At 41.5% G+C, this 63,385-nt stretch overlaps 1 protein-coding gene across 1 annotated transcript; it reads right to left on the bottom strand.

Moving 5' to 3' along the window:
* Positions 1-6,901: 6,901 nt before the first annotated feature.
* Positions 6,902-42,376, bottom strand: PLEKHG7 (pleckstrin homology and RhoGEF domain containing G7). The gene is made up of 16 exons (XM_086610841.1): positions 41,672-42,376; positions 40,513-40,532; positions 35,040-35,167; positions 33,664-33,704; positions 31,679-31,774; positions 30,421-30,570; positions 28,364-28,459; positions 24,751-24,846; positions 23,352-23,465; positions 21,563-21,740; positions 19,493-19,608; positions 18,600-18,693; positions 15,393-15,472; positions 13,868-14,027; positions 10,022-10,119; positions 6,902-7,009 (listed from the first exon to the last, which is right to left on the bottom strand). The coding sequence occupies exons 1-16, from the start codon at positions 42,374-42,376 to the stop codon at positions 6,902-6,904; spliced, it is 2,280 nt and encodes a 759-aa protein (XP_086466967.1).
* Positions 42,377-63,385: the final 21,009 nt, after the last annotated feature.

The raw sequence follows: 63,385 nt of genomic DNA, 5'->3' as shown, positions 1-63,385 counted from the left end.
CCTGTGTGTAAGGACAAGCAGAGTCACCTCACCCAGCTGGCTGCTGAAGCAGTGCGGTTGGTTGGGTGCAGACCAGACCTTGGTCTGGAGCTCCTCAGCTTCAGGGGCAAACCCAGCTCAATTTCTGAAGGTTTGTTTTTGCTGACCAGTTTGTATGATCAACTTTTTGAAGGAATGGAAGTGCTTTTTAAACACACATTTTTAGAAAGAGGTTCCATTTTAAAATCTGGAGGAACAATGCTGGACTAGGCTTGAGTCTGCAGCAATAGGTCAGGATTTCTACAGCTTTTCACTGGAGTAAATTTATGACTCCATTGCTAAATCTTACGATCCTTCTTTTGTGCTTAAGATTCTGGTCTGTATTCATTGACGAGTTGATGTTATAATAGACCCTATAATGCTCTTGGCCTGATGGCCAGGTTGGAGGTTGTGCTCAAGCTTAATAAAATGACCTATGGAGATATGTAGTAAGGGAAGCTGGAAGATGAAAAGCTTTGTATTTATAAATATGTGCTTACAGAGTCTGACTGGTTTGATGGGCATGTTGTCAGTAGGAATGTGGGGATATTGTTGCACTGCTTTAAAACATAAGGAATAGGAAAACCTAGTAAAAAAACTGGTAACTTTTGCCATACTGAGTTAAAGGATTTCAGACCAGATAGTTTAATGCACTGATTTTTCGGATTGCAAACGCAGGAACTGAGGGAAACACTAATAAAATGACAGAAGAGACTAGAGCCTTGGAACCAGAGGATGCACACTGATGTACTTTAACAGCCTCTAGCAAGAACCAGGTTGCTCTGATTCACTAAGGAGAGGCTATTACAGAGCAAGAGGTGGAAATAATGGTAAAACCAGTGCTCGAAGTGGTAGGTGTGTGGAATCCTCAAGCTGCCTTTAATTACTAGCCATTGCCATGGCATCAGGAATGGACACTGAAGTGTGGGGTTTGTTCCTGAAGCTGTCTCCTCTGCGGGACACTCCATCCACATTCAGAATCACCGAGGGAGCAGAAAGAGAGACCCGCTGCTACGCAGGCTGAGATAAGCTATGGAAGAGTGTAAAGGATAGTCTTTTTAAGGGTAGAGAGAAGTTCTTTAACCTTCTGTGGACACCACCTCTCTTCGCAGTCAAAAAGCTGCAATCCCTTGCGTTGTTGCCTCCAAAATGCCAAATCGTACTGTTCTACTCTGGCCTCATGTCAGCAATACATACTTCATGCTTCCGTCCTGCAGCCGCTCTGGAGGCAGGTGGTGCTGCAGAGGTCGATGGCTTTTGGTCTTCGGTGGCTGTGCTTCACTGCTCTTTATTTCTTCTCCCCATATATTCCTTCCCTCCAGTAATCTTCCCCTTTCTGCAAAGGCTGAACAAAGAGGATAAAGTTAATGAGTCACAGTAGGAAAAGTTACTGTCTGCAGATGACAAGACAAAAGGAATTTTCTGCTGCAACTTCCAACAGAGGCAGGAGGTTTAGAGGGATCTTTGTTTCCAGCTGGCTTCACTCTCTGGCACAAGAGTCCAAGGCTGAAGGGTACAGTGCGGGTTTTTTCCTCTGCTCTTGGAAAGTATCAAGTCACCAAGTTGCTATGGAGTGTGGAGCACTAGGTAAACAAGAACAATAATAACTATTTTTGTTGGGTTTGGGACTATTAGGATTATTTGTGAGTCCTCACTGGAAAAGCTTTCATAGTGAAGCAAGAAGGGATTTGGGAGCAGAAGCATGAAGTAACCTTGCTGTGTTTGAATTACATGAACAAGAACAATTGAGTGTCTCATGCTAGATGTTGGAGAAGTGACATTCCTGAAGAAGGGACCTGGAAAACTCAAGTACTTTTCTGGATTGTTAAATGTCAGTTAAACGCAAAGTGGAAACAAATGCTTATTGCAAAACTTAAAACATTTATGACCAGTACTCAGTGGCAGACAGAAAACTGCTGGAGCTTAAGTTCAAACAAACTATAAACTATGCCAAGAAGAATGAATCCATCGTTAGAGTATGTTGGAACTGATAAATTACTCCTCCAAGTACCACCCCTCCCTCTCTGATATTCTTGGAGGACTAGGAACCAACACTGTCATTTGCACTATGCACTTTTTGCTGTCTAACAGAATATAATCCACAGTAAGTGGAATGGCATCGCTGGCATTGTGCGTGTTAGCTGTAATCCATGGCCAGAAGGTTTGTCTTCAGCTGGACTTTTCAGTGTATTACATTTGGCCCCTTGCTAAGTAAGGAGAACTGCACTCATCATTCCTTTGTACCAAAAAAGCAGTCATTGTCTGAGTGCATGTGTAACAACAAAAATTATGTAGCCACACACGTTGTCTTTGTAGAGCTTCATTTTAAGATTATAAAATGAGAAAACATTAATTTTATATATTTTTGGAGGTCTTGGCAGTTGTCTCGTTCTTAATTTTTCAAGTCTTGACCTCAGCACCCCTTCTAGGACAGGTTTAAAATTATTGCCCAACCACAGCCTTTCCAAAAGCACTAAGTGTTGTATTTTTCAAAACAAGCAATAATTGGATAGCAAAATCCCTCCACAGAAACTTAGTTTTGGGGTGGTTTTTTGTTTGTTTGGTTTTTTTTAAGGGGCACTGAATAAAGAAGTTTGCATCTTTAAAGAGAACATTAGATGCCACTTAAGATCACAATAATGAAGAAGATAGGTACTAGTTAATATAATGAACTCTGTCTTTTGTCTGTAGCTCAGCACATACTATGCACTTACTGTGCAGCAGGTAGAGGAGTATCTGCTCATTTGAAGATTACTGAAGCCCTGCTAACCCTTTTGGATCAACATTACTATGAAAGCAGAAGCCTGGTAGGCGTGTTTTCCAATTTTTCCTCCCCCTATGACATAAACTCAAACCAAATTCATCTGTATTTCCTGCCTTTTTTGGGTAAAGAGGGCTAGGAAAGTCTGTTCATCGTTTATGTCAACAGGCCAGTGCTGGCAGGTCCAGGCTCCTGCTGTTGGCTTTACGGCAAAGTACTCTGTTGTATCACGCTAAAGCTTGATTCCTGGCACAAAAGGGATGTTTAAAAGAATGTCTCGCTGGGTTAGCAAATACCAGAACTTTTTATAGTAATGTGTCCAAAATGCTGCTTGTATAGGATTTGTCACTTTTGTAAGAAAAGGAAAGAAAAAAAAAATCACAAAAAAATAATCGTAAAACCCCACCATTTGATGCCGTTACATAAGGTTTCATTTAAACTACCTCTCAGTGTGAAATTCAAACATTAGGTAAGTAAGTTTAATAAGGTTTGCTCGCTGTCATGTTCTGTAAAAGTTACAGTGAATGCCAATATTGCAAAAGTTTATCACCAAAAAGGAAAAAAGTTAAGTCTCTTTTTTTCGTGTGTTTGAAAGTATCCAATAGTTTCAAGTTACTGTAAACTCTGTTGTATTCTTTTAACTTCTGTAGTTTCAATCTTGCAAACTGTAGCTGCTGGACAGGAAATAAATCATAACCACAAGCTTTCATAATCATGGTCTGCTGGGTAAAAATGATTTTGTACGCAGCTTTGTCATTTGGCTATAGATAGCCTCATTCACCAAATGTACCATTAACTTAGTCTTCTCTTTTTTCTTCAGTACTTGAGATGTGAACGTGATGAATGGTATTCTGTAATGGATGCGTGCCACAAATTATGTTGTCTTGTTTGCCCCTTTTCTGAATTTTAATGATCATTTTATTATTGCAGATGTGAATATTGCTCATACAACTTAATTTCTCTATAATTGTATAAAATATAAATGGAAAAAGTTTTAAGTTCTTACCCACTATTTAGAGGTAATGTATTATACTAGCCTTATGTGGCAGTTTACTTACAGTTTACCTACTTGCACTTCTTTTAAACTGCCATCTTGGTAGGTGTAGACAGATTTTTTTTTTTTTTTTTTGCATGAGTGTGTTTTGGTTTTGTTTCTTTTTAATTGAAATCTGATTATCTTAAGTTCTTTTTTCAGTGTTTGTGTTTACTACTTGTGATCATGTAGTTGTGCCTTACATTGTGAAAGGATTTAGTCCAGCGTGCACTGTAATTCCTAAACTCTGCAATTTGGAAGGTGGCTGTGGATTTGGATGAGAAAATGACACCATGCATCAACTGGTTCTGTATAAACTATGATGAAATGTTATTGAAATGTCATTTTTGTTTTCTAACCTGTTAAAGGAATGATTAATGACAATAAAAAATAAATAAATCAGACCTTTCTAATAGACCAGTTGTCATTCAAAACTACCTTGCCCCACTTCAGACAGCAAAGCTACTTTGAAATGTGGGATATATCATTTTACAAATGAACTGTTTGGACACCAGACATCTAAGAACAAGCTAAATGCTCCAGTTTCTTAGACTTGTGGAGAGCTGCAACGGAAGCTTTCATGTTCCTGAGGAGGCAGTGAGAATGACTGTTTTTTCAAATCTGTTTTTTCAATAGTTAAATTCAGAGTAGTTTTTCCATTTCCAATAACTGCACAAGGCAGCTGAGTATCCTGTGTTGGGTTAAAGTCCTTCTGTCACTAGCTGTGTTCAGACATATTCAGTGCAGCTGGGCAGTTGGCAGAACTGGAAGACTCGGAAGTAGCGCTGCTTTTATATTTTAGACTAATGAAGGGCTCACTTGTGAGATGGAAACCTCTTTCAGGGCGGAACTGTGTTGCAGAAAGAAGCCAGGTGATTAACGTGTGTGAGATCAGTCCTGTGACAAAGCCACTATTGAATTGTGGGGCTGTTCACAGATAGCTATGTTTAGCTACTGAAGCAGATCTTCCTAAGGGCTCTCTGTAGACAGTGGAGAAAGACGGAGAGAAGAGGTCTCCTGAAAGGCAATTTAAGTTGGGAAGTTAACTTCTGCCTCGACAGCTTTATGAGGTGTTTTTCTCTCCATACCACTGAAAAGGCTGTCGAGTGTATGTCTCCCTAAAGACAGCCTGTGTGTGAATACTTCCTTCCTCTGGAGTGTCCTCCTTGGAGATGCACCGGCATCCAGGTAATACTGAATCCCTGGGACTACTTAGTTGTCTGGTAAACTGAGCAGACCTGGGTTAAGGTTGTTCTGACAAAAAATATACAGAGGAGTAAAACACCCCTTCCCTTCCGCCAGTGCACAAAACACACAGAGTAGTCTGTCAGGTGAGGCTTCTCTGGGATTCAGATGTCTTTCTGCCCTGTCAGCATTGGTTTTGAGATGCTATGAGGTTCTGGAGAGGCACCAGCGGTGGAAGGGGGAAGGCTGTGATGCAGCATGCAGCAAGGCTTGGCATGGGGGAGATTGAGCACAGCTGTGAAAGCCAAGTCGTGGCTAAGTGTTTGCAGCTTGCGTGGTGGCCTGGAGCAGATCTGCTGTCTCCACTCTATTCTGCTCTTCTGCCCTTCACATTCACTGATGGCATGGAGCCTGGGTGGCTGTTCCTTTCCCAGGAAGCTGTGACAAAAACTTGCCCATTGCAGGCACAGAGGGGAGTGCAGGAATGTATGCCACAGCAGCCTAGGCTGCATCTGGAGGGTGCTGAACAGTTACGTACACACACACATACATACAGCCTCCAGACCACCACTTGTATGTACAGGTCAAGCAGCTCAAGTGGATAAAACATGCTGCTGCACCCTGAGGAGTGGAGCTGGGGAGGAGCTGAGTTAGGGGCAACACGAACTCATGACTAACTCGATTGTGGAGTAGAGGTGAATGCTGACTTCCCTGTGATTAATGTGAACAAGCAAATGGCACTCCTACATTCTTCAGCATAGTCCTCATCCGTGTTCAGTTGCCCCTGAAGTAATTTCTGACACTGAGGGGATATTCTAAGGGCTGACTTTTCTGCTGATGAGACTTGCTGACCGGGCACAGAAAGAGGGAGAAGTGACAGTCGCTTCGGAGTGGCTTTAGGGAAGGTTCCCTTTCTCTCTTGGCTACGGCTAATCTCAGGGGATTAACCAAGGCTAACCTGGTGAGAACACCCTCCCTCTGTGGTGGTAACCTGCACCAATGTTGTGGCAAGCATTTCAGGCTGTTCTGTGGGTCTCTTTCAGTACTTCAGAAAGAGGGGGGAAAAAGGTGATTAGCATGTTTGCTATGTGGACCACAGATCTGGGATAGCAGTGAAGTATCAAATGGTTTAATGCAAAAGGAACAGTCGGGTTTGTGAAGCAAACTTGAACTCTGAAGGCTGCGATGGCTGCAAACAACGCTTAATGACAGGTCTGCTGTTAATAAAGTGGTGAAAAACTTCAGGTAAAAAAAAATAATCCCTATAAAGCAGAGCATTATTGCACTTTCGTTCTTTCTGTTTATATATTCAGTAGCATCTCTAGTTTAACTGAATGTTACATGTAACTATGGCCTTTTTCAAAGAAACTTATATAATCTCATTTTAAAAATTAATGAGTCAACACGAGACATGCTTTTACTAATCAGCCTCCACAAACTCAATGTTAATGCAAAAAACATCTTGCGATATTATAGTTTAGGAGGTAGAGAGGCATAACTATAGTGAGCTATGACTATAAAATTTTAATTTTGTGAAACTTAATACAGTTTGCATGATCTTGGAATAACCCTTCTAGACTTTTCTGGTGAATAAGTTCTCCTCGCCAGTGTAGATTTTTCCCCTGTCCCGCTTTCTAGGAAAAAACAAGCTATATTAAAACTTCCCTGGATGGCAAGAGCCTTCCCCTAGCTGAAGCAAAGGAGTATGTAAGAGCAATACGTTTGTTGCATGGCTCATTTTCCCCCTCCAGTTTATTCCTACGTCCTGTGGTCAAAACTTGTCACTTCTGCCTAGTCAAGTCAGAAATCTGTCAGCTTCAGAAACTTAAGGCTTGCTGGGAGGAACAACTGTGTTATCACCACAGTAGTCTTCCACTGAATGTGTTGGTGCTGTGCTGACATTATTAAATTTCAGCGGATTCAGCTGGGAAGCAGAAAGCAGTACTTTTCTTGGTTTCATGTTGCGTGATGTAATTGGAGATTGCCGTTTCTATCTGTGACATCCATGTTTTCTGTAACACAAAAAATAATTTGTAAACCAAGACAATCCAAAAAAGTTCCTGTAATTCAGATACATAAATGCTCAGAGCCTTTAGTTTTATCTAGTGTTTTTTCATACACACACTCATAATTCCTGAAGTGAATGTGAATGATCCCAACCAACACTCTCCCAGTTGCTCAGGCCACTTCACGCTGCTGGAGTCTGTGTCTGGGGCTAGGGATTTCAAGCAGAGGTTTTTGTTTTGGTTGGAAGATAGGATTTTAATGTTCTGTTTGCATGACATTTGCTGCAGGCTATTTCACCTGGTTTTGTGTAATATTTATTAATTTAATGCTGTCCCTGCAGTTTGGGCTCCCTGTTCCTCTGATTAAGACAGCTCCAGTGCTATCAGCATCACAAGTTCTGTCCCTCTCCGATATCTGTCAAGTGCTGCCACACGAATTTCAGTTTCTAGCATCACGCTGACAGCATTCAGCTCTATATCCGCTGTCATCCAGGTATGAGGGCAGAGGGTGGTGGCTGGAGAGATGGTTTTACAATACGTAACTTCTTTCCCTCTGTGTTAGTCCAGATGGTCTGGGTCACAGAAGCTGAGTTGTCTCTGAATTGCTATGATTAGACATTACAAATTAGTGGGCAGCAACATAAGCTTAAGCTCTAGCTGTGCTTCTCCCACCCCAGGATTTTTATTTTGCCTGGTCAGGGGCTGCTCTCCCCACTGTAATACATGGGGAGGCACTGAGCTTTGAGGCAAAGAGTAGAAATACGTGAGAAGGAGCAGCCTGTTCCACTTCAAGCTATGCTGGGATTCACAAATTTTTTTATTGACCCATCTGGTTGTTTCTTGTGTTAAATACGAGTTAAGTACATCGCTTGGAAAAATGGAAAGCTGGAGAGATAAATTGCATGACCAACAGGTCTAAGGAGCTCCAGCAGCAGGTGTGAGCAGAGTCTGCCTGCACAAGCTGTACGCGCCTGGCAGAGCACGGAGCCCAGCTTCGGCATGGGGCAGTTGCTCTGGCCCCCCTGGAGCTGCCAGTGGAGGAGGGTCCGATGTGCAGGGTGGTGGTGGGGGTTACATGCGGCTTAGCCAGGCGGTAGTGGACCAAGAAGAGGTAAGATTTAAACTGTTGAGGTTTTCAAGGCTCAGTGAGGAGAGCAGGGGACGGGGGGAAGAGAACAGGGCACGGTGGTGGTATGGGTGGGATGAGAAGCAGCAGCGTGTTTCAAGTCTGTGTTTTCACATATTTGCTGAGTATTGGGTGTCTGAGAGAGAGGTGGGAGTGGGGCAAGGGAGTCACTGCCCCTACGTTCGGCGCATTGTGCGTGCTCCCGTGCCGTTGGTATCGCGCGGTACGGCAGCAGGAGGCAGGCAGGCGGGGTGAGCTGGGGAGTGGGGAGCTGAGGCATGTCGGGGAAGTTTCCTGGCTGCTACATGGGAAGCACCTGTGCCTTGTCGAGACAGGTGCTGCGAGTCACAGTGGTCAGCGGGAGACCACGTGACCTATGGGAGGCTTAAAGGCGGGGCACTCCCAAGAGGGAGTGGGGCAGTTCCCTCCTGGAGACTGGAGTGGTAGAAGCCCCTGGAGAGTGTGAGTCAGAGCTCTCTGTTGGAGTGAGATGGTAGTGAGTTTGGATCATTCTTCTGATTGTGAGATACATCGTGGTCACAACAGCCGTTTGGTTGTGACCCACTGTGAGAAGATACAGGCAGTCCGTGACAGAGACAGGCACTTCAAAAAACGCAAATCTAAGAGGCAGCTCACAACCTAACAGCCCTCTGCTTGGTATGAGTCAATGGGAATGTAGCGCTTAATGCTTCATTCAGTTTGCTGTTTCCCTTTTGGTAGAGCTTAGCCAAGTCAAGGCCCTGGTCTGATGGTCCTCACCAATATTAATCTTACCCAGATCATCTTCCTTTCTGCTGTGAAGAATCACATCAGCTAAACCCATGAGCTCATCTTGGCTGCCAAAGTTTCTTTAAAATATATATTGATCGTGCTGAGATCAGGCTTCTTGGGAGCTGAAATAAGGTAGTTCTATTCATTCAGGCAGTGCTGGAAAGTCTACCTTTCCTAGGGCTCAGAGTGCCCAGAGTTCAACAAAATGTGGTAATGCCACCACATCCAAGTGAAAAGAACCTTTCACTGCAGGGTTTTCTCTTTTGATAAACTGGACTTGGAAGACATTGAGAAGATGGTAGCCACCTGGTGTGAAGGCAGCTTTGGAAGGGAAAGGTAAATATTTTAATAACAGGAGAAGGTAATGACTTCTTGAGTAGATACCTATAGTAGATACCTATTCCAAGTACTAACCAGTGATTTGGAAACGGAAAGAACTCACCCATTGCTTTTCCCTGAAAAAGTCCTTCCACTGCAATTTCTTTTTAAGAACTAGTATTAGTGGTAGTCAAATTTCTGTGCATTAGATATTAGAGAATGAAATTCAACTTACAAGAGAAAAAAACACTTCTGTGAAGTGCCTACCATGCTTTCAGATGTTATACACAGCGCTGTTACTGGAAATGTGATGTGGTGTGAAAATGAGGGGTAAGTTGATATAACAGTGGAATTAATCATACCATCTGTTCAATCTGAAATTGCAAGATGTGTGTCATGCATGGATGAGCATGATACAGTTTTCTGATCTGAGTATTACTGCACGTGAACTGGGTGTGGAGGGTTGTTTTGGTGTTGACTTCTCTGGAGATACTGACCATCTTCATTTCTGTTACTCAAGAAACGGTATATTTTTTTTAGCAATCAGAAATGCTAATGTTTTTCAACAAGAATACGACCTGCTTTCAACCCTGATACAAAATTGGTACATGTTCAACAGTAAAAATTCTGTAATAAATGTGTGAGCCAGAACACTGGAGTGTTATTTTGTTTTGGTTTGGTTTTGGTCAAATGTCACAGCTGTAATAGACTCTTGGCACAGCATGGCCACTTTTAGGCCGAGATCCTCCTTCAGGGAAAGTGTAGTTGTGTAATTAGAGAAGAAAAAAAGGTGTGCTCCTTACCTTGGCGGTCTCTGTCTGAGCTTGTAGCAAGAAGACTGCTATGCACTGACGATACCTATTTTCATGCTGTATTAGGAAAGCATTTCGCAGGCTGAAGACTGTGGAAAAAACATGGAGAAATTATATAAATGCCTTCATGCAGCTGTCAGTCCCATTTTATAACCCATTAATTATGATTGAAGAAATGATATATGTAATCATCTCTTCTGATTCTTAACACAGCAATGCACCCTGATAGGGTTAGGTTTTTTGTTGTGCAGGAAGCTTTGCTATATCAAAAAGTTAATTCTACTTGCATTTGTTTTATTTTTGATTAATCGTTGTGCAGCTAAGGTACTTTTGAATCTAGCTGAGTATCATTAAGAGAGATTTCCATTCAAAGTGGACTAAATCATAACAGGTTAGAGAAAAACAAATAGCAAAAATTAAGCAGAAAGACCCCTTTCTGCTTAATTTTAAAATTAAATTAATTTTATTTAATTTCAAACAGGTCTGCACGATGGCTGCCACATAGGGAAGCAGCTGCACTTGGGCTGATGGTGGATTTGGACTCTCCCTGGAGCATGTGCGTGAGCTGGTGCTGCTGTCCAGGGGTGCCCCTGGTCAGCTGCTGGCAGCAGCGTCTCACAGGGCCGGGCACGTTTCCAGCAGCACTCTGGTTCCTGCCAGACTGCTGCAGAAGTTAACCAGTGACAGCAGCGTCTCCTGGGTCCTGCAGTTTACTTTGAGCATTGTGTAGCAGGTTTCCCTGCAAGGGGACAAATCAGCACCCATGTCACATGTCTGGAGCGAAGGGGTGTCTTAGGTGTGCTACGAAGTGGGCTGAGGGGAAAACATCTTCCAGTAGCCGAAATCCTGTGGCAGATGGCAGGCGTGCTTGGGTGGGCTGGTAGTAGCAGGGAGGGGGCACGGTAGCCTGTTATAATGCACTGGATTAATGTGGCATTGCTTTTTTTTTAGCTAGAGTTGATGTTGCTGTAAATTAAGCGTTCACGAGTGAGGTGTGGGATTGCCTCTCCACGAGTGGTGTCCCGAAGCGGAGCCCTGCTCGGGAATCCACACAGGCCGGATGGGAGCGCAGACCTCGAGCTTGAGACAAGGCAGCTTTTTTCTGAGTCTACTACAGTTGACATATCTTTTTGATAACCTTATCTAGATCATATAGTTTCCTCTGAAGCCTTGTATTGTGTAGAATATCTTGTTGCTCTGTAATGCATCTTGTCCAAGCATTTCCAAGTGCTTTACAGTCAGACCTCATAATGTTCCTGGAAGATAAAAGTGTCCTATAATCCTAGTTTTATAGAAAAGCAAAGTGGAGCACAGACTGGTTAAATTACTGCAGCAAATCAGTTAGCAGCAGAAATTTGTAGCAGCAAGGGGAGTATGTTTCAGAACTTCGTGCCCTATGTCTGTCTGTAGTCAATAGGAAATACAACTTTGCAGTCCTAAAAATGACTTTTTTTGGGAATGCTCAGCATCAGGCTCTCAGTAATGCTTTCTAAAAGAAATTCTGTGGCTGTAAAGATTACCAGTCTTTGATATAGTGCTATACCAGTGAGTCTGGCTCCTTCAAACTTAGTGTAAAGCATTGTTGGTGGAGCAACAATAAGTAATTGCAAAGATTAAATCCAGAGCAGAATATTAAAAGGAAAGCAATCCCTAATCAGAAAGTATGTTGCTGCTTACTTTCTTCAGAGATGGATTCCTACTATTACACTTACAGGTAAAGTTACATCTCTTATATAAGGTCTTATATTCACAGAAAGTTCTGCCTTTAGGGTATCTTCCCAGTGTTAAGAGTATGCCACTATAATTCTTACACCTCCACTGATACGTGGCAGGCTTTGGGCTACAATTATTCTGCATAATTATTACCCTCCCATCTGCTGCCAAAAGAGTGTTTTTATGATGTTGCAATATTTTTTTTTTTTCTAGTCTTTGTATTGAGGTACATTTCTTTCCGAAGTGACATCAACCCTCAGCAAACTAATGAATACAAAAGTACTTGTTAAATCAAAAATCAGGGTTGGATGGATCACTACAAGTCACATGCTGTCCTTTCTGAGAACATGCTAACTAATCTTTTACTGCCACCAGTAGTAAGAGTCTCCTGAGACTGCAAATAAATTGGCAGCATTCCTCAAGGTCACACATTCCTGAGATTATTTTTTTTTATTTTTCTTTTTCCCCTGCAAAGGGACATTTTCCAGTGACACTGGAAGTTTTGCTTGTTGCTTTACACAAAATGGTGGAAAGCTGAACTGCAAACTCGCTATAGTAATTTTTCTCACTATTTTTGTTGTACCTCACTCCAAGGGGTCCTGTATTAGGACAGGGCTTCCAAGATGTTACAAGAGTATAGGCGAGTAACAGAGACTGCCATAGCTGCAGCTGTAATAAAGCTGGTGGGAACATACAGGAGAGAAGTCAGGCAAAGAGATCCGGAGTGCAGGGAAGGGCCATAACCAGTGCTGGGATGCAGCAGGTAACTTTGTCTGTCCTGCTGACTGCAGCTGGGTCACGGGGATAAGACAGACCCTGGTTAGAAATCTCTGTATGCAGAAAAAGCTGGTTTTGAAAAAAAAAATATCCAAAAATCTTAGTCCAGAAAGCTCCATTGCAGCTTTTATGCCCAGTGTTGTATGTGCGAACCGGAGGGCGGCTGCGCTGCCTTCCCCGGCCCCGGAGCTGCCGACCGCATCTGACCCGGGCGTGGGTGGGACGGTGGGGCTGCCCCGCATCGCGGCCGGGGTGGCTGCCGCCTGCGCTCCGTTCCTGCGGGGCTGGTGGGGGGGCTCGTTTGGCAGACGGGCGGTGCCTCAGAAAAAGGGTTGTTCTTCTCTGCGTTCATCCCCTTACCTCATCTTGAGTCATTCGCCTTTATTTCCCGTCAGCGTTGATGCTGAACGCTAATTAGTCTGGGTGAATGTAGTTCAAAGCCAGCATAAATTTTACGGGCTCTAGGTTTGTTTTCCACACCTATTGATTTCCTACAGAGCACTCTAGCTCCCTGAGCTTTTCCTCCCAGTCTTTAGGATTAGGATGGCTGACAGGTCCCAGAGATTTGTATTTCTCTTATTTCTCTCTGATATAGGAGGCTCCTGGGATCTGGCGGAGTTAGACTGGGCTGTGCGGGAGCCTGCAGGAGCGGCTTGGACCAGGAGGAGTGCTGATTTTCACACCTGCTCCCTCACCCCAGCCCCGGTTCGGTGACCCCAGTGGCCAGTCGCTCACTGTGGGGGTCAGTCCTCCCCTCCTCACCCAAGGGCCCAGCAGCAGAGGGTATCGGAGGCATTTCCCCTGGGAATGCGTTTGGATGCCTGTGAGCAAGGAAGCGTTGATATACAGCAGATGATTTCCATCCTCTCCAGAGCCAGCAGGGAGGTGAGCGGGAGCAGCAGTGGGAGGGACGTCTCCTCTCCAGCCTCCTCAAGAGTTGCTGCTGTGAAAGCGTCCCCAGGGTTTGACAGAGCGTGTGAGGACAGCCAGGGCGGGGGAATACTGGGCTCGTGAGGAAGAAGTCGTCGGAGTCTCAGTACCTCCTTTGGGGCGAATGGACAGTGTCCGGACACTTTTGCTCCTTTGGGGCGAATGGACAGTCGCGGGTGCGTACGTGGACGTCGCTGTGAGAGGCGGGGGGACGTGGGGTGTGATGTCCATGTTAGCAGCTGCTGCCTCGCCGCCAGAGCGGAGCTGCGAAGCTGAAGAGTGCCGAGGCACCGGCGTCGGCACTCCAGGCACCCAGGGGTGGTGTGTGGGCACATGGCGTCCTGTCCTCACACCGCCACGTAAGCCATGTGTCACGATGGTGTTTGTGAAGATGTTCGAACACACGTGGGGACATACCTGTGACGTGGACAGGGTCGACGTTTCTCAGTATCAGTCTGTCTAGTGGGATGGGCTGGTCTAGGACCGTGCAAATCCCGCCCTCTTTTATGAAGGACTGCAGCTCAGGAGCGAGGGAAGGACAGACGGGAATTAAGCCTGCATCTGAGCCCCCGTGTTTCTGGGAATAGAAAATGAAATTGGTTAGCTGGTTGTCTGCCACCTGCTCATGAAGTATAGGCACTAAACAGCCCTAAATTATGTGCTTCCTCTTGTCAAAGGTACTCAGACAGCTTACTTGCCTGAGAAACCTCAGAAAAACTCATCCGTACCTGGAGCTCTCCTGCAAGGTCACACCCCGTACTAGAAAAAGCCATGATAGAAGCACAATATGAGTGCACAGGCAGAAAACAGTCAGTCTAAGGTGTTCAAAGGGTTTTTTCCCCCTTCTCCCCATTGTTTTAATAGCAGGACTTTTTGTCCTTTCCTTGGCGGTGTGTTTCCCCATCTCCTCTCGCATACATGGAGAACACAGAATTGCTGGGGCTCCAAATGGGTTGCAGCCCTTCACCAAAGGTTTGCCAACACATGTACGAGGGGCAACCCTCAAAGAGACTTGCCTGCAGGCACCAGGTCCCTTGAATTTCCACCCCCCTCATCTGTCCCATTGCTAAGGGATGGTGCTGCTGGTTTAGAATCTCTGACTGCATGCCTTCTCTATCTCCTACAAAAGCAGAACACTTGCTTCTTTAAAAAAACCCTGAGAGGTCTTTCAATCAGGCACAAACTTGAGATTCAGCACAGGTCCACTTAGCATTAATTTACATCAGCTTCATAAAATTAATTATCTAGATGCACTCCTACACTGAAACTTTAGGAATTTCAGGTCATCCAGTGCCTTTTTTTGGTGGCTAAATACAGAGATTTATGATATATAGAACTCTCTCTCCAGCATCTTTCATCAGTAATAACTTTCTTAAGAAGAGTCATCATCTCCGTTTTAAACTAGGGGAAATCAAGGCAAAGAGAGGCAACATATAATAGGCTATGTTGGAACTGAGAATAAAAGCAGTTTTCCAGCTATTTTAGCATTTCCCTGGGTTTTTTTGTTTGGGTTTTGGTTTGGTTTTTTTGTTTGTTTTTTTTTTTTTTTTCCTTCTTTGCAACAGTTCTGGTATCTCTGGGATAAAAATTTCTCAAGTTACTGGACTGAGTCATGAGGGGAGCATTAGAAAACTTCTGATATTCTTGAAACTTTTCTGAGCTTTAGGAATTGAGCATCTGAGAATAACATCAGGAAAATATTAAGGTCTTGTAATGTAAATTCTGCTTGTCATAGTGCTCCTGTAACATACTGAGCCTAGAAGCAGGGTTTTGAATTGGTGTTACAGTTTGCTATTTGCGTAAAGAAGTATCACCCATCTTTCATGGTGATTAGTCATCTTGTATTTTTATCATTAGATCAATATTCCAAACTACATTCAAAATATTTACCAAGCTAAAAAACGTAACAACTGCAACCATGTATATCTCTATCCATTATTACCTTTTTGTTACGTTTAATTTTGGTAATTAGTAGGAAATCATCAAATAAGAAGAGATAGACATCAAGGTGTCTTGTGCTTTCTGGGGAGGAAAACAAAAAAAAAATCAATTTCATGGTATGACTGTTTTAAGGAATTGCTACTTCTATGATGAGGCACGTCTAAGAATCATTGCATCTTGCAGAATGCTTGTGACAAAAAAGCATGATTTCCAACATAGTACACAACTATTCTTCCCGTAGTCTGCACTCTGTCAAATGCAGCACTTAAAAAATCATATTTCTCTTGATGAATTTGGCTACTAATACTTGTGTCTTGTAGTAGTGACCTCATTATGAAAAAACAATTACTTGCCTGCCAGAAAAAGTGACCTTAATCACCTATGAATGCAACAATCAGCATGCTGTAAATTAATAAATCCTACCTGGTAAACAGTGAACGTTCTGAACATGGCAGAGATAAAGAAACAGGGAAGGGCCACCTTTTCCTGGTAACTTTAAATACTGGTATGCTGCCCTCTTCCCAGGCTTTTGTTGATAGCATCACAAAACCCTTTCAAAAACTACAAAAAATAGTATTGGCTTATATTTCCTTCCTAGCTTAGAGGTCATGAAGATGTGAGGAATATAACAACAAATGTCTGTGAGAATGCTTCCAACTCTTTCAAATTAATCTCCAAGCTACATTGAAAACTCAGGTACAGTTATAATAAATAATAGAGAGCAATTTAACAAAAGCAAGAGTATTTTTTACACAACTTCCTGCAAGAAACCTGGGCGCTTTACTGGATTTGCAGAGTTTGGTCCTTTGACCTCTTCCTTGTTTATGGCTCCTTCTATCCCTTTCCATGAATCTTTCTTTAATTTCCCTTTTTGGTCCCAACTTGCTGTCCTATTTTGCTTCCAGAATCACCGCCTTTCTCTGCTGCAGGCTTTATCCGTGATAATCTGTCCTCTGGCTACTCGGTACCAATAGGGCATCTCTGGACACGAAAACTAGGCATGAAATGTCCACCTACTCTTCACAGCAAATGAGGTTAGTCAGGGTTATTGCTTCCAGACAATCTTGCAGGATCCTAAAGTACCTTCTTGGGTGTTTAGTTTTGAAAAGTTTGGCTTGAAAACTTCTCATCTCGTTAATGTTGCGCAAAGCAACATGAGTAACTACTGAAAATTGAAATTCTAACTAACTAGGTCATGGATAAGCCAGCTGCGTGGAGAATAAAGAAACTACAATTAGGACCTTTCTTTGTGCCAGTGGAGATTCAGAAGACTACAAACAAGCAACTTAACGTGTATTAGACGTCTCATAAAAACTACCCTTCTGTAAGTTTCTGTGAAGTCAAAAACTTGATAGAGGGTTCTCCACAGCATTCCTTGTACAGTGGTAGGCTTTTGTGGGCATTACACAGGAAAGAATTGTTTGTTGTAAACTCATTCCACTGCTGTGGACAAACTTTTCTGTTTCTTTGATTTATACTGCGTTGACAGAGTCAATTGAATGGCATCAGTTGGAAGGAACCTCTGGAGGTCTCTAGTCCAACCCACTGCTGCAAGCAGGCTAAGCTAGAGCAGGTTGTTCAATCAAGTTTCTCTCCAAGAAAGGACACTCTGCAACCTCTCTGGTCCCCTGTACCAATATTTGACCACCCTAATTGTTGACAAGTTTTTTCCAAATATGTAACAGGGGAATATCCATGCTGCAACTAGCATTGTTATGTCTTGTCCTTTAGCTCCATCTGCCTTAAACCAGCCATTAGGTAGTTGAAGACAACCATAATGTCTTTGAACCTTCTCTTCCTGCATCTCAACAAACCCACTTTTCTCAGCTGCTCCTATTCTCAATTACAGGATTACAAAAAAAAATCATGCAAGTGTGTTTGCAGTGATTTCAGTTTCATTCAAAGAAGCACACTTCGCCTTAACACCAAACGTGTGACAGTCTGTTCAGAGTTGTGACTTCAGTACATGCTTCTTTCTGTTGTGCGGCATTATATTTGAATTGTGATTTCATTTTTGTCTTCAAAGATATTTCATTCAGACAAGTGGCCAAATGCCAGGCACTTTTATATTGCAGCTTGCAGGCAGCTGGCTGCCTTGGTAGGTAAGAGTTATGCTCCTAGCTCCTTCTCCATTTTCTGATTACGTATTGCAGAAAGAAATGCGGACACCTAATGGCCACCCTTACCTTCTGCACTGGGGGCTGATGTCTCATGAAAAGGGCAATGAATGCAGAGGGGAGCATTGGCAGGAGAAGACTCAGTGGCTTTCTTCCTCCTCTGCTTACCACCCCCTAAACATCAACAGCAAGCTTTTCTTCTGCTCTCCCTGGTGTTGTGCCTTCTCCTCTGCTACTATCATTTTCCTCGTGAGGGAAGGAAAACAAAAACACTGAAAAATGGACCGTGTCCCTTTTGCTACTCCCTTTATAACATTAATAATGGTGGCGGAAGACAGCAAGTGTTGGGTGCTGATTCTCTTCACCTCTGCTCCTGAGGAGAGGAGCAACTTGTGCTCTGCTACAAAAAGGTGCCTGCGTGTCTGGAGACGTTGAGTCTCCTCTCTGCCAGGGTGATAGATGGCTGCGAGCAGCACTGTAGAAATCAACGTGCTTGTATGGGACCACTGTGCTACCTGTGGAGTTAATGGCATGTTGTTTGAGTGCTCTGTTCACAAAAGGGAAGCCACCCAGCAGGATAACACCTTCTTGTTCCAAGGCATCTATCAAAACAGCAGTCTTAGCAGAGATGAGATATGGAATAAAAATAGGAAAAACCTCTGGACTTTTCAGTAATTTTCAATGAAATACATAGTGGATATGGTGCCAGAGAGGTGAGGTGTTTCAACATTGATCCCCAGGCACCTGGGGCACCTTGTATAGGACAGTCTAAACTTCCTGTTTTCCTATTGCCACATTCTTGAACACGACAGTAAAACTCCCTGTTTGAGTGGCAGGCATTGGCCAGTCAAGCTGATTTCTTCAGCACCTGGCAGACTGAATATCCAGATGTGACAGGAAACAATCACACAGATTACTCATCCTTTTGGCGGCTTGGCTGTTTCTCAGTCTCTCTCTGACAAACTCTACATTTGCTTTTTTCTTTCCTGCACCTGCCCAAATACTGTTGCAGAGATTCATTCTGGATCTGCCATAACAAGAGACGAGCCTGTTAAGCTAACTCCTGACATCGAGACATTTAGGGGCATTACCTGCTAGTGTTAGCCTCCCTTCATGAAGGAGAAGTCTGTTCGCTGAAGACAAAATGTTTTCACTGCTGTTTTCTCTTAAGCTTTGCTTCAAACACTTGACCCAAAAGAGAGAGAGAAAGAGAGAGCGAATGGGGAATCTTGCATATCTGATGATGAACTGGGAGGCAACCAGCAGTTAAACAAATGGAGCACATGTGTACTCTTATCTCAGGCTATAACATTACACAGTTAATAACTGAGCGCGGCTGTGTCTCCTCAGCGGTGCTTATCGCTTAAATGTGTCTATGCTTTTGAAACATTAGGCTGGATTTTTCTTTTCTGGAGCAATTTTAATGGTTTTTGCAGCCCTGCATGTAAACAGACATAATCCTTGAGGCGAGACCCACTTGATGATGTTACCATAATATTGCTTAAAGTCTGCCTGTATGGGTAAGGGGGTAACCACAGCAGAAAAGTGCATGTTCCCAGGTATGCTGTGTAATTTTTTGTAATGCTATTTAAATGTAAACAGAAATTTCTTTTTCTCAGTTTGAGGAGAGAAAGAGGCAAAGAATTTCTACTTCGTATCCTTATGAAAAGGTAGCAATACTTATATCTGTCCCATTTCATTCTGTCCCCTAAAAGCAAACATTGGAGAGTCCTCCAGGATCATATGATCGTGCTCTCTCGGATGCTAGCAGAGAGCAACCTGTGGTGCCATCCAAAGTACTGTGCACAGCCGGTGTGTTCAGCTACAGTGTTTGCTGTGCTCAGGCTGCAGCTGCTCCTCTTAGAGCAGATCTGCCCCCAGGAGCTAGAATATAGACAACCAGCCAACTTTAGACCATACTGTAAAGATCGATAGGAAAGTAAACCTTCCCCAAGGAGAAACCCCCTTTAAAAAAAACACTTACCTCTGGGACAAAGAATCTCTTGTCGCGATCCCAGACTTGAGGCCAAATTATGACCTCTTGCAGCTGCCTGAACTTCTGAAAGTTGTCCAACCACTTGACTTTACCTTCCAGATCCCCTGAAATATGTGAATCATCAGTTACTGCCAAGGCTGGCAGAAACAGTCCTGTTTCTAGATGCTGAATACTGATTTTTTTCCAGTGGAAGCCAAAGCGCCTCACACATGGAGCTCCAGATGAAATCTTAGCCTTGTTGTGAAAAATAATTAAACTCTTCTCAGGTCAGCAGAGCCAGAATTTCAAACCATGCATCCCCATAGGTTTAAATTCACTGCTAAATGCAAGGATTGTGTTTACTAATCTGACCGGGGAAGACGAGAAATCATATAAAACTCCATTATACTGTAATCTTAAAAAGATCTTTAAAAAAAAAAAAAATTCTGCCTTTTTAAACTGTCTAGGGTAGTGAGAGGAAAAATAGTTTTCATTATATACAGCCCGATCAAAAGACTGTTGAAATTAATGAGAATTAATATCTTAATTTCAGGGAAAATGGTGCCAGAAGTGACTGAAGTATTTAACTGGGATGCGGCCACCTCAGAATGCTAAAAATGGGGACTAAGACTTTGCTGATTCAGGGCTGTTATGGGGAAAATATTAATGGACCTGAAACTTAAATTCCAAGTTTTTGTATTGAGTGATATTGCCAATGATGGTTTCAGACACAGACACACACATGTATGCACCAGAAGGGGAATGCTGGGATTGCAACTGTTCCTTATATCACTAATTCACTGATCATAAAATGAAGGCAGATCTCTGTCAGGTGCCTGTGAATATAGAGGGGTCACCCCTCTATCTTTGGTTTCCTTGGCCCAGAGGTACCTGAACTCCAGAAGGACCTATTTCTTTGCCAGTAATATTCTCTAGATATCCCATGATCTTTTTGGGCCGTGCCTAAAACTGCTGTCCTCCCAGCAGAAGTCCCCGGACTAGTGACAAAAACATCTTATTTTCCTATGGGATCCATTCTGTGCCGGAAAGTGTGCTCCTTGTATGGCCATTAGGCTAGTCTCCTCATAAGAGTTGGCAAGAAGAGAAAGACCCCAAGTCTCTTTTTTAGGTGGTAATTCTGCCATTGAAGTATTTACCTGTGAAGCAGCAGCCCCAGATTTATCTTTCTTTAGAATACATAAAGTCTCTTTCCGTCTCATCTCCCAAGGAGATGATTGAGCCTTCAGCCTCTAGGATGGGGAGAAGGATGGTGGCAGAAAGCGAGGCACCATACTGGGTGGCTCAGGGCCCTGGTGTTCTGCTGGTTGGGATGAAGTGCTCCCTGGCACCTCTCCCTGCCAAGACTGGCACAGAAGTGTTTTGCTGTTGCACTGTCTTGTATTTGATTTCAGTGTGGGCTGCATGAGGCCTTTGGGGAATAAATCTATCTGCTCATGTACTATATAACCATAAGGCACTTAGAGATTAATTTATAGCTTCATGAACAAGACTGAATTCATAAATTATTTACTTAAAACAAAATGCAGGGGGAAAAAAAATTCCTGGACCAACCCCTTCTTTTTCCACAATAGCTAGAGAAAATCTGTAGCTGAGATATCTCTTCAGCTACTTTACATGGTAGGACCCTGTCATTTAGTGAAAGGTCACTGACATAATATTCCCCTTGTGAGTGCAATTTTATCCTATTAAAGATTAGCCCCAACAAATCCTCCCCAGACATAAATCCAACTCAAAGACTTCTTTGTTTGAGATCTCTCTTGATTTGTGATCTGCTCTTAATTGTTTGCATGTCACTGCAGACGATTGTGAGCAAATACAAGTGACTCACTGATCTGGGAGTCCTGTGACCTTGCTCAGAGAGGCTTTGACAGCACAAGGGTGGCACCAATCATTTCCTACAGAATGAGGATGGACTCAGGACTGTAGAAAGGCACGCACATCCTCACTGCATCTCTGCAGGGAGACTGTACCCATTCACACTCAAAGGACATGCAGAAAAAGGCCACATAACTTGCTAATTGCTAACTGCATGCTTGACTTTTAACCTCAGCTACTTACGTATGGACTTTTCCACCTTTTCTTTAAGCGAATGGATAAAGCCTTTCTCTGTTTCGTCAGTGCTCCTCTTCCAGATGTTGTTGAGGAGGAGGGGATAGCGTGTCAGTCGGTGCAAAGGAGCGACCAGCAGCTCTGGCAGATGCAGCCTCTTGCACTGTTCGTTTTGTTCACACCACTGCTGGAGACAAGGAAAACCTGCCTCAGGCCTCAGCGTGCTCCCTGGCAGGGAGGTCGTAAACGCTTCTCGGCATCATCGGCTGGCTGTGATGGGACAGGGACTAATGAAAGCTGTACGTCTCACACGGTGAGAGCAAAGGCAGCGTAAAGGCTCTCAATGGCGGGAATCACATCGCTCCTTCAGATTCGCTTTCTGCATTGCTGCTTCCCCTTTCGCATGCCGTGGCCGTGCTAGTGGATCAAGCGGTGCTCTTGTTTATCTGCAGTTTTAATTTCATCAGGAAGACCTCAGTTACATTTGAGGGCCACCTTATGTTTTAGGGTCGCTTGCTACTTCCCACTGGGGACCTTTTTCCCAGGTTTGAGTGTCTGAAATCCTTGTCAGGAAGCGAGCGATGTAAATCTCCCAGGCCACGAAAGCTGCAGTGTTTGTGGTTGCTACAAAGAGGTGTTCTCCTGCTCCTGGACTGCCTGTGAGAAAAGCTCACTTCTTCAGTTTCTCTTTTTAAGTCTTTAATGTTGAAGGTAAATCTTAAGTATTTACAGGACACGGTGGCCTGCTTATGATAAGTCAGAAAGAGCAGACCCCTCTCCCCAGGAGCCCCACTGCTGCACCAGCTGGAGTTGTCACTTTCAGGAAGATGCAGCGTTGGCAAAGACAGAACCTGCTCTAGTGCTGCGACTTTGCAAAGACATCGCTGACAGCTCTTTCCAGCCTTGTGTGAGGGAGGTAAATGCTCACTTACTGGTAGTCTTTTGATACTAAATTCTGTGTTTGCTTTATCTATGGTCAAGCAACACCTGTCAGAAGAGCTGAACCGCTGCCATTGCAGAGGGGTTACCTGCTGTGCTGTCTAGGACATTGCTTCCTCCCTGTGGGCACATGGGTCACCAAATTGACCCTGTTCTCTCATCACAGGCTCCCAAGACACATGAAAGCACTGGCTTGCTCCTGGCTTTCTATTCCCCTTGTTTTGGCTTGTATCATATAGCTCTTTCCTTAAGTGAAAGAAGCCATGATACCTTTGTCCAGTTTTGAGGTTTGTCTATGTCACCACTGACGTGTCATAGCATAGAGGCTGGAGACTCTTCTGTACAGAGGGTGTGAGCTTTGTCATCTGCTGAAGCACATAATACCCTACATACTGGAGTCCCACCCAACATCTAAACCAAGCTGATATGCAGGATATGTATCAAAGTAAAATACTTGAGAGAGATTTTGTTTTGCTTGATTATTTTTTTCTCCTGTAACAATTTCACTTTGATAAGGTGGAGGTCTCCAAGTCAAAGGATTGTGTGCAAAACATAGAAATGATAGGGCCTGGCAGTACATATTTTCTGCCTGCAAAAATGCAGCCAGTTTTTCCCTTTTGGCTTCCCCTTTTGCCTGTTCAAAATTACACATATGGACTTTCACATGTGCACTGCGAACATACGATCAGGATGACTTCACATCTGTCATGCTCTCTGCTGTTCAAAAATCTGTGTAAAATGCTACCTGTACAATTTTGCTTCCAGTGAACTTTCCTAGTGTACAGTTAAAATCCTGTCGTAAGGTAGGAAGGCTGAAGATAACAACAACAACAACAAAACCACAAAACCATCACTTTACTTTCAGGTAGATGCCAAAATCTTCTCTCTGTCTCAGGTTTTCCAAGTAGAAGACAGCGGAGGTATAATTAAGGCAATACTTCTGGTGTGTCTGGCAGAGGTCACCCTGGAAAAACTGCAGAAAAGAGTTGGAAACTTATCAGGAAAGAAAAATGTCATGACAGAGAGGAGCAGCAGCTTTAGTTTTGTAATGTGCATTTTACCTGAGATTTCCTCGTGCCTAGGAAAATAGGGGAAGAAGCAAAGGGGAAGATAAAAAAGGGAGAGTTAAAAGGTAGTAAAAGTGGTAAAGTAGAAAAAACCCTACAACTGTGCTCAAGCAATGCATGGGAGCACAGTTCTAACAGCTCTGCAGAGGTGTGAAGCATTCTTAGACTTTGTTCTCACTAGAAACAAATGATATGAAATTCATGTAGAAGCTGAAGATAAAACCCAGTATCTATGCAACAGCTTTACATAGCCTCATATAGCATGTCGCTTTACATCTGAGTGTGTTAGATAGCTCTCAGAAATGTTGAATGCCATCCACGATGGAACCCAGATTTTCCTGGGATTTTGTCTGTCTCACACAAACATTATTGATAAGAACGCCTGAAGTCAGAGGTAAGAGGGGTGAGAAGCCAAGCTCCAACCTCTCTCTCCCGTTTTAAAATCCTAACCCTGAGATAGGGTCTGTTTCAGTATTTTCCCAGAAGTTTTCTAATGGTCCCTACTGCTAGGGAAAGTTCAGGTTCATGAACTGATTTCCTGTCTGTATTAATATTTCCGATTTCTCAGTCATTGGGAAGTTTTGCAGGAAATAGAGCCCCCAGACGCTGCCGCTTGCACAGCTGCCTTGTTTTCCACGCAGACTGCCAAAAAGGGTCGCAGGGCAGTGCTGGGCAGCAGCAGGATAGCTCTGTCTGTGCCTCTCTTTTGCTTAGCAGACACAGGCCAAAGTGCAAGAGGTGTTTCAGTCCCATCGAGCTCTTAAGTAAGCATTTAAGTACACTCGTGGGTCTGGTCCATGGAGTAAAGGAAGCATCTGCATGATGGAAGGAGGCAGGGAACATTCAGCGATGGGGCTGGGGTCTGGTCTCAGGGAAACATCTTCCGTAGAGCAAGAAGCTCGCTTCTGCCAGTGGCAAAGTCTCCTCAAGGTCTGGGCTATTGTTCCCCAGGAAGGGAAAGTCTTTCCACGCTTTGTTCCACATACTGAGTACCTTTCCAGGACCACCTTGAACATGCCAATGAATAAAAAGAAAAACATCATACTGACAGGAGGTGCTTGAGGGTGAGACCAAACTGCCTGTGGCAGACGGCATGTCCTTGGCTGACTTGGTTGCTCTAAAGCACCTGCATGTTACAATAAATGGTCTGCTGTAAGGACCTGCTGAGAAGAATATTTCTAATTATGTTACCTTTCTGAGTATGGAGCTGAAATCCATAGGAGAGTCTGACTTGCTGACATGCTCCTTCACAGTTTCAAAAAAAGTGTTGAGAAAACTGAGACTTATCTAAGTAAGAGGGAAAAAAGAGTTATCAGTGATCTTCTGAAGTTAGGTTTAAAACAACTTCATTTCCCATCCCTGGTCTCTGCAAAGGCTTCAGGCCTAATGGGGTGCCTATACTTTTCTCCCCAACATCGCCAAAATTAGCTTCAGGATTACACCCAGAATGCTGTAATTAGTCAGAAGCTAAAACAAATTTATAAAAATATCCACTTACGTCATGATAATGCCATATGACAAAAGCTTTGAAACAAGATTACGGTTATGCCATTTAGACTTATTTTAGGGTAGCAGCTGCATTTAACATGAATTGGCATGGAAAATTACACTGATTGTGTATGACAGTGCTGTGACAATTCGGGAAGTCTTCACGGTCAGTTGAAGAATATACCATCTTTCATAGTTTGAGGTCCTTCCATGCTGTTGGAAGTGGAGGAAATTTCTATAAAATGCTATAAAAAAATCACATATTCCCCAAAAGTTAACTTTATATGTTTGCATCGGATTACAGGGGTGCCCACGCTGTCGGTCAGATGTGGATGAAAGCCTGCTTCTAAGCCTACCCTTGCCTCCCGAGCACACAGATCCGCAATTGGATTCAGCTTTAGGCCAAAGTTTAGGCCAGAAGGGAACATCACCCTCTGTGATGCTGCTGTGAACTGCTGTTGTAGCTGCACACTCTGCCTTGGTTGGTGTGTTTCTAGGGGGCGGGGTTGCTTATAGGGTCATAGAATCATAGAATCACAGAATGGTTAGGGTTGGAAGGGATCTCAAAGATCATCTAGTTCCAACCCCCCTGCTATGGGCAGGGACACCCTCTACTACACTAGGTTTTAATTTTGACAAGGGTGCATTTTATGCCTTTTAGAGCATGCATTTTTCATGGATTAGCCTGCTGTCAAGAAGAAATACATGCTTGTAAAATGCATGAAAAAAGGCTTGAAAGGCATTTAGAACAGCTACTTTCTCCTATGTTTGATCACTATTGTACGTATAAGTATGCATAATATATGATCATTTATTATCCTCATTAATAAGGACAACAAAGTTAGAAAAAAAAATTATATTAAAGGTAATTCTCTCAAGACACAATCAAATTTCAGCCAAGGCCAAAGCTTAGATCCCTAAGAGGCACACAGCAATACCCCCCACTCCCTTCTTTGAACAGGAATGAAGGAATCAGCAATTACACAACGACTGAACTCTAGCAGTTGGCCATGTGTATGGTCGTAGACAACAACAAGCACAAGGTGAAGTGCATCAGTTAAAAATCTTTCCTTGTATCTTCAAACCTGCTCAGGTGGTCACTCACAGCAGCTCAGCTGGTGCGTGGTCACTGAGCAGAGGTGACTTGCTTGTGTGTTTAAGTTCTGGCTAACTGTCCCTACTCTGAAGAGCTTTCCTGCTTTTCTTGTTTTGTCTAAAAAGGGAAATGTTAACTGTTATGGGAGGGTGTGATAGTTTGATGTGGGGGGGTGTTCTGGCGGCAGGAGAGGGGATTTGCTCCCTGTGCCACCAGATCTGAGTCCCATCCCCCCCCCGGGGGAGGTTGAGCCAAGGCGGCGCCTCTGCGAGTTGCCCTATTTAAGTTGAGACAAAGGGACGGGAAAGGGTCTTTTGCCCAGGAGCGAGGAGAGAGCAGGAGGGCGCTGCCCTCGCTCCCGGCTCCCAGCCGGGCGACTGCCCGGGCCCGGGCCGGCGCCATGTGCTCAAGATGGCGCCGGGGGAGCCGCATGGGGCATGGGAAGCACCTCGCTCCCGGGGTGCCCGCCGGGCCGAGCTCCTCCAGAGGGGATTATGATCTAAGAGAAAACAGCCACAACGACCAGGTCAGTCAAGATGGAGCAGGAGGAGGTGTGCTGGAGCTGAAGTTTTCCCTTGCAAATCGGTGTGAAGATGGCAGGCGGCCCCCCTGCAGCCAGGGTGTGCTCAGCGGAGCAGAGACCCACTCGTGGCCCGTGGAGAAACCCACGTCGGGGAAGAGATGCCTGAGCCCAGGAGAGGTCGTGGAGCAGGGGATGCACGACGAGGTACTGTTAATAATGGGGCATGGGATGCACGATGAGGTCGTGGAGGCATCTGGAGTCCGTGGGACGCCCCACGCCGACGCGAGTGGCAGCAGCTCCCTAAGAGGCCGAGACTGGTAAAGCCCGAACTGGTGCAATCCATGGGGAAGGATTGCAATCTTGCGGGCAGGACTTACGCTGGAAAAGTTTGGGGATTTTTCCTCGTGAGCAGGGGATCCACTGAATCAAGGGAAAAATGGTATAAGGACTCAGCCTCCTTTCAGAAAGGAGCGGCAGTTTTAACATCATGGATGAAGTGACCTGCACTCCCCCATTCCCTGTCCCCCTGCGCCGCTGGGGGGGAGGTAGAGCCAGGAACAAAAGGAAAGGCGGGGGGGGAGGTTGTTGTGTTTAAGATCTGGCCTTGTTTTCTCTTTCTCCTCTCAAGTAACCGGTTTCCTTCCCTTTTGTCTCTTGTTAAGTAACTGTTAATAAATTGTTTTGTTTTAAGAAAAAAAAAGCCTGAGTCATGTTTTGCCCAGGACCATGGTTGGTGGGGGTTCTCTCTCTGTTCTTGTCTCGACCCTCAGTCCAAAACCACGACAGAAGGGAATTACAATACAGGAAAGAATTTGAAATAAGCAATTTGTTTAGTGCATGTGATGTGATTGTGAGCAGTTATTTGACTTATGCAGCTGAAGAGCCCCTTCCAAAATTCCTTTTGCTATTAAGGGTGAGGTGTTTGTCGGGTTTATCTTTGCAATCCTGTAAAAGAGCTCTCAAGATGAAAAACACTTCTGTTTTGCTTCTAAAGTTATGTAAAAGCTAGTTTGGACTTATGGGCTCCTTTAGCTTTCAGGAGCTGAAAACGGTCTCCCAGCAATTGTCCACAGGTAGCAAAGAGCTGGAGCACATCACCGCCAAGCCTCGTGGTCCCTCTCCTCCTGAAAGCTGGAGGGTAAGTAGCACATGAAAGCAGAGCGTTTGCTCTGTGTGGGACATATCCTTCCACCCACACCCAGGGAAACTCCAGCTGGAGAGGGGTGGTCATCATATAATTTTAACTTGCTCTACTGGAGTGGTGTAATAGAGAGCAAAGTCTTTGTGCCTGTCTCTTTGAGAAAGGAAACTTGCCATTGTAGTTATTTTGCCAATCTTACTGTTTTGCTGTAAGGATTGTGCAGTCAGAGTTTATCTTCACAAATCCTTTCAAAGGACGCTGCTCATGAGAATTGGGCTTAAACTCGTGTTTACTTCAGAAACAACTGCCAAATGAGCTCTCCTCTGTGTTCAAATGTCTGTTTATCTTTCGCTGGAGGCACATGAGGATAATTTGCACTGGTGAAATTTGACCCCCACCGATATACCAAATAGAAATGAAGGAAAGAATACTTATTCGAACTAAGTTCCAAATATGAGCATTGAATCTGAATAGAAGCTTTATGAATGGTTTCTTGGCTCTTCTTATTGGGCTAGTTGATTTCTGATCTCAGTAAGACTTTTATTTTTTTACTCACCTTGTTTAACTCCTCTAAGTTTGCAAAAAGTCTCCACAAATCCACATCCAAGAGAAATTCATTACTCTGGAGGTATTTTAGAGTGTTCATAAATATCTTTAAAACCAAAACAAATCCATGTTATTTACTGTTTGTGTCAATTCAATATATATATATATATATATTTTTTTTTTTTTTTTTTCCCCTGAAAAGAACATGTTTACTCTGTAATTCTTGTGAAACAATCATTTGATTTGGGGAGGGCAGAAGATGATACTCTGAGAAACTTTTCCTGACCTGCCTGAAGGCTAAGTATTGGGCTTTGTGTGAGAAGAAGGGTATGAGTGATGTCTCTGCAGCTGCCACAGAGGCAGCGATGTCCCTGCTGTGCTCTCTGGCTGAACGGGGGAAATGGAGCATCCTGCAGATCCATGTGAAAGAATTAATAACATCAGAGCTGGAGTTACAGATTTCTCTGCCCTTTCTAAATGCTTTCCTTTCTACCCTATGAATCTGCTGCTATACCAGTTGTTTAGAATTACTATGGGGAAAAAAAATGTTGGAATAGCATAGGTAGAGAGTTCATGAAGATTTTTAATCTCTTTGGGTTGTTCTGTTAACCTATATTGAGTGAAAATTGCATGCTTATTTACTTGCCATCCAAGATTTTATATTATTTATGCTCTGATGGTGATCATCAGAATCCGAATCTGATCAAAATTTGAAAAGGGCTTAAAAAAAGTAGATTAACAAGTAGAATTTTTTGTACATGTGTGAGAAGCATTAATGAAAAAAAACATTGCCCAGGTGCTAAGACTGAAGAGCTGTTGAGAGTGTTTGCTTAGCCTTGTGTAATTCTTCAATTGCCATGAACAGTTGACCTGAGAGCTTAAAGGGAATTTATGGTGGTCTTAAAGTTTCCTATGCAGATTCATTAAAATCAGTCGGATATTTTTACACTGGAAAGTACTTAGATTAGCAGGTATCTGTAAAACTGACTCCTCAAATTCAATAGGCTCTTTCTTTGGCAGGAGAGGTGGGAAGCTGGCATGGGCTTCATTCTTGGGTCATGTAGGGCTGGCTAAGGCTTGTCTGTGGGTTCCTGCGTCAGGCTCACCAAGGGACCTGCATGTCCTCACCTTTCCCAGGATTCACCCATTTTTTAATCATCTCAGAAGAAAGTGTCTAGAGTGAAGGACATTTCCATGCTGCCTTGAACCTGCAGCTGGTCCTGTTGTTCCCTTTCCTCTCCCTTCCTATTATGCCCCATCGAGAAGGAATTCAACCCAGTCTTCTATTTATTCCCTTTACTTTGCAGTACTTCTTGTACTACCTAGGCTAAATTTCAGCAACATGGAAAATGTTTCACTAATGTTTTTCCTTTGACTAATAAGAAAACAGGAATAGTCTGTGTAGAATAAGAGAGAAATGATAGGAAGGTATTTAGGGAAGCTTCTATCCTTTTAAATGGGTACACTAACTTTTGATGTGTGAGGAATGTAAATAGAGCAACTATTCTTGTAACAGCATGTAGTATTCTTGTCCATGTTTCAAAGCTCTTAAAATTCACCAGAACTGAGGCAATTAGGAGTTTTTGGGAGAGGAGTTGTTTTTAAGTTTGCTGGTTTTCTTGTAATAGAACTACAGGTCTGCTGAACTCTGAGGTTTTTGTACGCTAGTCAGAATAATCTAACCACAGCCCTGTATGAAGTTAAACAGAGTGTAATGTTACGGACTAGTGGTATAGAAATATCCAGTATAGTCAATTGAAGAGTGGCTTCAGCTCAGAGTTAGTGAGAATAGTGTAGTATCAGCTGAAATTACTGCAAGGATCTGCAATCAGATGGTGTTTACAAAGCACTAGAGAGTGATGTCCAGAAAAAGAGATGGCACCGAGAAGATAAAAAACAAAGGGAATTGTGGAAACAGGATGAACAGGCAACAGAGGAGAAAAACCAAGTGCTTAAGCTGTTCCCCTGTCGACACCCAATGAGAGGTTACAGGTGGCTTATGTCTGCCATGCTGACAGCAAGGCAAATAATGTTTCATTATTTTTGAGAAATGAAATCTGAGGTTACCATCTTGAGAACCAGCAAATGATCCAGAAAGTAAGTGCATTCACTTGTGAAAAGTTCCCACACTGCTGCTTCTTTTTTCACTTCTAACTGGCTGTCAACATCTTTCTGCTCAGTCTGTTGAGCCTTTATAAATTCATGCCAAGACTTACTCTGTTGGTTGAAAAAGAAAGAAAACCACTGAAGGTTGCATCAACTGCTTCAGACTTTATGAAAAGAATCTATGATCTATTTGCCCATGTACAGAGCCCATCTCCCAGTACTAGTGATTCTTCTTCTGAAAGCTTAAAGATTACCTTAAAAAGATGAAAAAAACTGACATTTTCCTCCAAAATATTTACAATATAAACATGTCGAATTGAAAGTAATACAGTATGATAGTCTATGTAGGATGTATCAAAAAATAGTGGGCAGCTTGCAAATGCTAAGGAATTTGATCTATTGTGCTGCTGCCGCTACTGAAAAGCGAAGATGTATGATCGCTTCCTATCTTCCAGATAGTAAAATCAAGGTACCAAGGGACTAGGTCTTCATAGATACTTGGATATTGTTTTGTTTAGTCCTGGGGTGGCCACTATCACCTTCCTGACCTGCTCCAAAGTCAAACTTTCACATATGAGTTAGGCACTGACAGAAGTCCTCAACAACCAGGTCTATGGGGAACTGCATATAACAGCCTGCTGTGAGAAGACAAAAGTTTGCTTTGGAGGGGGGATGGTGTTAGGTGTGGGTTATCTGAATATCACCCTGGTATCCCAAGCTTGGTGTTTCTATGGATAGGAGGCTCTGGAGACCAGGAGCCTTGTTTATCTGGCAAACAGAATTTGATGGGGTTTCTACAGCTGAACCTTGTTGTTGGCGTGGACCTCAAAGTGGTCACCTCTAAATGCACACCGAAGGCGGCAGTGGGGGTGACCGTGCCCCATTTGATGTCGCTGCAATTTCTTTCCCCATATTTGCAGACACTGCTGAGAAGGTTGTCTTGATGCCTTTTACTGAAGGTGGTACCTCTTCGGTCTAGAGCAATCTGGGAGCCTGGCAAAATCCAGGTGGTTGGGAGGGCCCTTGCTAACCACCTACGACACTCACAGTTTCCTCCTTACCCCTTCAATTCAAACATGTGCCTTATGCTTGTGCATTAATTTTGCAGAAAGATTTCATATTCAGATTAACGTAGTGAAAAATGGTAACTTGAAAAAACCACAAAACTTTTAGCCCCATCTTCTAAGTATCCTTGCTACAGTATAGAGTATTTTGATACCTTATAGCAGAAAAAATCATATGTGCTGCAGTCTATGATCTTAAAAGTTGAAAGACAGTTTTCCAGATCAGATGCGTGCTTCTGTTTCTCTTTACCCTGTTGAATGACAAAAGAACCCCTGATTTATACAATGTTTTAAAGACCAATAAGTAGTTGACCCAGCTCAGTAATCTTGCTCTGATATGTAAGGAGCTTGCCCTTAACTGAGTGATTTCCTCATATTTCCAGACTCTCCTACACAGATGAGGCAGTGATGGCAAGTTTATTTGTAGCTATGAGTGGGGTGTGTAGGTGGCTTAGGTGTGGGTGTGTAAGATCTTATTTATGTAACACAGAAGTCTTTGGCAAAGCAAATGATTGTTATGGCAACAGACAATGGGCTACCCTCAGCAGACACAACAGATAAAATGTTTGCTTCTTTCAGGCCTGTCAGAAGTAGGGCACAAAACCTCATCATTGCAGTCATCCTCCTGCTATATGTATACAAAGCTTGTATTTTGTTTGTTTGTTCCCCCCCAAATTTATATTTATTTATTTATTTTTTATTTGAGCTACATATTGAAAAAACTCCTTGGTCAGCTGTGGAGTAGTGTCTATAAAATGAGCTTTTAGAAGGCTTAAACAGTGGGAGGAGTTTGTCTGTGTGAGCGATCATGAAATAAAAAAAATTGATTTTGGTTTGGCTTTATTTTTCAGGCCCACAGAGCCATGTAAAAAGTTTAACCGATATTTATGGACTTTAATTTAGTGCTGTGAGCATAGACTTAAAAGGTGTTTGCCTAAGTTTTATCTGTTCTCTGGAACTGTATACTCATACTGCGTGGAATTCTATTGTCTGAACTTTAAGCACTGCACTCAAGCCAGTTTTGAAATATGTGTTTGATTATAATATTTGAATAAGAGTTTAAGCTCAACTCTTTGTTTTGAAAGATAGCTTGAAATGGAGCAGAAACAGTAATGCAATTATATATACACACACTTAACCGATGCACTAGCAAAAGAATGTTCATAAATGAAGTTTTATGACATTTAATAGTCTCAGCAATCACTTTGGCTAAATGTCAAATGCAAATTTCAAATACTTTGCTGAATTTAAAAAAATCTCAGTTTTAGGCCATGGTCCTTCAAATGCCATGGAAATGCTATCAAATGAAGTGGGAAATCTTGTACATGCTAATCTGAGTACTTGCACTGGTTTCACTTTCACAAGCTCGTCTTTGATAGTCGAGATTTAGAAAATAAAATGAAAAAAATATTAGGAAGGGACTGTTCACAATTACATGTTTAGAGGTGCGAAGTTATCAGAACACTTGCAAATGATTTTTTGACTGATAAACAACACTCGAAAAGGAAATTTAGATACCATAGTAAGTGAAAATTTTCATAACTGGAAAAGACAAGGAAATGTGTTGGACGAGGAAATTAACTGCAGTGTGTTGGTGTTTATGCTTTTCCTGGAGAGTGTGAGGGTGCCTATGAGGATAGGAAAGGCCTCAGAAAGCATCTAAAAAGGTACTTTGACAAGTAAAACCTAGATCCCTTCTGTGTGAGTGGGAATTAGGCAGATACTCCAGAGCCCTAAGGCACTGAAGTCCAAGTTGGCATACAGAAAATACAGGATACACTGTGGTCAAAGCAACAATGCGACTGACTTACCCACCTCTCTTACACCGGGGAGCTGCGCTGGACCTGCTGCCAGCATTGAACACCTTGAATGAGAACTCCCTTGTTGCCTGCCCCATTCTGCCCTCCTGGTGTCAAGGGCATCTCTCCTCCCACTGCCCATGGGAATGGGGAGCAGCCACCCTGACTGTGTGTTCAGGTGCATTGATGTCCAAGCAGTCCCGGGGTGGGCTGAGACCTCTGAGTTCAGCTCACCTGCTGGCTGCCTTTTTCCAAAGTCAGTAAAGAAATTCTTTTTACCCAGGTTAGTGGTGGGAGAAGGCAAGGTCAGTGCAAGGAAGGAAACATGGTGAAATACTCACAGCTCCTCTTTTGGCAAATGGCCACCTTGGCTTTTTGGACTCTGATGGGTAAAACAAATGTGTTATCAGTAAAGAAAGAAATAGCTAAAAATAAAACTTATTTTTATGAGGTTTATATATATATATATTTTTTTTTTTTTAAATGAAGTCTGATAAACTATACTCTACTTGGCTCAGATTTAATACTTGTGTTTAGGCAGTTTGTGCACCCAACTTAAAACCTGTTAAAGCTATTGGATTCCTCCCAGTAAGAATTATGTCTCTCTATAATGATCTTGGATGATGCTAAACACTCCCACTTGCTGCAGATGATCAGTGTGTGATTGCCAGCTCTTTACACGGGAAAACACATCCCATCTCCGGCCAATTCTTAAATATATCCTTTGTTTTGAAGCAAGAATTAGGCTATGCCTGCTCATTAGTGATATCTTGGAACTATGCAGGTTTTTAAAACTCCTGTGAATAAACAATCCTGCAAACCCTGAGCCTCAGATCTGTCATGGGACTGGCACAGTGATGCAAGCTGTAATTCATGGTCCTTAGTAAGGCATAGGGAAAGCTGGGGATCTAGATGTAGGAATGTACTAGTGAGAGGTGAGGAATGCCTGTGTTTGTTCAGCAGGAAATTTGAAAGAGCTTTCTAAATGTGGCACCTACCTTCAGGCCTGTGTGGAACTGGGAATCACAGTTGAAACTTTCTCCTTTTGGATTTTGAAGGTCTTGGTCATTCTTTGGGGGGATGGCTGGCTTATTTGCTTTCATGAAACTGCTGGTTGTGACCTTGACTTATTTATTTTTTTATGAAAATTTCAGTCTCTAGTCACCAGCATCTTCTGGTCTCTGGCAATCACACTGCACACTATACTATCCTCCACAGTAGATACTAATTGCTTGCAGGTCTACATTTCAATGTTGGAGGGTCTTGTGAGCAACCTCTAGCCATGAGTTAGGTCTGCTACCCTTGTGATTAGAGCAATATTGGTAAGGGTGGCATGGGACACTCTCTTCCCTCTGCTGGAAGCTGTGCAGGTAGGAGTTTGGAACTCAGCTGCTTGAAGATTGACTTCCTGGCTTGGGCTCTGGTTGCTCCTTGCCTGTGGAGGAGGGAGGTCATCCATGTCCTGCCCCCCCTCATCTACCTCTTACATTTTGCATTCAGCAATAAAATACAGGCAAAAAATTAAATAAATTGAGGAGAATCTTAAAATTAATGATGCAGTCGCTTTGGTGTGGGGTAACAGAATCCCCACGGAGGCTGTGCTGCCTTGCGTGTCGTTGTTGCACTGCTCCATCCTCCCTCCCCATCCCACACGCACACACGTTCTAGTCGTGGTTTTTGCTGGGCTCAGACGAGCAACCCCCACCCTGTGTCTGACCTGCGCTGAGCAGCAGGGCCGCGTGGGACAGGTAGTCCATGGCACTGTCTGACACCAGGAGGTCTCCAGGGAACACCTCGAGTCCCGGCAGACTCACTACCACGGAGCTACGCCTGCGCTCGGCTGATCTGTGAGATGCAACAACAATACACGTCATCTCTCTCCGCTCATGGCTGCAGAGGAAACTTCTGAAGTGCTCCTTGCTGATACAGGAGGAAATGAGCTAAAAAATCAAATCACAGTGGCTATGACGTAATATGTTAAAGTAACAATGAGCAGAAAATTTCAATGATTGACAGCAAATACCTAATTATCTTTCCAGCTCCATGTTGTTGCTGAGACCAATGTGCTTATGGCCATGGCTTGCCTCAGATGATAGATACTTAGAGAATTTAAATATTAGAAATTCCTGGATTCTTCTGAGATTAGGCAAAAAATGAGTGGAGATTTCAGAACCTAGGTTTTGCCACTGGAGTCCAAAGGAACAGTTAAATACCATGTCCCTAGCTGATATATGAGTTGTCATTACTTTTAACCTTCATGTAACACTGGTGATTTCAGGAAAAGACAGCGTACTAATGAAACAGTTAATTTATTTTTTTCTTAAGTATTTAAACTTTTGGCTAGTTTGTGCTATTTTCTTTCTAAAGCTTTATGGCATTTTTTCTGCTAATTCAAATATTTTGTATTTTGAACATAATATGGCTTAGCAGCCCTGCTGATTGAAAACAAATGGCTCTTTCCAACTATTATTGTTACTAACGGAGGGCATTGTCCAGGATGTAGATACATCAAGTGAAGTGACACAGAGATTCTGTATCCAACAGTGTGTTTGTGCCAGAGGCTACTTGCATTCAAATACAGAAATTATTGCTGCATAACAAAAACCTTTTTGGATTTTGCTAGCTCACACCGATACCTAATTAATTGTGTTAGTGTACTGTTGCGAAGTGATGGGTGTCTGTGGCTTCTGTTCTGCTGTCTTCAACTGATTGATGCATGAAGACTGCATCAGTCTTCAAAGGGTCAGTAATTAAGCAGCTGAGGGACAGGGCATGAAGTGTTCCTGCATATATAAAAATTCTCTTTTTTAGTCACCGTTTACTGCATATGGTATTTTTGGTCAGTTAAGTATAATTCTTATTACTTTTTTGCCTAGGCAGATACCTTACTGTGAATATTTTGCAGTTTGCCAACACCTGCTGTGAAACCTGGCAGGTATATTTTTCCCCTTAAGTGCGTGAACGGTCACTTGACAACTTATTAACTGGCAGATGAGCTCTGTGGTAGAGAACTGGGATTTGATATGTATAGCAGGACATGGAGATTATACTTTTTGTCATGATCTAACAGTGACATTGCTTGCAATTGCCTTTGCTAAACCAATTGAATTGTATACATGAGAGGAAAGATTGCTTCTAACAACAGAGGGGGATGTAGGCTGTCGAGCGTCATGTCTGGGGCTTTAACACTCGAAACACTGGCATATCAGGGCTGGAAAACTAAGTGTTGAGAAGTTTACAATGTGCAATGTACGAGTTCTCTAAAAGCTTTTACTTTTCTGGTAGTGCTACTGAGTGGGGAATATGGGATCTGTTTATTTAACTTTAAGGATTTACAATGAAACTCTGAGATTGCTTATGAAATTGAACCTAGCACATAGTTTGAGAGATTTTATGGGGTCTGTTTCTTTGTTATCTGCAAGCTCATACCAGTGCATGGGAGACTGCTTCCTGATGAGGTGCGCTGAGTACTACCCAGTGCAATTTTTAAGCGTTGGTGACAATTGTATTAAGATGCTTCTGAAACCTCTAGTGATTGCACCATGCAATCTCTTGGGCAGCTGGATTATTATACAAGCCAGATGCTGCAATGTAATACAAGGATAATTCTAAAAGCCATCACTCCTGTGCTGGGAAATTCAGGAGATTTATTTCAGGTTGGAGTCACGATAAAACTTTGCCAACGTATTATTGATTCTTAAAGCATCTAGCCTACTTTAATTGCAGAATATATTTTGAAGCTGGAGTCTAATGGCTTATGAAGATTAGTAATGGGAAACACAGTTTCACTATAACTGAGTTAAGCGGTGTTATTTCCCAAGATCAAAAAGGCCTTGAACTTCAGAGACACATATGTCTAAACAAGCTCTTCACGTAGGTATGCAAGCCTGTGAAGTGTGGGAGCATGCCAAGGTTACTCGGATGTGTATCTGCATTACACCTTTGCAATCTGACATGCCTGGTCTCATGAATGACTTACATGCCTAAATTATGTACTTGTGCTTCACAGATGAAGGTACAGATATTTGTGATCACTTGGCCTGATGCCTGTAGACGTATTAGATACGTTAGCTGTTGGTTTTACTGGAGAAATGAAACTACTGAAGTGTTGTGTGATGCAATTTATTGGTTTTTGAGTCTGTATGCAATATTTTAGCATCTTTTCATGACTGCAGACCCTGTAGCTTTGCCTTTTTCTTTAGTTTTTTGTTTTTCTTATTAGAGGTGGTGGACTAAAGTGCTTGAGTGAAAGAAATGTCTGTAGTTTAGGGATGAATCCAAGCACCTGAGGAGATATTATCTGCAATAGTTCCTCCTTTAAATCTACTTGGTTTATGAAACAAAATAATGTCACAGGTTTGCATTATAAAGTTATGGAAAATTATTAAAGACACTGAAGGAGCCCATGCTCTGGAAAACCAAATATCCTGGGTATACAGTTATTTCTAGGGCATGGAGAGTTTCAGTCGATTGCTTTTTAGATGTTTGTATCTTGATATGTTCATGATCTTAGCCTGACTAGACCTTTAGATGTCCCGGGGAATAGACATCTATATAAATCACCTTACTTAAGTAGCAGATATGTTATTTAAAGGAATGCCCACTAGATGAGAATAAAAGCAACTTAAGAGGTTACAAGGGTCATCATTATAGAGTGGTCACAGTACTGTTACCCAAGCCACTCAGGGAGGGTATTTGGACTCCCTGATTCAAAGTCAGCCTGACACTTTTGCAGGCATATGAGACATTAGAAGAGGAAGAGGAGAACTTCAAGATAGATGAGCCTAGCTCCCTCAGCTCATTGAAAATGAGCTGCCTTGGCAGCTACCGAGAAGACTTCTATTATCTGGTTGTCTTTAGGAAATAGTGCAATCCAGTGTTGTACCTGGTCTCTGATATGCTGAATGGCAGGGTAAGAGAAAATGAGCTCAAAGTAAATGAAAGGTTTGTTTTATCAATGTTTCCTTCCACAGCTGTGTTGGCCTTAGCATCTCACCCTGTCTCCACCACACACACATCTCTCTGTGCTGCCCCTTTGGCCCTTTTTGTTTGTTTTGGCTGATTATTTTTAATTAACATCAGTTCAGCATGTTGCTATGCCAACAGAGATGTACTGGCATTCCTGACTGAGGACTGGGTGGAGGAAGGAAGGCTGTTTAAAAAGAGCATTGCTGCTTTAAGAAAGGCTTTTGAAAGTACAGCCTGGCAGTGGGGAGAAAAGATGTTCATTAAAACTGAAGGGTAGAGGCATGTTTTTACCCTGGACGATATATAAGTCAGTCTTGGAGGGGGGTTGCCAACTGCCCCAGTGTGCTTCTAGGTGGAGAAAATAATCTGACATTTCCCCAGTTTTCTCTAGCTGTGATAAGAAGGGATTAGCTGTTAAGAAGTTAGACTAGTGATTTGGATAAAGGAGGAGGTCAACACAGCCTTTGAGCCCTTGCCCAGACCTTGGACCAAATTCAACCTGAGAAAAAAGTTTAAGGCAGAAACTGGTAATTTTTGTTTAGCATTTCTCCACGTTCTAATGTTGGTTAGGATAAGAAAGAAAATCATAATACATCTTTTTCTCAGTCTTTCCTGCTGGTGGCTGTGGAACAATGCTTATGTTGTTTCCTCTGTGATTTCTTGATTTTAAAATGTGTCTGGGTAGAAGTCCAGGGCAGATATCCTAGCTGGCATACAGTGGCTTCCCTCTGAAACTGCCAGGCAGGTGGCACCAAGGGAGAGTGTGTACATTAAATGTTTGATGTTCTCCTGTTTAGCCATTTGCATTCAGTATTCTTCAAATTCCCCCCTGAAGTTTGCTACAGATCACACAAATCTTCACCCTGTCAGTGAGATATGTTTATGCATTACAGTTTTGAGTTGGATCAGTGCAGACTGATCTTCCCATAGGAGGTGCAGATCACCTGTTTTCACACCGAGATGCAAAGATCTCTCCCTTCCTTTCTCTCCTCTCTCCATCTCCCTCTTCCCTTTTCTACTATAAATTTAAAATGCTGAAGAGTGGGCTCAAAATGGCAACAATTCAGAAAATCTAGGAAGCCTCTTCTACACTGAACATGTAGACACACACACACATCTGTTAAGCCTTGTCTAGGAAACTGCTTGTGTAACTACTCATAGACTATATTAGCCTGCTCCAACACACCCAGTCCCAAATACAGACCTGCTTGCAAGCTGCTTGTTATAACAGAGCTTCTACCTGAAAGATGAGTAAACATTAGGAAGAAGAGGAGATACAGCTCAACTAATGATGTCTACTGCCTTAAGAAGTGAAATACATTATGGTAGAGTCGCAAAAGCAAGGTATTGCTGTTTGTTACGAGGCTGTCTTCCCCAAGCCTTGCTCACCAGTACTAGTGCTTTTAATATATCTCACTGACCTGCATGCCCCACTTGAAATCTTCAAGGGAATCATGCAGTAAAATGAGCACTGCACCATCAGTGAGAGAGGTATGGTTATTAAGGGAAGTACTAGCTCCTACTTCATTGTTGTCTGGGCAGAAAATAAACTTCCTTTCCTTTCTGTGAACATTTGAACATCTTAAGGAAAGAAGCATGGCTGAATCAAACTAATTTCTAATCAAGTTTTTACTTTCTGATAATTCCTTGTAAGAGCTTGATGCAATTCACTCCACAATTCTACAGTACTCAACACCTTATCTTGCCTGCACTAACTTAACAAATTTCAAGTATTCTTAGTTTTTAGGATTAACAACCCCCCCATCCAGTAGCAGTCCTAGATCTGCTTTGCTCACATATGAGAACAATATCGAGCTGTTCTGCTAGCTTGTTTGCTGCCTTTTCCCTCCCACAAGGTTTTGAAGAATGTCGCTTAGGATTATGAGATGTTTCGCATTCTTCAAACTGAAATCTAACGCTGCTAATCCGAACAGCCAGACCTTTTGGCAGTTAGTTCCTAGTGCAGAGCTCTGCGATGGTCCAGCTGAAATACTGCGTGAAATACAGCTAAATGTGTCAGGGAGAGGGCCACCTTTGGAAGAAAATCTCATTAAAAAGTTTAGTTTAACAAGCTGGTGACAGGTATTTCACAAAGCAAATCTACAAATTAAAGTTATTGCACATACATGCCTCACTGTTCAGTTTTGTCTTAGAGTGAAGTGGATTCATTAAAAATATACAGAAGTGAATCTTAGAATAAGATAAAACGAATAGATGCATACCTTTGTATAGGCAATCCACTCTGAAAGAAAGTGAGATAGTCTTGTTACTTGGTCAGAACACAAGCCAGAAATGTGATTTTGTGAAATTTGTTAAGAGATAAGTGCCACATAGACATTGACTAATTATTTTCACTGTTGTGGAGAAATGAGGAGAACTCATTTGAAATCCAGAATGTCTTCTATATTTGAAGGGGGACAAAAGTAACTTTTGGTCCGTGGCACAAAACTAACTGGTTAGTAAAGAGCTACACACCTATTTGATACCGTCTGCGTTAGTGAAACGCGCATGTAGGTGCTTTGCATAAGGACGGAGTCAAGCGTTTAACTGTATCTGAATTTAACTGCTTGGGTGAGTAATGCGAGGTCTTTGGGAGCAGTTCTAGTAGCAAACCTGTCTTACGCAGTGCCTCTCCTATTCTCCCTGGAGTGAAGTTATGGGAGATAGCTGAATGGTAGTTTACCACCAGGGAAAGACGGAGGGCTACCTCCTCCCTTGCTTATTTCTCTTTACTGACTCTCACTGGATCAGTGTTTCTTTTTTTCTCGGAGAAGATTGAACAATTGCTTGTCATTTATGGAGCTGAATATAAAAATGGAGGGGGCTAGTAAGTGGCAGAGCTAGGCAAGTGGAAGTAAAGAAAGGGAATGTGACCTCTTTCTTTGGTAGTAGCGAACCTTAAATTTGGCTCAATCATCTTGAAAAACATCGTTCTTGGTTTTGTCGGGGTTGGTAATGCTATTCAGCAAAACAGAATAGAGAACCACCCTGGTTTAGGATTAACCTGGCTGAAGGACCCTGGAAATAAAATAATCTTCTAAACCCAAACCATAACTAGATAAATTACTTAATCGTGTTCTTTCACAGCCCCACAAAAAGTTATACTGGCCCACTAAGGTGAAAGGACAGAGGTGGGAAAGAGTGGCCGTGTGCAGGAGCAGACAAGGCCAACCTGCTCACCAAGAGACAAGGCTGGAACCATTGTCTTGCTGATTTGGAAGGAAAAATCTCCTTTCCTGGTGATTGTAGAAGTTGATCTGTTGTAGGGCCAGGTTGCAGTTTAGGTTAAGAACTGTAGATTTGTTTGTGCATTGGGCCGTGATGGGCCAACACTGAATATGCAAGACCGAAAGGGAGGTTGCATCATCCTATTCCTCTTACCTGAACACCCTCCTGTGGTGTAGGGCTGGGATGGAGGAGTCTCCTAGGCAGCGTAGCAGAGTTGGCTCTCCGAGAGTTTTGGAGTGTCTTATTGGGACTGCCATTGCAGAGAGGATCTTTTTGGCTTGGTAGCTTTGATCTGGGGCAGGTAGACCCTGAATCTGGTATAGTTGTCTCAGACTTGGCTTTGGAAGACAGCAATTTTGCATGGATGCAAGAGGGCAATGACGATGAGGAAGCTGTAGTGCACCGAAGTGGACTCTTACAAATGTGGTGGAGAGAGCCAGTGTATTCCTTTTGATTTCCCAACCGAGCTGTGTCAGAACAATCCTGAAACGACAGTGCTTGTGAGGCAGAGGCCATCCTTAGACGCCTTAAAGTTGGAGAAGTGGAAATTCTGGCCAAAGCATGCCGGTCAAACTGGAAAGGTGCATGATGGTTCCCAATGCACTCTTCTGTGGGAAGCTTCAGAAGTGAAGACTCTATATAAGCCCGTCTTTGAATGCTGTCACCTGGAGGTATGGTGGTGTCCATACAAACCGATACTGCCTGTGTTTCACTGGGACTGAAGACATCTTCTGGACTGCTGCTTCCAGACATAGCAGAGTTTTCTTTACGAAGCTCGGCTTCCCTGTTTAGAAGTTCCACACAGATGCAGGTTTCTTTGACCAGGTCCGGAGAGCAAACAGAGCTTGGTTGATGCATTCTTTATTTGCAGCATATTTATAGTTTTTTATACCTAGGACGCATGATCAGAAAAGCTTCGTAGAAACTTACTGTTTGCGTTTTTGTAATGGGAGGATATGCAAATGGTAAAAAATAATAATAAAAAAGTATATATGTGCAATAGTACAGAAATAATTGCCTACACTTTGAATCCTGCTTAAATGCAAGTTTAAACAGCTTCAGAACCTTATTTCAGCAAGCTGTTTAAACAGCCACTATCTTTGAGGGTGCTAGCAGTGTCAGCGTCAATCAGCAGAACTAATTAGATGGTAAAGACTAACTGTGTAATTAGGAACTCTGCTCGTCTGGTTGCCACTCCCCATCCATAAATGAGATTGTGATACGGCTGTACGCGGGACAAAAATGAAGTTGCCAGCTATCAAGACTCCTACTTGTTGCAAAAATCGTTTATGTACAAATACTAATTACTTGCTGAATGCTTAAGCAAATACAATGTAACATTTATGTAAGGTGAGTCTAATAATTCTCGCTTTTCTTTTTCAGCAGGAAAATATTTTGTAATAAACATTACGTATACATTGTAATCAAATAATGAAGACAACTATTTATCAAAGTAACTTAGCTGTTGATTGATCAGTAAATAATTCTGTGTTCTGTGATTCATGAAGCTCTATTTTATAGTGTTTTGATGACTAGTCTCTCTAAAACTGGACTGACATTTCAAGTCATAATTGAGGATTATTGATTCAACTTCTTCAATCTCTTCTTTAGTTCAGGTTCTTTGTTTGCTAACAGGAATCTTAAAACTGTTCATGATTGTAGGCTTCTTTGAACATTTTTGTTTATGTTGACTTTTTTCTTGAGCTATTGAATATCACAGATTGAATCTGAATTTTCTCTAATTATATAGTCCCATCAGTTTGATCTATAAAGTGATAAGAAACAAATTATTTAATCAAGTTTGCTAGTTCAAAGTACTGCATTTTACAAACTCTTTAGCCATTATAAAACAATCATTCAGGTGTTTACAAGAAGAAAAAGTGCATCTTTATGATGGAAATGGTTTCTTTCACAACTATAGTGAATATCCACAAACGTATTAGCAAATTATTCTTTACTTTTTAATAGATAAAGGCTAATTAACACATATGCTTATTAAAACGGACAAGCACTAAAAATCACATTCAAGATGTGTCACAAATGACAATAATGAGAAATTATTACTATTTTTCACTTCTGAGCAAAGATATGATTGCATACCATTGCTGTGAGATTTGCTGTTATTGCTTTTTAATGTTTCAAGACTTTTATTTTGAGAAATGCAATCACATCTGAGCTACATAATGAAATAAAAAGACTGATCGTTGTTTGGCCAGGCATTCTCTTTACTTTTTTTTTCCTTTTTTTTTTTCTTTTTTGATAATCACCTCTTTCCCATATAGAATTTTAAGGCTCAACATGGAGCTTCCAGGTATTCGTGTGAATAGAGTTCTGTTGCAGAAATATAAAAGATTAAAGACATCTTTTGATTGAAGTAATATTAAAAATATGATATTTTTTGTTTTGCTTTTGAATTTACCAAGCTTGCTTCTTTTTTTTTTTTTAAATAAGTTGAAACTTATGAGTTTGTTTATTAGTACTTATGGGTTACTTTTATGAGTAGAATTTCTCAGCAGTAAAATATTTGTAAACAAAATGCATTGTTAAAAAAGGTGCATAAATTTACCACACACATGCAGAAAATTAATGCATATGATTAAACTTACCAAGGTAGTCAGGTGAAGATTTATCGACTTCCCATATGTCACATCCATTTCGTATGCAATTACGTCAAATTTTCAACAAGTGCTTGATGAACTGATACTAGGCTTAGCAGTAGTGTTTTCTCTTTTAAAGTCTCCTTACTAAATGCTGATATACGGAACTAGATTTTCTTCTTGTAGATTTGTTTCTAGGGGATTTGTTTATCAGGTCAGACGGAAGTGGCTTCAGGATCAATGCTCATTTACAAAAGGTAACATGATCCATATGTTTTATTAAACTTCATTCCCTTTATAATTCTTTTTTTTTGTACTTTTCACATCGATAGAGTTTGGCAAGAAAGATCTCAATCAAGTATATAATAAGCTGCAAGAGCAGATGAAATGTCTCCACCCCTCCAATAATCCCTTTTTTTTTTTAACTTGTCTTAATTCATTTGGCTGGATCTAACTATGCATTGTTCATCCTTCCTGAAAGAATAGTAGTGATATATCACTTGGTTACATTGTTTACAATCAGATTTTAGTTTTTAACAAGTGTGCTAACTATCTGAGTAATTCTGAATGCAGACAGATTTTAGTATCAGAATATTTGAGAATTCATCCAAACATAGGTAATTCACCATTTTGTTGTGTTGCAGAATTGATTGGAAACCATCAGAATAGATTTAGGCATTCTTTGATTGGGTGAATTGAAACTGAAACTTGGGAAAAATGATCTATTTGGTAGATAACTTGTGAGGAAGCACTAACCTCAACAAATGTTTAAATCTATTGTGTAATTAACACACATTTTCAGAGGGCTGAGTGAACACTTTGAAATGCGGGCAATCTTTGCACTATGACATTTTCATTTTCTGTAAAGATTTTTTTTCAAAACTCATACACAAACCAAAACATATTACCCCAAAACTGGTATGAGTAAGTGCTTTTGATTTTACTTAGCATTGGATGTGACCGTGGATGGAGGGAGGATTCTTTCAAGAGAACGACAGAAGAAAACAAACTCAAAGACTTTATTTGCAAGACTGTGACAATATGTATTTCAGTATTCATTAAGTTTGGCTTCTTAGAAAAAGTGGTAAGTTAAAAAAAATAGTGATTGCCCTGTCTGATAGTTGACAGTGCAAGTGTATTCACTATAAGTAGGGGTTTTAGGAATGTAAAACTTTTTTTTTTTTTTTTTGACTCCTTATGCTGCTTTCAAGGTTATATTGTGATCAGATGAAGTGGAACAGATCTTGTTGCCTGATGAAATATGCAAATGTCTGGAAATTTTACAGCATTCAAAGCTGTGCTTTCCAACCCCACAGGAGACACCCAGGTGCACCGCAGTTGGGCAGGCTGGAGTGGTGAGGCTCTCCAGGAAGAAGTGCAGGCTTCTGTGGGAAGGGGACAGACAGTCAGCAAGTGAAGGCGTACCTTTCCGGGGGAGTAAAACCACCTCTGTTGTGGGGAGAGCTGAGAGCTATGCTCTCATGCTCTCTGCTCCCAGCACTCTTTACATTTTTTGTGTAGTGCATAAACAGGCTCTTTTGCTGCCTAATTGAAATCTTCTGAATGTTCTTTAAAGCTGCTACTATGATTTTACCTTCACAACTTCTTATATGAGAGTATTTAGGTGGCCCTTTGCTGACACCAGTTCCCAGGTTAGTACAGGGTCTACCACACTAGACCTTACTCCTGCTCTTCAGCTCATGGAAGCCTCATCCTAAAGCTAAATCTACCCCCAACTTCTGAATGTCTAAACATTCAAATACTGCTATTCTGTTTGCTTACATGCAATTAAGAGGATGGCAGAGACAGCTGGAATAGAAAGAAAGCTGTTTTACATTTCTAAGATACCAGTACCCATACCTGGGCCTTCACAGCTGTCATGTGGGATCATTTTTGAAAGAAACACTTGGCTAAATATTAGTAAAAGAAAAAAGTTGGAGTGCTAGCAAGAGATCAGGACTGATGTGAACTCTCTGACATGTAGTGCTGGAACTGGTTTAGCTGGCTTTGGGTGTAGCTAGGCAGAAACTTTATGTAAGGCCATTTTCGATCAAGTAGTCTAACTGAGATCTCGAGATTTTATTTTTTTATTCTAGCTGAGAGTTATCCTTAATGTGATCAGTATACTTATATTAACCTAGTAGCAGTTATATAAAAAGAAGTTATTCTATATCCTTCCCATTTGCCAGTGCTATAAATTGGAAACAATCTCTGACTCGGAGTTAACTTCCTTAACTCAGAGTTAAAAATATTCTTAAAAGTTTAAGCACTTCTCTGGCTTAACTTGGGTTGCTATTTTTTGATTTAGGTGAAATCATAATTGCCCTAATTTTGCCCAGAATTCACTCCTACTGCCTAACTTGCCTCTTAGTCCTGATTGTAATAAAGCAGGTACTTCTCTCAGCTTGGACTGTGTATGCATACTTAACTGGCTCCTATCACCACCACTTCTCAAGTTAGATAAGCTACTGCCTTTCCAAACAAGTATCATCCTAGCTCTAACTATAAACTCAGCCCTAGACAAACCTTTACCATAGCATTAATTCCATGAACTATAATTTTCATCCTCAGAAGCAAATGTAGGCAAGTCATTAAACTGACTAAGCTTCAGTTACCTTGCATGTCCTTTCTTAAATAAATAATTACATTAGATGAATAGCCTCTTCTGGTCTAAATCCTAACATTCATGCTCAAATCTCAGCTTTCTGTCTACTAACTTTACTCTAAAGTACACCTCCAATCTGGAGCTAAAGTTAATTGGTTGTCTCTTGTGCATCTTTTCCTGATAGTCTCCTTTGAGCACAGCCAGTGACCCAGTTCATTGGCCTTTGTTGACCTGGACTGCAATGCCGCCATCAGCCTTAGCCATGGACATTTAAACAGTTGCAGAGTTTGCCAGGTGACTCCTCCCAGGGTTAATCTCCAAGTTAGACTTACGCCCCCTTATGAATCAAAACGATACTTCAGGTCAATGTTCTTTGCTAACTTAGAACATAACCATGTCTATCCTAAGCATTTTCTGCAGCCGTACTTCCCTGTTTATTCCAGTAATACGCATAGCCAGATGTTCTCCCAGGCCTCTGCAGTTACCTTCTGAACTCGTGTATGACTCATGCTGCTAAGTCTCTGTATGCTGGAACCTTATGCTTCATGTTACTTCATTAATGTAGACCAATAGCTGCTCCAGCCAGCCCTTCTCCCCTTTTCACCCGGCAAGCCACTTTTTAATGTAGGAGATCCCCAGATTCTGTCTCTACAACGCTTTATCCTCTCATTTGGTTTAGCCTTAGTGTCAGGGCAGCCTCATTTGTTTGCCAGAGGACTAGCTATAGCCAGGTGGACCAAACCTGTTCTCAGCTTTGCTGCCTTGCCTCTTAAGAGCTAAGCAATTCTTATAGTTTATAGTTTTCTACCTTATCTAACCCAAACCTCAAGCTGAGCTGTAACCTTCAGACTCATCTTTCTAAATAGGTCTCTAGAGCACCAATGAAGGTTAGTTTCAGGGCAGAGAAATAGATATGAGTGCAGTACTGTCTAGAAGTGCCTTGCAGCTCTGACATGGACCTCCCTCTAGCTGTAACACACCTAGCGGCCTTTTGGCTACTGACAACCTCTTTAGGGTGGAAGATCCAGAAATAAAATAATGTGATCCAGAATTACATGCCTCCAGCAATGTCCCTGCAGGTCCTTCAGAGATATGTAGACTGTCAGAGCTGTCTAGAAAAATCCTCGATTTTCTTCCTGGGTTTTCAAGCATCATTTGTTGCATTTGTTCTTTCTTGTGTTTCCCTGAGTTCTATCTCTTGTTCTATATCAGATCATGTGTCAGATGCAACTTGTCTCCTACTGCTGACAAGTGTGGAAGGTCTCTCACACACTGGCAAGGACAAACAACATCTCAGCTATATCTGGCTGACTAGGGGCCTGGGTTGCATCCAGGTCATAGGACAGGCTTGTAGATGAATCTGTACTGTATTTTCCACATACCAGAAAATGTCAGGTTGCTGATTATCTGTTACCACTTGAAAGGTCTCTGTGCGTCATCCAAAGGGGCCTTCTTTTACAATGTTCCCAACCTTTTGACTGTCCTCAAAGTCTTGCATGTTCTCTACATTGAGGTAAAAAGCTTTCTCTGCTCCACTCCTTTTCCTTGAGTTCTTTGGAAATGGGCTTTACTGTATCCCGTTTCAAATAACTGCCAGAATTTTGTATATCCTGAACATACCCATCTAGCTATCACACTCTGTGATTACTGGCCCCAGGTTAGTTCCTTGAATGGATGCTTGCTTCTGAGTTCATATGACATGTTTATGGCTGCTTGACAGCCCTTCCGAAACAAGAGAAGCAAATGGCATGGCAAATGTCAGGAAAAGTCCTGATAGTAGCTCCGTGGGGTCTGTGGCGGCTTTGCAGTATGACCTGGCCTTATAAATCAGCCTGTGTATCCCACCTAATCTGCTGCACTCTTATAGGAACAAAGCAAGTGCAGTGGGTTATGAGTATTGGGATGTGGTGTGAGGTGATGGTTTTCCAGCTAGAATGCAAGTCAGTGCCAAAAGCTGCAGGGCCAGCCAGGCAGAGTTGGTCTTAAGGTCAGATAGTCTACACTGTGTGTGTGGGGGCATCTTAATGAGGGCTTGAAACTTCAGAATGCACTCGGAGTCCTATCTCTTTCTATCCATGAGATCCCTTTAGATGCATTTCTGCGGTGAGCAAGTTGGCAGACGTGGTCTCAGCATGAATGCTTTCACAAGACATGGTAGAGATAGCCACATCAATTAAAAGTAACTTGGCAACAATAACTCATTCTTGCTGTCCAAGTCAAAACATCTGAGACCCTGCTTTCCATATACTTAGTTCTCAATAACTCTTAACAGGCTCAGAGCACAGATGCTATTGACATCAGCTGCAGCTGTAAGTGTGCAGCTCCCTTGGTAATCAGATCTCAGGTCTCAAGTCAAGTACCCAGAGAATAAAGAGCATACACTTAGTGACCTCGGTGATAAGTTCAATTTAAATGGCTTGGGCAGCGCCACAAAGAAACTATGCAGTAGATGGAGAGATAAAAACTGTTTTTCTGGGGAAACATTCACACGAGAACTCCCGTTTCTCTCCCTGTGAATGCCAGACTCAGTCACCTCCTGCTTCTCAGCTTTTGAGCAAATAAAGAGCAGTGGCCCAAAGACAGCAGTCTCCTACATACCTTAGTGCTGATTCATTCCCAGAGCTAGGACATGCTGTACCCTGAGGAAGGGTCTCATCCAACACACAGCATGAATGTGCGACTGAGACCCATCATACTGCCAGAATTGGATGAAATGGGGCAGGAGTCTGTGAAGGTTGTGCAACCATCTGGACTAGAATCACCTCCCATTCCTTCCCCAAAGAGATCAAAAAAGGTACCAAAGAGGATTTCTTCTCTGGTACTTTCTTGTTTCTGTGTGTTCAGCTTTGCAACCAAAATACTGGTTTTCTAAAAGCCTACAGCCTCCTTTCCCCATTTCTAATTAAAGAAAAAAGAAAGGAAGCTTCTCATTTTCCATTGAAGAGGAAAGTCTTGGCTTGTCCCAGAGCTGCAGCCACAGAGCATGCAAGTTCAGCTGGTCCTTTTGGTAAGTGTGGACAGGAACCTTTTGAAATTTAGTCAGGGAGACACTGCCATTTTTTCCAAGGCTTTACCTTAGGCAATTTTTGGCAGGTTTCATGGGACCAACATAAGTTACACAAAAACCATTTTTCTATTTGCCAGCAAAATTTCAAGTGATTAATCCAAAGCTAGACTTAGAAAAGAAGAAATTTCCATTTTGTTGTTATGGCACAAACAGTACACTTTATCCTCTAGATTTACCCTCAAAAAACCAGAATGTTTTGCCTGAGAAGTTTCAAAAACCTCAGTTAAAAGTAGACACCTATTGTATGAAATCTCTGCCAGATGGTTAAAATCTAGCAAAGCAAATGGGAATTTAATCATAATGAGAGCAAGTATTTGACCATTTTAACATGCACTGCTAGTTCTGTCTTTAATAATAATAGTGTTTTTTAAAAAATCAGTAGACAGTAATACTTTTACAGAAGTTAACAGGTCATGCAGCATGCATTCCCACTTGTACACAATGATTTATGTATAAAGCATTTATTTTTGAACTTCCTCTGGAGCAAATGAAAATATGATTCATAGAAGAAAAACAAAACAAAACCAAAAATAATAAAAAAACCCCACTGTTAACAGAAAAACTTTCTAAAATGCTATGAAAAGCAGAGACCTTTTCTATTCTTCAGAACTGACTTCTATGGAACTTCAATGGTCACTTTTCTGTGTATCTCAAATTGTATGGAGAAAAGCCTCTTTCCATTCAGAAATCAGTGACAACCACAATGTAATTAACAGCCAAAGAGGATAAAAGGCAAAGGTGGAACAGAAACCATCTATTTGGTTTGAAATCATCTGTAGGTATTTGTATTATTTTAATAACACATAAAGAAATAATGAAGGAACAGCTTTGCTTTGGGTTGAAGTAGAACAGAAATAACTTGACCGTCTTGGCAAAACTTCCCTCTATCTAACTTTGCTCTCGGTCTAGTGAAGCATTGTTTTGTGTGGGTAATGCTTTTTACCTTCAAAATAGGTCACTTCAAGAGTTGAAACCTTTCCATTTGAAGAGTTATTTAAAAAAATATATATTCAGAAGAAAGCATTTTTTGGGTATTATTACACATAATATTAGTTACTTCAACATAATTCAACAGATCTACTCTTTTTAAGAAGACTTCAATCAGCTTTATTTATACTCCCTTTTATGTCTCATCTTCTCTTCTGAGAGTTTCTTTAGGAATTCCTTGGGGATCAGCTTGAACTTTAGCATCTTGGTCACAACATTGATAGCTCTTAGTGATCTAGGTGATTACCTTTCCTTTCAGATGCTGTGCCTGGTTTTCATCTCTCAGCACCTAATCTAAAAACACGTGGTGTCATGCAAATCAGAATACCTAAGCAGAGTTAGGAGACAACAGCCAACAGATCAGGTCTTCTGAATCTCACCTGGCAGATCAGAGAGCTGCTGGCCTGCTTTCTTCAGTTTCGCTTGGAGGTATTTGGGAGAGGGATTCATCTCATCCACGTTTAGACAGCCATGCATTCTGCAGTCCCTCTGTAGTCAGTGGCAATGCCTAGTATACATGCAGCGCACTTCAGGGGATAATTCATCTGACCTGTATTAGGAAACCATATTAGGATCCCCTTTAGATATGACTATTTCTCCTTAGTGGCTTTAAGTGTGACTATTCTAGATTTATCTATCCATCTCACATGAATCCTTCCCATGATCTTCACGCTGTCTGACCCCCTGCTGCTGATGAGCATGTTTACTGGCCTGAGTGTTAAGCATGATGCTGTCAGATGCATGAAGTTTGCGTAAAGGTTACCTAACCTTGTCTGCCCAGTAAGGAGGAATAAACTTGTGCCTTATCTTGATTTTGAGTTCTGATCCACAGATATGAGTGATGGAGCCTAGTCCCTCTACGGCTGCTCTACTGGCAGAAAGCTCTGCAATATATGAGGGCTCTTATTTGCAAGAAGACCTTCAAGAACTCCCCTGTCTGAAAGTGGCACCAGCCAAGATGATGATATGCTGAGCTATGTAGGCCAGCTGCAACATGGCATGCAAAACCCATAGTGTGCCCAAGGAGAGGGCGAGAGGTTAGAGAGCTTGTTGGTGCACTCAGGAGCCCTGACATAATCTGGATGATGTGTGAAGATCCTTTGTTTCACACAAAGAATGCGTTTTAAGGGTCTTGCAAAGTATTTTACGTCATTTCACAAGTGACAAACTGAGAGAAAAAGAAAGAGAAAATAAAGAGAAAAAAAAAGAGAAAATAAACTAGCAACAATTCAATGAGGCTTTATGTCAGACATCTTCATTCCTGAATTTCAGACCTCCAAACCAGAGTCTTCCGTTCAGTTGCACTTGGTTTCAGACTGATGTTTTCCTTTCTGCAAGTTGATTATTGCAGGAATAGATCTGTAATGAAGAGAAGAACTGTAGTTTTCTGCCTGAAAGCAAAGTGACTTTGAAACAGAAAAAGGAGTCAGCTGGCAAACTATCAATCAGGAATACAGAGCTGAAATCTGTGTGCTTGAGTGTTGATGAATGAGACTGATTCTTTTACTTTCATGTAGTTCCCAGGACAGCTGTTGTTAAAATGAAAGTTGCAGATGTTTTCTCCTAATGACCCTCATAACCACCCTTTTCACAGCTCAATGTAAAAGCTGTAGGTGGAAGAGTAACACTGAACCAGAGAGCCCAGTGCCCTCATCACCATAAGCCCTATACAAGGGTGTTATGGTGACAGATATTGATTGACCAGCTGTGGGATGAATCATAAGGTAATGTTGTAGGTGAAAATCATAGTTTTACATTAACTTTCCATTAACTAGCTTTTATTCTAGCCTTAAGGATTTTTATCTTTTCCTTGCCAGCTCTGTATGGCATACCACCAGGAAATATGTAACATTGGGAATGAAAAGTTCTGAATTCCCCCCAACGCTGTTATACTTTGGCATTGATTTATCCAGACAGCTGGATTTAGTGGATATGATAGTCCTGCCAAGACAAGACATGTTGTAAAGAATGGCATCTGTTTCTCTTTGCTCATCAGTGTCTTTCCACGTGATATTCATAGTAATGAAAATGACAGGATTCCCATCAAATATCTACAAACATTTTTCCATTCTACGTCTGTTTTTTAGGACCTAATGTGCTGTGAGAGGGGGTTACTTTAGAACAAAAGCCCTCAATATTTTGGAAAGCTTTAAACTCATATCTATTCTTATCAAGTCCATTCAAATTTATTATCTAGATTCAACAACACCTATTTTCCAATTAAGAACATATAAGTACAATGGCAGGGCAAGTTAAAGGGAATTTTTGCTACCCTTCCCTTGCTGGTTGCCAGACGTTGCTGTTAATGTTATCTGGGCAAAGAGTTTTAACTCATCCTCTTCATAGCTTTTTGATTTTGGTATCATGTATCAGTTCACTGTTTGGATATGCAGACAATGGATCATTTTTTAATGGCGGCATTTGAAACATTTAGAGGTGATGTTTGGATGTTAGCAAATAAATGCATGTGAAATGCTATCTTATGATGGAAATAGAAGGTATGAAACCCACCACAAAGTTAGCACTGCTTCTTGTACCCCTGTAAGACTAGGTGTTCAAGTGATGTAGTCAGTTGAGTTCAGCAAAATCACTTGAACTATGCTGAGCTATCTTGGCTGAGAATTTGGCCTATTTATTTGTCTGAGTCAGTCATATATAGTTTTATATAAGTACGATATGACTGATCATCTCCCAGACTGAGAAATATCACTTTGGATTTTAAATGAATTTAAATTGTTAACGACAACTTTTTTCAATGAAGGAAGCATACATCACTTTTTCTGATTTAATATTTTTTCTGATTTTAATTCTGAATGAATCCACTGTGAATTACCTTGACTGCTCTCTCTCCTATGGCCTGTTTCTTTTAGTGTTTGGTTAAGAAGAAAAGAGAATGGAGGAAAACAGGGATGGTAAAGAAAATAGAGGTAAGCATAAAATAGTTGTAGTAGTTCGTCTTCTTACCACATAGCAATTTTCTTATCATACTCTTTGTAGTCACTTAAAAACACCTTAGAATTTACTACAATACAACTCACTTCAGAGTTTGTTTTGGTGTTGACAGTCAGTAGGCAACGATTAAACTGTTAGCTCCCCAGTGATTGCAACACAATACAAAAAGACAAGCAAAAGAAGCCAGCTTTTTGTTGCATTCATTTTCAAGATAAAGCAGAGCAGCCTTCGACTAGACCATTACAAGAGCTACTTCATTTACAACATAAACAGTTTATTGTGTGAAAACCTCTACAAATCGCCAGTCTCCATCCGTGCATCCTGGAGAACAAATCCAGAGGTGCTGCTGACTAGCTAAGAGCATCACAAAAACGGGCAGTAATTTCCCTAGAGGTACCTGCGTGTAGCTTTCTTGGTTTTTCTTCAGTGCTGTGCCTTTGATATTTAAGAAATAGTTAATGATTTTCCACTACAGTGGAAAAATCCACAGATTCATCATCTCAACAGGATATTCATACACATTTCTATATTTTAGATCCTTTGATAGCATACTATGGTCACATGCACTTACAGCTACAAACTACTATAAATAACAGTCTCCATGGACTTTGTGTCAGCTATTTTGGTAATCAACACATCGAAGTGATTTATACATCCTTCTTAGGAGTAAGGCTTGGAATTTTAGCTGTGTTGCTTAGACCAGAATTTCACCCACCCCTTCAGACACAGAGTAATCTAAAAGAAGGATTAATAACATCATAATATAAAGATTAGTAAAAGTGACAACTCTATTCTCTTCACTTGCAGAAGGAATGAAATCAGAACTCAGAATGTAATTTCCTGATAGGAAAACAACAGTGTCAGTGTATTGAGTAGATTTGCTTTTGCTCTGGAATTTTTTTTTCTTCAGAACTTGTGGCAGTTACAAAAAGTATTCCATGACCCTTTAGTGAAGGTCAGAGTTTGCCAGCTGGACTCAAGCAGGAAAAAACTACTTGATGAAAATGTCCGAAGAGATCAGCAGAAAACCAACACAGGTACAGTTGGGTGTGTTCCTTGATGAAAGGTATCAGGCAGTACTGAAGACAACAGTTTGTGTGAAAAATAAATACTTTCAATAAACAAGTTTACAATCGGTTATCAAAATCAAAAGGAACTCAATTGAGAAGATCCCCTTACTTACCAAGTGTTTGTCTTTAACAGACAAATTATCATTTTTCAAAAGAATAATACCTCAACAGAACTGTTATAGTACTGAGAAAGAAACGCTACTTTTATTTCCAGTTGGAGTTTTGTATATCTGCTCAAAAAGAGAAAAAACAGAGCTCACGATAAAGTGAAAAGTGACACCCTTGCTGTATGTAGATTTTTTGTTAAAAAAATTATAAGAATTTCCCATTTGTTTTAAAATTTGAAATAGTCTGATAAATTAATAGGATAGTTACTCAGTTTTTCCTTTTGAATATTTATTAGCTACCAATTGTCTCATGGGCTATTTTGACATCCCCTGTGATGAAAACACATTAAAACAGTGATTGTTTTCTGCTATACAAAAGATCTATAATCCCCACCTTGGTGATGGTGGCAGTGGTTCTGCCATTAAAATCAGTGAGCTCTGAGATTTTGGGCTCACAATAAGGCCTTAGAGCGAAACTTGCCAGTGTAACACACCTTTTATGGATGGTGTTCACTCCTGCCACCTACTATATAAGAACTCTTTTTGGAACCTGTCAGACACTGCCTCTGAAAGGCACCTTGCTTTGTGCCAAGACTGGAACACTGAATTTGGAGCTAATGAGAGATTACTGACTACTCATTTCTGGGATTTTCTGCTTTTGCTGAGATGTGGCACTACACATTGGCTGGGTTTGTGTGATCCAAAAATGTCTAGACCTCATGATTTGTTTCTGTGGGAGGATGATCCTGGCTCAGCAGAGCTGCCAGGCTGGAGCTCCCTAGCCCAGCTTATTGCTAATGTGTCAGTCACTAGAATTTCTTGTGGCAGTGTCTGCAGATCATTGCATCCTTTATCTTTCAGTTATATCATATTTATTTACACTTTGCTGTTTCATCATGTTAACTTTAACACATAATGTGAACCAATAAAAATTTTGGCCAAAGGAAATAATTTTTCATGTTTAGGACTGAAATCTGGAATTTTGAGAAGTGTTTCAAAGTGCCTCGAGTTTTCAGAGGCCAGAGCCATTAAAAAATCATGGAATATGTAAGTAGTATTTTCATGGATTTTTTCTGCATTGCTGAATAGTCTATCTTGTTAAACACTTCTTCCTATATACTTCTTTATTTCTATATTACGAGGAACATTTCAATATAGAAAAGAGATGGAAAAATCTCATGGGTGGATCATTTCTGAAGAAATCCATCTCTAAAAAGTTACAACAACCTAAAGAAATTTTTGCTAAATTTTCCTTCCGAAGAAAACCTTTCTTCTGCAGAAACTGCAATTGAAGAAGGTGGCAAGACAACAGCCTTTAGTAACTTAATCCATGTCAGATTTTTATCTTCAATAGAAATTTTTTTTGAAGTTGCCTTTTTGCTTTCTTTAAATATTGCTTAAGTGGTACTTGAAATTATCTCCATAAAATAGACTCAATAATTATCTAACAGTGTCTGAAAGTCTTTTGAAACACTGTTCAGTTCTAGCTCATCTCAAGAATAAATTTTCCAGTCAGGAGATGATGCCATCTGCAGCACGCCAGCACCATTTTCATCCCTGTAAAAGAAAAACAAATCTATCTAAACTGCCAAAATAAGCAGTTAATCTCATGATGGAAAGGATAATAAATAATATGGCATGGTATTAAAATGCCTATCTACTAGTATAAGTATATATTATGCTTTCCTGTTTAGACAATGCAATGCATTAAAACAATTGCATTTATTTAAATCCTTCAGATCCACTGAATTCAAGGAAAAGTTGCTTTTAACCTAAACAGGGGAATAATATCGATTTGTTTAGTATGAGATCCAGAGTAACATAACCAGCCTCCTGAACCTGTATAGGTGTATGAAGCTAGAAAACATGTATCTCGTGCTGCAAACAACAAAAAGTTTGCTTGAGTCTGTGCTGAGCCTTCTTTGTGATCTGGATGAGCCACTTGATCTGTACATCTCTACAAAGCAGTCATCAATCCTCTCTTCCTTCGTACTGCGTTGTAATTTTTCCATTTAAAGAAAATATCTCATTCACCCACCTTTGAGGAGTTTGCAAGAAGGCATCACTAACAGAGTATCCTCTTGTACAAAAGGATGGATTTTTGTGTACAGCAAGCTGCTATTGTGCATGAAGAATGACGGAAGAATTTGTTCTGGAACTTTTTAAACTTTCAGAGTTGAAGAATAATTTCGGTTGAAATACACACTTGGTCATCTGGTCCAAAGCCTTGCTAAATGTTAGGCTAAATCAATATTGACTTAGATCAAGGAGTATTACATATTCCATGCTCATTCTGCCTCATGATATGGACAAGTCAACTCTTGCCATTTTACCTGGTAAGTTTCATGACCCCTCCAAAGTGTCTGGGCAGAGATTATGCGTGCATTGGTGAGTATAGGAGAAATACATGTGTTAATGAAAAAAACTTCATTGACAAGGGTAGAAAGGGCAGAGGGAGTGCTGGGGGGAGAGAGAGCAAAAGTAAGAACAGTTCCTTGTTTTCTGATGGAGGAAACAGAGGGAGACAATTCTTTTTGTGAGGAAGGAGTGGCTAAAACACACAGTCACAATAACTGCACATGAAAATAAAAGGAATATGGTATAATATGTAGATAGGCTGTTTGATAATTTATTTTTAAAAAGTTATAGTGAAATCCAGGCTATTGAAACTGGTGACTTTGACTACAGTGGATGAGGATTTAACCTTTTAAATTCCCTGCTCCCTTTTGTTCTCCTGTATTTATTGGCCCTCAAGCCTTTTCTCCGTTTCCTAACATTTGGCTACATAGGTAATAATAGCAGTGAGCTTATAAAGCAAGCAGGTGTATTAACCCAAAAGCCAAATGATTACAAGAGGTTCCAGTCTGTGGGATGTAACTATTTCATATATGCATAAGAGAGGAAATTTTGTGAGTGCTCTGGAGGAAAAACCCAGGTTAGCAATATCCATGTACACATCCAGTTTTCTCTGTGTGTGTATTTGTGTATATCTATGGATACATCCTGCAAAGACTAGGAGCATTTTATGGCCAGAAATGTGTTGTTATTATTAGGGTAAGAGAGTAATTTCCAATAATCAAACTATATTCAGTGATGCTAATTTGCTCTGTCACTGGTTATCCTTTCCAAGTTATGGTCACTGTTTCCCATGACTTTATGGTTAAGATTCAGCAGCAATGTCTTATAAAACTGAGTATTATAGAATATAATTGATGAAGGGGCTGGTTGTAGCACTGTAGTTAAAGAATACTTGACGTTTTTATTTAAAGAAATGTTGGCTTTTTCCCCAGTCTGTTGCACATGCTAACTCTTTATGTCATAGCAACGTGCCTTGGAGATGTCAATGCCTGCATTGATTATAGAGAGACTAAAGTTTGTTTGGAGGATCATCCCTTAAAACCTGCCCCACAATAAAAAAGCTTTTCTAAGTCATGTAGCTGTTCAGATTGTGGACAACATTTTTATTTTGTTGACTTGGCATTGACACAAAGTATACTGGTTTATGACGTTTTCTCTTTGATGCATTTCTCCTAAAGAAATAATACTGTGCTTTGAGTTAACTTGTTGGTCACCAATTAACTCAGTTTGTATTGCCAGGAAACAGAAAGTTGGCATGCCTTGGCTTATTAGGATGATCACAGCAAATTTTAGGGCCTTAATTTCTAGCCTGAATGGAGAGGCACACGAATTCTTGAGTGAGAAAACTGATGGCTAGAGATCATTCACTGGCCAGGAAGCAGTTCAAAGTATCTTTAGCTCCTAAAATATCATAATAGTCAAAAAGAAAAAAAAAAAACACACTCCAAAATCCAATCTCCAATATAATGAATAGTCTAGTGGTCCGGCACTTTCACAGAAGAGAGATTTATTCCAGACTACTGTTTATTAGGTGTGTGCCCTCCACTTCTTAGAGACTGTTCTCTTAATCTCTCAAAACATTCTGCTTTTGATTAATTTCATAAAGTATCCTGTTCAGACACTTGGGTTCTCACCGATCAGTCTGTTCAGGTGTGAAATGGTTTCACTTGAAAGATTTACTGCTAAAACCTTTGAGTTAGTGTCTACTGTTCATTTCATTTTTTCTGTCAAACACTGTGAGTAGATATATTGCAGTACACCACTGACGTCTCAACCTTGTGAGAACCCTCATCACTTCTCAACTACCATTAATGCAAGACATTGCTTCTTGCAGTAGCCCCAGCACTTTATACCTGTAATACAGAAGTTACACTTCTGCCATAATTCAGAATCAGAAGCTGGGTAGAAGCAATTGCTCTATCAGTTTCTGAACCTGCTCAAATCCAGCAACCTCTGAGATGGGTTTTTGCTTTAGAAATGTCATTGTGGCGGTAAGGATAAGGGGAGACATAGAGTCACAGAGTAATTCAGGCTGCAGGTGACCTCAGAAGGTCTCTAGGCCAAACCCTGCTCAAAGGCAGGCTGGCTGTGGGATCTGACTAAGTTGCTCAGGGCTCCATCCTGTTGGAAACCTCCAAGGATGGAGACTGCATAAACTCTGGATAAATTGTTCCAGTGCTTGAATGACTATACCATATCACCACTGTTCTTGGGATAGTGAAATCAGTCTTTTTTTCCCCAGTCCTATGCATCTCATACATTTGGGAGATGTTCTCAAGTCCCATTTACCTGACCTTAATACTTATTTAGTTATTACGCAGTTTATAGAGCAGGAAACAGAAACACAGGAAAAGGAGGGCAATTTGTCTTTAGTCTTAAATTCTGAGATACTAGACAGAAGCAATGTTTGGTATGTTGTAAATCATCCACATGCAAAGAAAGTCAGTGTCATGCTTTTACCTTGGATCACTGGTACATTTATCCCTGAGGCATTTAGGTACATGCAAGATAAAACCCGGTATTAATCTGTCGATCAGCAATACCAAAAGTAATACAAACCAAGAGTTACACATTTATAATCTTCTACCGTGGTTTTATTTTTTTTTTATTTTTGATTTTTTTTTATATCAAGACCCCTTTTGCTTCTTGCTTTTAGGCACTACAGCATAGCAATAATAATTTTACTGTCTAACACCCTCCCTGGAGTTTTCTATGAAAAGGCAATTGCCTTTGAAAGGTTTTAGAAACATTAGTTCAGCTAGTGTTACTAGATGGAGTAAAAAAGCCCCACATATTTACAACTGAAAAGGTACATTATTTTAAAGAATAACAAAAGCTAAAAATTAAATATTGGAACTGATATGGAAATAGCCCTCCCTGGACTGCAAGGGACTGTATTTTTGCAAAGAACATTAGGTTTTAATTGATTAAAATATGAATATTTTGAAAGCATGTCACTAAAAAAAAAAATCAGTTGCTATTTTGAAAGAAGTAGACTGTGCTTGCATAGTATAAGCCAAGCTCCCTGAGCTCCAAAACAATTACAAACTAGACAATGCATAATTTTGAAAAAAGTAAATGTGAGTCCAGGGAGTAATGAAAGATGGCACTCACAATTCAGTTATATATTACTTTGAAGGCAGCTTGGTTACAGAAAGATAGAATAAAATGATACAATTGGACTAGCGTTGAGTCAAACGCCAACAACTTTTGCATGGTTGCTGTGTAATTATTGTCTAAGCAGCATGGCTTCAGAGCAGTAGGGATTAGCCTTTTGAAATGTTATCCTCAAAGGAAAATTGCAAACAAACAACAAATCCAAGGGGAATCAAATACAAAAGTTGACATTAACTCAAGAGTACATTTACACAGTTAACCACTAAATGTCAGGAAATGCCACAGTTCATTCCGGCTGTGTAATTGTGCTGCTGTTGTTTCGTATGCGTTATCTCACAGGCTGATTACACAAATGTCTGAAGTCCCTCAGACGGAACCTATCAGATATAATGGCCCCCACAGATATAAACCTAAGCATATGTTCAGTATTTCTCAAAGATGTGTCAGTAGCCAATGACAGATTTGTGGATATGAGGTGGATAAAGGACTCAAACTCCAGTAAAATAAAAGTCGAAGCTTCATCATCTCAACTGCTACAAAGACCTCTGTAAGGAGATCCTTGGAAGAAATCTAGAATATAACTTGAATATTCCTGTGAAGGAGTAAAAAAAAAAATATTTCTCAAGACTGCAAGTTAATGCATTGCTTTTCCTAGAAAACTGAAGTCAGAAATGAGCAGGACATGCAACTATGAGATCCTGCCTCAAACAGAGACCAGTAGTTGAGGTTTCAGAGGTGGTCTCCAGCTGAGACCATGTGTGAGATTTACAGATAATGTTCACCTGTGACACAGCCATCATCACCACCTCCTGCTATGCTGGTCTGTTGCTGTCACATTTGATTTTGGCAGGCTGCAGAAGACAGACTGAGCCAAATCTCTCATCTTTCATTTTCTCTGATAAGCACTCCCAAAACCTGAGCTACAAGACTCAGATAACAAACTATAGGAGAAACATTTCGAGTGTGTATGTGCATATGTACAGAAAAAATCCAAAAGAAAAAGAGAAAATGCCAGAAAAAGCTCTCTGTGGAGAACAAGGGATTATCTCAGGGATGTGGCAGAGGGAAAGGAAAAAGAAATTGGTTAACTTCCCAGGTCAGAAGGGACAAATCTCTTTTTTCCATGACTTTGCAGGTAAAGTGACAAATATGCCCTCACTTCTAAAACGACTTTTGGATGCAAAATTCTGTGTTACTTGTTGACTTGTACTGTTGCCTGGCTAAAGCACAAAGCAAAATGGCTGCTGCATTTTAATCAACAGTTACAGTGTCCCAGTGTGCAATGTAATTTCTAGCTATGCTTTCTATACAGTCCAAATTCTTTTTGGATGCTAGAAGCAGTGTATAGCATGATCCCTGTTGTGCTCTTTTCATCTTTTCTCATTCTGGTCAGGTCAAAGTGGAAGGAGTTTTCAGGGAATTGGAGGTGGTTCATGGAGTGTTGTGAGCCCTGAAACGGGGAAGGGTCTTCCCTAATGCGTAGTGATGTAAATCACAAGCTTTCTGCTGTCCTCAGCCTTGTTTCTCATAGCTGGGTGTGCAGTGAAGCGTGCTTGGGGAGCAGGGACAGCTGAGGTGCATATGGAACAGCACCTGGAACGTGGCAGGAGGATGTAGATGAGACATTCTGTAGGGCAGTTGTAGTGAGAAGGCCGGGGAGATAATGGCAATAAATAGATTGGGAACTAGCAGAAAGAGGTATCAATAGGAGCAGTAGCTGTGGTAATCATCCACGCTTTGAAGCAAGTGGCTGCAGAAAGATCTGTCCTTCAGTCATGTACTCCTTCTTTCTTTTCTACATTTCCTTATTGTCAGAGTGTCTTTGATAGAGAGAGGATTCAATGGATATAGCAGCAGGCTTACGGGGCTGTGTAAAGAAATACTATCACCTTTCTCTTTCTCTGATGTGGAAGTTCTGTGTAAACAGCAAAACACTGCATAGCTTCATCCAGTACCCTACAACTTGTCACCAGACACCGTGTCAAACTTAATATATTATTTACCATCATTCTCTATGTATGGGACTGCAGCCAGATTTTTCATTCATGTAACTGGTTTCAGTGGAAGCTAACATGAATGAACAGTTGAATAAGACTTCCCAAAGAAGCGTAGAAGTACCTCACTGAAATTTGGATGACTTTCCCTACGTCCCTTCCTTTCTTCCTTTCACACTGCCATGTAGGACTATCTTTTAGGACTGTATTTTAGGACTGATGTCATCTACTTGGATTTGTCCAAAGCATTTGACACTGTCCTGCACAACATCCTTGTCTCTTAATTGGAGAGACATGAATTTGATAGGTGGACCACTGGGTGGATAAGGAATTGACTGGATGGTTGCACTCAAAGGGTTGCCGTCAACATTTCAGTGTCCAAGTGGAGACCAGCGATGAGTGGCGTTCCTCAGGGGTTGGTATTGGGGCTGATGCTGTTTAACATCTTTGCTGGTGACATGGACAGTGGGATCGAGTGCACCCTCAGCAAGTTTGCTGACAACACCAAGCTGTGTGGGGTGGTCAGCATGCTGGAGGGAAGGAATGCCATTCTGAAGGACCTTGACAGGCTTGAGAGGTGGGCTTGTGCGAACCTCATGGAATTCAATAAGGCCAAGTGCAAGGTCCTGCACATGGGTTGGGGCAGTCTCAAGCATAAGTACAGGCTGGGCAGAGAATGGGTTGAGAGCAGCCCTGAGAAGGACTTGGGAGTGTTGGTTGATGAGAAGCTCAACATGAGCTGGCAATGTGTGCTTGCAGCCCAGAAAGCTAACCGTGTTCTGGGCTGCATCAGAAGAAGTGTGGCCAGCAAGACCAGGGAGGTGATTCTGCCCCTCTACTCTGCTGTTGTGAGACCCCACCAGGAGTACTGCGTTCAGCTCGAGGGTCCCCAAGATAAGAAGGACATGGAGCTGTTGGAGCGAGTCCAGAGGAGGGCCACGGAAATGACCTGGGGGCTGGAGCACCTCTCCTGTCTATGAAGACAGGCGAGAGAGTTGGGGCTGTTCAGCCTG

Source organism: Tauraco erythrolophus, chromosome 4 (assembly GCF_009769465.1).
Source record: "Tauraco erythrolophus isolate bTauEry1 chromosome 4, bTauEry1.pri, whole genome shotgun sequence".
Taxonomy (NCBI): Eukaryota; Metazoa; Chordata; class Aves; order Musophagiformes; family Musophagidae; genus Tauraco; species Tauraco erythrolophus.
The sequence above is the reverse complement of the archived record's forward strand: the minus strand, read 5'-3'. Positions and strand labels throughout refer to the sequence as shown.

Coding starts and splice junctions, on each gene's coding strand:
- PLEKHG7 (XM_086610841.1), bottom strand. CDS start 42,376: ATGCATCAACCAAGCTCTGTTTGCTCTCCGGACCTGGTCAAAGAAACC. Junction 33,705..35,039: donor GGCCCTGCTGCTCAGCGCAG/GTCAGACACAGG, acceptor TTTACCCATCAG/AGTCCAAAAAGCCAAGGTGG. Junction 28,460..30,420: donor ATTTGCTGGTTCTCAAGATG/GTAACCTCAGAT, acceptor TTGGTTTTAAAG/ATATTTATGAACACTCTAAA.